Below are 72,089 nucleotides of genomic sequence, written 5' to 3'. Positions count from 1 at the left end.
TAACAGCAGGAGTTGGTAGATTTTACGTGGGCTGGGTGAGAAACCTTTAAATAAGCAAGTGAAAATCTCTCGCAATACAAAGTCAATGGTGGGAAGAAAAGTTGAGTGGTACCAATGTTACTGCCAATGTCCCGCCCCTATGCAAGACTCAGGAGCATCTTGTTGACATTTAACCTTGAAAATACCTGGGTTTAGACCCCTTATGTACCATGTTAAGTTATCTGCAGTATTAACGTATCCTTATAATTTGTAAAACTGATTATTTTGTAATTACAGCATTAATATGCATACTAGTATACCATAGACACATGTAATCATGTTATGAATAGTTCTATCATGATCTATGCCCTTCCAAACATGGGTCTAGACACCTTCATTTTTCAATTATCTGCAATATTGGCTGAGATATGTCAAAAATCGTTTTTTTGATAATGGCAGCAGTAATTTGCATAAAAATGGTATGTGGGACATTTTTTCAGCTTGGGGCCATAGCTAGTCATTTTCTACACATTTTTTCCAATCTAGAAACACTGATTAGAAGTATATCTCCGGGGGGTGCAGGGGGACCTAGTCTTCCTACTAGACTAGTTCATGAGAGGTCTATCCTCGGGAGTAAACGAGTTATCGCTGGCATCTCAATTGAAATTTGTCCCTCGTCCTTTTAATTAATAATATGCATTATAATAACAAATGTCCTTTCTGGGCTCTTCTCATAAATATCCTCATGAAGGTACCAAAATCCAATGTATTGTTCATGAGAAGAACATTAATATTAGATGTGATGGTTCCGTTCTTTGATGAATCTTAAACAATACTGCGTTATAGTAGGATTAATTATGTTATTATGGGTGTGTGTGTGTGTGTGTGTATATTGTTGCGGTTTTGAGAACCCCTCACTTTGTAAATAAATAATCACTTCTTGTAAATATTCCATCATTTAAAAGGTCAAAGGTTGCACCCATAGTTAGTCCATATGCAACACGTAGGACACCATAGGACTGTTAGTTATTTCCTTAGTATGTGTTTCAGATAAGGCTGTGTTCCCAATAGTTGAATCTGTGTTGCATTAATTAAATAAGATAGGCCCATTTTGGCCAGTCTCTCTCTCCAAATTGTGTTACGTGCCTCTGCTCGCCCAGCAGCATTCGCTGCCTCGCTCCAAACGCCATTACACATGCGGTCAAGCTTGGAGAAGAAGGGGGCGGAGCGCCAAGAATGGGGCGTGGCCCTGTCAACGAGCCATCAAGGGCGGAGCCGGTGAGCCCTCGCTATCCAACCAGGGCTGAGGTGAGCTCACTGGCGGGCGTGTCTCTATGAAGCGCGCATTGATTTCAAAGCGCGTTATATAAGCGCAAGCGCGAGGACTGCGCGGGGAGAGCTCGAATATCACGGACTGCGCGTGGACAGCTGATGAGAGAACTGCGCAGGGGGCCGTTGCTATTGAACGGACCGCAGGGAGAGCTCGAATATCACGGACCGCGGGGAGAGCTCGAATATCACGGACTGCACGGGGAGAGCTCGAAAAGCACGGACTGCACGGGGAGAGCTCGAATATCACGGACTGCGCGGGGAGAGCTCGAATATCACGGACTGCGCAGGGCACCGTCGTTATTAACAAAACTGTGCGGAGACGTCTGATTGTAACGCTATTGAGAGAACTGCGCCGGGGGACTCCTTTCGTAACGGACTGCGCGGAGGTTGGGCGAGCGAGCACATTGTTTCTTAACGGGCTGATCCAGGAGTGCTCCATTTGTTACAAACTGCCTGTTTGATACGGACCTTGATTGATCGGGAGAGAAAGAGCGTTTGGCATGCTATACGTACGCGGCATTCCAGCCCCTCGCATATGTAAGGTCCGGTCACGCGCCAACGACACGCGAAGCTGCCTGCCGTTCTTCGCCCGCGGACCCGGAGCCTGGACGGAGCCTACCTGCCTGGACCCATCTGCCTGGACCTTCCTCCCCTACCAGCTACAATCCCGTGTAAGTCTGTCTGTTTGTCCGGGGTTGTAAGTAAGACTGTTTAGATAAGCTTGCCCTGTGTCCTTTTGTTTCTTCTTCTTCTTCTTGTACATGCTTTCGTTTCCTCTTCTTTTGGTTTTGTACATAATTAATAAATCCACTCTTTGTTCTTCCCTTATTCTGGTTTCCTCTTATTCTATCGCTTTAGTCTTTTCTCGATTGAGAAATTGAGAAAATTGAAAAAATCTCGATTCCTCTCTCTCGATTGTGGCACGATTTGGAAACTGCTATAATCGGGTGTAGTATTTGTTAACGGCCCGAGTCGCGGCTCGCTTCGCTCGGCGTGTCCATTAACGCTGCAGCTTGGGAGGGAGTTATCTCCTCGCTTCACGGCCGGTGGTAGTACTTAGGTACTAAGACTAATTAGGCTTACAACCCTACTTACCACCGACCGGAAGTGACATCATAATTTCCAGGATTGGGGGACGGCCAGCTAAAAGAAACAAGGAGATTAACCCCCCCTTGATAAGGGGAGCGCCGACCCCCGAATCCGCAACAATATATATATTTAGTACATATATATTTCAATCCAGCTCAGGGATTTGAGAGTATAACTTAAACTTTGGTCGGCGCCAAGAGTTGCCTATGTGATGGAAAGACATCTACATATCTCTCTTATTTGCAGTACTGTGTAAATACTAACTTGGGGATAAGATCTGTGAATGCTTTGTTTTCCAAAAACGGAGCATCTTCTGACGCTCCTGATTCAAGTGACCAACTGGTGAGATAATGTTATCAAGAATTCCCCATCCTCCGATCTTCCCCTCCCGACTCCTCCCACTTTGAGGACCCAACCAAATCTTCTCCTTTGTTCTCGGTCACTATAAATGACGTGAAGACAGCTGAATCGGGGAAGAATACTCGTTCGACCCGTGGTTCCTGTGCTGTGTAAGCCAGCTATACATCTCTGTTGTAACTTTTGTCAATCGAATGAGTATTTTCCCAGATATATTAAATATTTACAAGTGGTCAATGCATGGACATTACATTGCTTATGTACACAAATTGCTACTACAATACCAAGGCAACTCGAATGAAAACTTGAAAACTATGTTTGGATAAATTTAAACACCCCTTTTGAAGATAACACTGGACAAAAAAAACAACTTTGTTTGCTCTGAGGTAAATGGAGCGGGGGTGTCCGTCAATAATTTGAGTATGCCGATTTCAAATCACCAGTCAGAATTGACTCAGCACATCAGGATTTTTAGTTACAGAAAAATGACATTTTTCAGGCATTGTTTATTTAAAATATCAAGCACAATACACAATGGCACAATATAAACACATCATATAATGTACAGTAAATGTTAACCATAAAATGAAGCACATTGCATAAACTATAAAGTATTGTCACGTGGACCCTTCGGTTAAGACCAGGGACCGTGGATGGACCAGAACGGATTTACTTGAGGCGACGACCAAACACGGATTCGGCTATAGAACGCGGGAAGAGAAGAAGGGAAGAGGAAGAAGCGGGAGCGCGTAACTGTGGAAGGGGAACAAACTCAAACGGGCTCAAGATTTGTAGGGAATGGAAAATAATACAAGGGTTTATTACAATAAAAGGTAGGGACAGGTAAACGCGACGCTAATTCTAATTCTAAATTGGGATCCCACGCACCAGACTGCAGATACGAGATGAGGGAATGAGTTACCAAAGAAACACGTTCGTCGTGTCTTTGTGAAATGGTGCGTCCTCATCTGTCTTGTCGTCTTGCGTCCGTCAACCAACGCGGCTGGTGTCCGGCTCCCGCTCGTGCGCCACCAGGCCTCGAGCGATCCGCTCGCCCTGGCCTCGTCTGTTCAGCGGCACACCACGAGGTCCCTCGCTCCAAGCTCCAAAGCACCGGGCACCGCTCCAAGCACCACACGTCCAACGCCCTAAAAGCACCACGTGGCCGAAAGCACTGCCAGCGATCTCCACACGAGGTCCAGCGTGAGAAGAGACAGGAGAGAGAACAGCGTCTTGACGAGGAAAGCCACAGGGAGGAATGCGAGTGCACCGCTAAGAAAACCCAAGAGAGCTGAGGCTCCGAGCCAAGCATGTCCTTTTTATAACCTTCCCGGTGACGTCAATCTTGGCGCGCTCCCCAATCAGCATCGCATAGCTTCCCGCCAGCCACCGAACCTTCCAGCGACTTCCCTCCAATGAATCCCCTCCTCCTCAGTTGCGTCCTCATGCCTCCGGCGCTGATTGGCTGAGGTTCGCGCCTTCCGTGCCAACCAATCACAGGCCTCCCTGTGGCGTGGTCACAGCCCCTCCCACGCGATGTTGCTATGCGAACAGGTGGTGCAGCTAGCGGTAGCCACCATCAGCGGTGCCCCGATCTTGCTTCTTGCCCGTCTTCCAAAGTCGTTGTGGTAAGGGAAAGGGAATTATTTAATGTGGTGCTAAGGGCCTATCTAAGTGTTTATGTTGGTGTACATTGCCATAAGGGACAAAGGTTTGATTACCAGGTCCGACACACAAGGGCTGTTATCTTTAATCCCTACAACTACCTAGCACACGAACATCCTGGTATGTTCACAGGTATACTCCTTAACCGACAAACTGGACTACACATGGAACTTATTACAGGGCAGATTCCTTATCGCGACAGAGGAAGCATGTTACCTATTCAGATCTACCTGACTCCAGATATTGCTCTACCCTCCCGACATAACAGTATACATTAACTGTTTAGAAATTATTGGTGGAACACATTGGTGGAACAGTGCAACATGTGTATGGTGCCCATGTCTAGTCTTGGTCACCCAACTTGCAACTAAAGTAGTGCTTGTATGCGACTTTGAGAAGACCGTTCATGTTTTTATGTTGGGTACAAGGCGTATACTTACCACATACGTAGCAAAAGCAGTCTGCACTGTGCAGACACATCTTCTCATATCAATCTGAAATACAATAATTTTAAATGGATTTGGATACATGACTTTGGATTTCCATTTTTTTTCTGTGACTAACAACTTTACGTATTGGGTTAATTCAAATTTCAGATTCAAAATCAGCACTCAAATTAGTCTAACACACATACAGTCATGTGAAAAAGTAAGTACACCCCATGTAAAGTTTTGACTTTTTCAACATATTTCAACATACAGCTATTTGATCTTCATTTCAACAATATTGATAGATAAAGGTGATATAATATAACACATATCATGAAACATTTACATTTTGTATTCCATTGTATAATTTAAATAAACATAAATGCAAATTTCGCATGTGGAAAAAGTAAGTACAGCCTTACAATCCTACATTTATCACGACTTCAAATACCTAAAATTAGAATCAGGTGCATCAGCTCAGGTGCAAATGATCAGAACATCGTTAGAGAGGATCTTGGAGGAACCTGTCTTATTTAAACCTCAGACATTTAGTTTGGTTTGCTCTTTGTTGTTGAAGTGTGTGGCGTCACCATGCCTAGATCAAAAGAGCTCTCTGAGGCCTTCAGAAAGAAGATTATAGATGCCTAGGAGTCTGGGAAGGGATTTAAAAAGATCTCCAAACAATTTGAAATCAATCATTCGACTGTCCGGAAGATCATCTACAAGTGGAGAAAATTCCAAACAACTGCCAACTTGTTCAGGACAGGCCACCCCAGCAAGTTCAGCCCGAGAGCAGACCGCAAGATGCTGAAAGAAGTTTCTAAGAACCCCAGAATGTCATCACAGGACCTACAGGTAGCTCTTGCCACTGTTGATGTCAAAGTGCACGAGTCTACCATTAGAAAGAGGCTGCACAAATTTGATCTACATGGGAGGTGTGCCAGGAGGAAACCTTTGCTGTCCAGAAAGAATATCAGGGCAAGACTAAAGTTTGCCAATGAATACCTCGGCAAAGACCAGCACTTCTGGAACAATGTGCTCTGGACAGATGAGTCAAAGGTAGAGCTATTTGGCCACAGTACCAGAAGACATGTTTGGCGAAAACCAAAGACAGCATTTGACCACAAGAACCTGATACCAATTGTAAAGCATGGTGGTGGAAATATTATGGTTTGGGGCAGCTTTGCTGCATCAGGGCCTGGGCAGCTCACCATCATAGAATCCACTATGAATTCTTCCTTGTACCAGAGGGTGCTTGAGGATAATGTGAGGCCATCTGTCGGAAAGTTGAAGCTCAACCGATGGTGAACCAAACCGATGGAGCTCAAGCTCAACCTTGCAACATGACAATGACCCTAAACATACCAGTAAATCCACTAAGGAATGGCTGAAAAGAAAGAAGTGGAGGGTTCTGGAATAGCCAAGTCAAAGCCCAGATCTAAATCCCATCGAGACGTTGTGGGGTGATTTGAAACGAGCTGTGCATGCAAGAAACCCCTCAAACATCGCACAGTTGAAAGAATTCTGCATGGAGGAGTGGGCAAAAATTTCTCCCAGTCGATGTCAGAGACTGTTAGACAGTTATAAGAAACGCCTACTTGAGGTTGTTTCTGCCAAAGGGGGCAATACCACCTATTGGAGCCAAGGGTGTACTTACTTTTTCCACATGCGAAATTTGCATTTATTTATTTAAATTATACAATGGAGTACAAAATGTAAATGTTTCATGATATTTGTTATATTATATCACCTTTATCTATCAATATTGTTGAAATGAAGATCAAATAGCTGTATGTTGAAATATGTTGAAAAAGTCAAAACATTACATGGGGTGTACTTACTTTTTCACGTGACTGTACTTTTACCTCAGTAGCCAATTTGTTGATTGTCCAGTGTAAGTAACAGCCATATTAAATAAAAATAAAACATGCTTCATCCGTGGTCAGTCCGCATTCATCTCGTCGGGGTGTTAATCCACCATTTTGTTTTACGCTAATAAAAAATGTCTTGCGTTGGAACCACGATGACCTCTCATGCATTAATTAAAATATGTCATCAAAATGTGTTCAGATTTGAAGATCGGAGCTGGAGGAACTAAATAAGTGTTGAAATCTGGAGTGAGATCTGAAAATTTAAAGAAATTACCAATTATTATATTATTACGAGTATATCTTTCTATCAATAAGCAAGGCTGTGCTCCCTCCTTCTCCATTTTTACACAAACAAGTACAAAAAGTTTTAATTAAAACAAAAGCCGCGTCGATGTTACACAATGCCTAGATGCAGCTGTGCCTATAACGTCGATGTTATAGGCACAGGACATTCCTATTGATTCGATTACTTGATGTTATTTTTGTGCAAAGTGAAAATATATCTCGGCAATTTCCCATGTGTGGCGACGAATTTTTAATATATCTCGGCATTTTCCCGTCTGTTATTTCAGGCGGTGTATGACTGACCATGCCGCGATTTAAAAAATATATATCTCGGCAATTTCCCGTGTGTGGCGACACGTGAACGAAGCTATGCTCCTCTCTCCACATTATTGTGACGACGTATAAATTAAATATTTCATCGTGACGATTGTCATCAAATGGACGAATTTTTAATATATCTCGGCATTTTCCCGTCTGTTATTTCGGGCGGTGTATGACTGACCGTGCCGCGATTTAAACAAAATATATATATCTCGGCATTTTCCCGTCTCTTATTTCGGGCGGTGTATGACTGACCATGCCGCGATTTAAAAAAAATATATCTCAATGGACTTGAAGTTACAGGCCTTTGAGAATTCATTTCGTTCTATAAAGGGCAACTTTCATCGGATTTTCTTCCCGTTTTTTTTCAACCAAGTCTAAAACTATGTTAGCGACTGTGAAAAATGAAATGATATATCGAATTTTATTTGAAATAAAACTGTGTGAGAGAGGAAGACACCACGGGCCTACAAAACAGGCCTCAAAGCTATGCGAGTTAATAAAATGGTGGATATTTGTTTATATGAAGGCTCTCCCAGAATGGGTGAAGCTATGGTTCCCAGAATGGGTGGAGCTTTGAGGTTTTGTCTTCTCTGCAAGAACAAGAAGAAGAAGAACAACAACAACAACAACAGCAGAGGGCACTCTATGAGCAGCGTCTGCGACGCGGCTAAAAAGTGAAATTGCCAAAGCATTACACTTAACTTTTAGTAGTGTTTTTACCAAAGTATAACTTCATTGAGTGTAACAAAAATAACTAGAACGCCACTCAGTGGAGCACATACTCCCGCCGTGGGTCAAGTTGGAATAGTATGACTTCAAAAAAGTTTGAGGGAGTAGTTCAGTGACAACACAAGACAAGACAACACAAGACAGACACTGCACAGATATATATATATATACAGGGTGTTTCAAAAAGATGGACCCGATTTGAAATCTCTATATCTCTGCAACCACGAACCGCCCATAAATGAACCTCTTACCACTTGAAAGGGCGGGGCATAGAGTTTCAAATGACCACCGCTAGATGGCTCTCCCAGCACACGAACAGCCTCTAGCCTCAGTCGTTCACAAGATGGCGACCCCGAAACAGAAGGCGTTTTGCGTTCTGCATTTCAGCAAGACTGAATCCGTAATTGCGGTGCAGCGTGCGTTTCAACGGTGTTTTGGCATTGATCCGCCAATGCCAAAGAGCATTCGTCATTGGTACCGACAATTTGAGGAAACAGGCTGTTTATGTAAGGGGAAGAGCCCAGGGCGACCAGCCGACCACGCACCTCAGAGGAAAACGTGAGAAGAATTCAAGAGAGTTTTCTGCATAGCCCGTGCAAGTCCACTCGTCGTGCCAGCCGAGAACTTGCGATCCCTCATACGACTGTCTGGCGTGTGTTAAGGGGACGTTTAATCCTGAGGCCATACCGGTTGCAACTGGTACAGGCTCTTCGTACAGGTGACAAAGGAAAGCGTGTAGAATTTAGTGATGTGATGTTACAGAACATGGAAGACGACAGCTTCTTACCGCGTTTGATTTTTAGTGATGAAGCAACGTTTCATCTAAGCGGTAAAGTTAACCGTCACAATGTGCGCATATGGGGACTAGAGAATCCACATGAAACTGTAGAGCATGAGCGTGATTCCCCGAAAGTGAACGTGTTTTGTGCCGTTTCTCAAATAAAGGTTTATGGCCCTTTCTTTTTCGAGGGGAAAACAGTTATGGGGCAAACCTATCTCGAAATGCTGCAGAACTGGCTCTTTCCACAACTTAATAAAGATTCCGATGACTTCATTTTTCAGCAAGACGGAACACCGCCACATTGGCACCTGCAGGTTCGACGTTTTCTAAATGACACACTGCCTCAACATTTATTTGGTCGCACGGGACCCCAAGACTTGGCGCTACACTCTTGGCCCCCATGAACCCCAGACATTACACCCTGCGACTTTCTTGTGGGGATACGTCAAAGACCGTGTTTTTGTGCCACCATTAGCGACTAATCTGGATGATCTCAAAAACAGAATCACGGCAGCGGTGACTTCAGTGAAAGAAGACACTGAGAGACGTTTGGGACGAATTCAACTATCGTCTCGATGTTGTCCTTGCAGCAGGTGGAGGGCACATAGAGCATTTATAAAATGGTTAGTAAAACTTGATAACTCATTAAACCGTTTGTAACTTTTTGTGTAATTGTAACATGTTGCCATCGTGAAATATACTGCTTTGAAATTGGGTCCATCTTTTTGAAACACCCTGTGTATGTGTATATATATATATATATATATATATATATATATATATATATATATATATATATATATATATATATATATATATATACATATACATATATACATATATATATATATATATATATACATATACATATATATATATATATATATATATATATATATATATATATATATATATACATATATATATATATATATATATATATATATATATATATATATATATATATATATATATATATATGATTAAAAACACCTCACAGCCACAAAACACGAAATTAAAAACACCTCACAGCCACGAAACACGAAATTAAAAACACCTCACAGCTATGTGATTTAAAAACACCTCACCACCACTTAATGCAAAATACCTCACCACCACGTTATTAAAAACTTCACAACCACGGAAATAGAAGTTTCACGACGGAGTAGTTCAGTGACAACAAGACACTGCCCAGATATGTAGATATATAGATAAATAAACGTGAAAATCGCAGAGCCAGAATTATTTTTTGGTCTGGGAAGCCCATGCGAGGTTTCTTCTTCTTCAGCCTCTCACAACCCTGGGTGAATATGCGATCTTTTTTTTAAAAGTTCGAATTTTGCCAAATCTGTTTTATTCGTTTGTTAATATACCTCAGCCATTGACTAATCTGGAACTAAGTCTTTATAAGTTCATCAAATACTGACACCGCGAATGACATTCGCTGAGCTAAATGTTGATATCTCTTCTGACGTTAAAAAAAACAGTTTTAAAGCATTATACGTATCAAACGATACATTTTATGAAACTGGGAAACCTAATACACACTTTGGTGGTTTTAACATGACAGAATATGTTTTTATTAGCAAAAAAAAATGAACATTGAAGACACTGCTAAAAAAAATACACCGCTCTAACGCATAACCACGAGTTTAAACTACATTTACAACAAATATGAAAACTATTTTCATTTCACAATGTTAAATATAGAATATATAGAAGATAATGTTTTTAAAAATGAGCCCTATCTTCCAATGGTAAAAAAATCCTTCAAAAAATTCCTGGATCAGGAATAATATCCTGAGCTTCACCAAAAACTAATCAGTTCTACCTTATCCCAAGGGCAATCATCCCACCAACTTTCATCCAAATCCGCTCAGAACTTTTCCAGATAGCTTGTTCACAAACACACGAACACACACACACACGGACACGAGTGAATGCATTACTCCCTGGCGGGAGTATTTAAGCACACTAAGGCTCACACGGCATGAGCAGTGGGCATGGCAACCATGGCCTGGTTCTCCATGGGGACATCCCCAGAGTTGGGAAGGCAAAATAAGTTACAGCATTTGAATGATTAATACAATGGGACAAGTGAACTGCGAGTTCAAGAGAGAATTGAAAAATGTTTTCAGTGACTACAAAGCAATGAATCGCTACACCACAGCAGGATACCAGCTTGAAGCTATCTAGCCTGGGTTCCAATTGTTTCACCTTTTTTGTGGGATCTGCTTGATATGAATGTAGAATTGTTTTAAACTCGTACATGGAATTACGTAGGCTAACCCTAACCCTGATATATAAATTAATGTTTATCGTATATGCCGCAAGTTCCTAACCAGAACCCTATCAACTTGGCCATGCAAAACGAACCCTATATCTAACATGGAATAAAGAAAATATGTATAAAATTGAGAAATCGAACCAGCTGAATATAAATTCATATATACACCTGTCAATATTTTTCTCTGCTTATATGTTCACTTGGTAATCCATTGTAAAACAACTGCTCGTGTATGATCGCATGACCTCTTTGACCTGACATCCGTGGGACTTTTCTTTCTGATACTATAAATGGCATCCCTTGTTATTACCTCCACCACCGGAGGTGAATGGATGTTATGTTTTCACCCTGTCTGTTACTTGCGAAAATCAAAGATTTTCACGTATATTGGTTGGTCTTGTGCGTTATTCTGTCTGTCTATCGCCTACAGGTCACAATTTCAAACCAATCTTTACGAAACTTCACCAAATGGTAGAGTTGGTCATAAGGAAGAAGCTTATCGATTTTGAGGTCAAAAGGTCAAGAGCTTTGTCAAATTTGTAAAATCCTCAATTTTCATGCTAAAAGAAGACTTGAAATCTCTAAAAGACTTTAAATTTGAAAAGGATTTACAATTTACATATCAAGTCATTTAATTCAACCACCAATTATTTTGAGGTCAACATAGGCCAACGGTCAACATCTTATTTTAGGGATGTTTTCACCCCTGTCTGTTTGTTTGTTTGTGAACAAAATATCTCAAAGTTGCGGACGGATTCGGACGAAAATTGGCAGAGATGTAGCGTATGTCACAAGGACGAAATGATTAGATTTTGGTGAAGATCGGGATTCGGATCCGGCTACGATAATTTTTTAAGTGATTCTTCACCATTGGGAGATAGGGCCAAAAACGATACATAGCAGGATATCTCAAAAAGTTGTGGACGGATTCGGCTGTAACTTGGTGGTTGAGTTGAGTGTGTGACAAGAAAACTGATTCGATTTTGGTTCAGGTCTGAATCCAGATCTGACCTATCAGTGGATACAAAACATAAACTGTTCAGCCTCGCAGAGATATGCTCTCTACAGAGTGCTGTTCTAGTTTAGAAAATGTATTTAGAAGGTATTTTCACGTCTTTTACCAATTCAGTATGATGTATCGTGTTAAAAAGTTAGAGTATGATATGGAAAGGATGGTCCACACGACTTTTGTTTATTTCGGCTGCACGCAAAGTTTTGCTGGATACTAAATTTTGCCAGACTCGAGCCAGATTCCCCAAAACCAATCATAGCCGTGATCTAATCAGGTTGAGATCATGTCATGAGGAATCTACCATATAAAACTGTGTATTTGTGCGTTTGTGTTTTTGTATTTGTGTGATGTTTGTCCCTCTTCGTAAGAGTAGGTTTTAAACGGTTTGAGTAGCGCTTTCGGAGGCATTTCAGTGGGGTTTTAATGGGCAATCTTTGAACATAACCGTGTCAATCAGTTAAAAGACCTAAAAGACTCCGGAGAACCCAAAATATCACAAGGACTCTGAAGACTCAAAAGACCCTGAAGACTCAAAAGACCCTGAAGACTCAAAAGACCCCGAAGACCCAAAAAACTCCAAAGACAAAAAAGATCGAAAAGACCCCAAAGACCGAAAATACCCTGAAGACCCAAAATACCCCAAAGACCCAAACAATCGAAAAGACTGAAAAGACCCCGAAGACCCTTAAAGACCATGAGGACCCAGTGGAGCCCAAAGACCCAAATTACCCCTAAGACTCAAAATACCCAAAAGACCCTTCAATATCCCAAAGGCCCAGAGGACCGAAAAGACCCAAGGACCCCAAAGATCCAGATGACCCAAAATATTCAAATGACCCAAAAGACCCTGAGGAATCCGAGGAACCAGAAGACCCAAAATACACAAAAGACCCTGAAGACCCTGAGGACCCAAAAGCCCCTGAAGTCCCCAAAGACCCAAAACACACCAAAGACCCAAAATACCCTTAAAGGCCTTGAGGCTCCAAAAGACCCTGAAGACCCAAATGGCCCTGAAGTCCCCAAAGACCCAAAACACACCAAAGACCCAAAATACCATTAAAGGCCCTGAGGCTCCAAAAGACCCTGAAGACCCAAATGGCCCCAAAGACCCAAAAGACACTGAAGACCCAAAACACCCCGAAGACCCAGAAAGACCCTGAAGACCACAAAACACCTCGAAGACCCAAAAGACCATGAAGACCCAAAACACCCTGAAGACCCAAAAGACCCTTAAATACACCAAAGAACCAAAATACCCCAAAGACTCTTTAAGACCCGGAGGAACCAAAAGACCCTTAAGACCCAAAAGCCCTTGAAGACATGAAGAGCCAAAAGACCAAAAAGACCCCAAAGTCCCCAAATACCCAAAACACCCCAAAGACCCAAAATACACTTGAAGGCCCAGAGGATCCAAAAGACCCTGAAGACCCAAAACACCATGAAGACCCAAAAGACCCTGAAGATCCAAAAGACCCTGAAGACCCAAAAGACACCGAAATGATCAAAGATGCCTATCCCTCTGAAACGACGTGTGGTGAGGTGCAATGGAACATGCCGAGTCACGCTAGTATATATTGTTGCAGATATGAGGATTGTGTTTTTTTTGTTGTGTTTTTATTGTATAGTAAATTGTTGTAAAATATCGCCTTCCTGCCTCCAGTCTGTTGTATAAAGGTCAAAGGGCGTTCCGGTAGTTAATTCCATAAAGCATACATTGAAGGACACTATAATACCCTTGTTCAGTAGCTTATATCCTTATTATGTGTGTTAGGGTAAGGCTGTGTCTCCCATTAATTTAAATACTCCATTGCACCAAGTGAAATAAGAATTGATCCCCTTTCATTTCATTTCAATGGCCAACTGCATTTTGGGCGGTTTTCTTCAACCACCATTGGCCACGAGGCAAGGTTGGGGAAGAAGGGCAGGTCTGGACCTCGTCATCAAGGGCGGAGCCAGAGGGCTGTGCCCACCAATCAGGGCCGAAGGAGCTCACCGATGGGCGTGTCCGGGAGGCCGGCGGCTTGATTTGCCCGCGGCGATATAAAAGAGCGCACGCGGAAGCCGTGAGGGAGGTCCATGACAAGAGTTGCGGCGAAGAGATCACCGAGAAGAGAGTTGAGTAAGGGATCCCTGAAGAGAGCAGCTTGAGCCACCGCGGCTGCATCAACAGCAGCTTGAGCCACCAAAACTGCAGCCACAGCAGCTTGGGGCCTGGACGGACGTTTTGAGCAGGACCGAGAAGGAACGGCGGCTGCCAAACGCGCCGATCGTGCTGCGGTATCCGTGGACCGGCCTCCCCCCTCCAAGCCATCCACCTCCGCCATTCCTATCATCATTCCCCGTGTGAGTCGTCTTCGTTTGTTCTGTCTTGGGGTATTAATTAAGCCAGTTTAGATAAGCTAGTATTTTCACTGTGTCACCTGCTTTTTCCATGTTCCCTGTATATAACCTTGACTGCTCCTTTTGCTTGTGTGTGTAAATAATAAATCCCGTTACTCTTCTGTACGTCTTCTTCTTCCTCTTTACATTCGGTCGCTTTAGAGGTTTCCAAATTGAATATCTGTGGCACGATCCGGCCAACGTTCGGGAATCGGGTTTAGTCGGGGAAAACTGTTCGGCCGCGGTGCCATCCGCTCGGCAAACAACATCCTTATCCGCGGACCGTAACAATTGGTGTCAGGAGTGGGATGGAAGGATGCACACCTGGAATGGTAGAGCGTGTGTGGGAATGCACACTTGAGTTAGTCGTGAGGCACGTGGTTGGGTGTGCAAGTGAGAGCACACCTGTGATTGTCACCGAGGAGGTGACCGAGAAAGGGGCGCGAAGAGGTGTGTTGGTGAGGTGTGCGAACGACGAGTGTGTGCAAAGGTGTGTGGTGGTCAGGTGTGTGACCAAGTCTGTGAGCGAAAGAACGAGTACAATAACGAGGTACGCGGGGTGTACGGGCGGCGTTGGAGCACCGAGCTCGGTGAGGGTGAAAGGGGTAGCGTATGCGTGTGAGCATGCAGGTGAAGCATCGACGGTAACCGGGTTAGCGGTTAGAGCGACTTATAGCCGAATCGGGCCCTCGGTGCGCGCCGAGCAGCTTCGCGTGCCGTGAGGACCAGCGGGGATCCGAACCACGGCGGTTTCGAAAGAACCGCCGTACGTGATCCACGCCGGGCCGCGCTTTGAACGGCCGCGTCCGTGCTCCACTAGGCGGAGCGGGCAGCCTGATAGGAAGGGTCGTCATGGCGACCCCTTTTTGTTGAGGCGTTCCGGCAGGTCGAGATCGGGCCATTGGACGGCTCTGTGCCGAGATGGTGCGTGGGATCTTGGCCCGGGTAAGCCCCCGTCCCTGCACCGAATGCGGGACGTATCCAGCCGCCGGCACCAAGCAACCCGCATTCATTGCTCGGCTTTACGAAGCCGGGCTGTAGAAGTGAATTGGCGCACCGAGAGGCACTAGTGAGTAGACTGTGATGATGAGGAGAGTGTTTTGGCCCCGAAATTAGGAAAACAAAATTTGATGATTGGCAAAGGATTGGCAGAGTGATGATTGGTAATGGTAGAGTGATTGGCAGATGATTGGCAAATTTTTGATTGGCTGAAATTTGATGTGCAAAATTTATAGTGGAAGATACCCGATGTGGTGGGATGGCAACTCTGCCATCCCTCACAGCGGGGGCAAAGGAGCACTAGTTATGGGGTTTATGGCAGTGTAAGCTCGCCGAGGGAGGGTTTGGATAATGTGTAGGGACCTAGAAGATGACCTTAGGTAACGTTAAGATTAGGTAGTGACAATGATACCTGTAGTGGGGACGCAGGTAGATTAGTGTGGATGATAATGATGTGGTATGTGCTTAGTTTAAAGGGAAGACGGGGAGCACTAAGTTAGCAGGGCAACAGGTAGATTAGATGATGCCGTGTGAGTGTTGGAGGTGTATTCAGAAGGGTATTGTGAAAAGTGTGTGAGGAACAGGTGTGATTGCACAGGTGTGCAACTGAACAGGTGTATGGAGCAGTGTTTGAGTGAGTGATGATGATGGGTGTTGTGTTGACCAAATGGTCCAGGAAGGAAGGAGGGTGCAGGTGGCACCAGGTGAGATTGCACAGGTGTGCAACAACAGGTGTATGGAGAATGGTCGTGTGGAATACATGGAGTGTGGAATATATGGAGTATTGGAATGGATGGTCGTGGAGTGAGTATGGTGGAAACTATGGAGTGGAGTGGATGGTGCGAAGGTGTGAATGGGGGAAGGATGGACCCCCACAACGAATACCCGGGGAGGGTAGTTTAAGTGTTAGGTAGAGGGTACAGGTAAATTGTGGTTGGATATTGGCATCTGTGGTGCAGGTGAAAGAATGGTGTTTGGATGGGTGCATTAGTGTTGTGGAAATGGCTGGGCGTGTAGCCTGTTAGTGTGTGTAGTTGGTTTGGGCACTCCACCACTGTGAGGATGTCGGCCAGGTGAGGCCGCAGGTGGGCTCTGGGAGCCGGTAGAGTTGTTGTGGATGGGGCCCGAGGATCCGGAGGACTGACCCAGGTAGCCCAGTGCCAGAGGGCACCGAGGGGTGACAGAGCCAGGAGGGGCCTTCCCCAATTAGATAGGTTAGGGTGAGGAGCTAGGTAAGCTCGGGTGGCAACTACAGTGGTGGAGGTGTGCAGGTGGGTAGACCTGCTGGGAGAGCTGCACGACCCAGCCCGGAAATTGTGCAAGGGCACCGGGAGATGAATCGGGGGAGTGAGACCCCAAATTGATGAAGCACCACAGTTTGGTCAATGGGAATTGGTTTTTAGAACCCATAGTGTAAGTTGGCCAATGGATTGGCAGGGAAAGACCCCGGGTAGTGTAAAGTGTGTTAATGTCATTTAGAAAGTAGTTAGGATGAAGATCTCCTCGCACCATCTGCATCCACTCACCTGAGGTGACAGGTACTCCACACCATGCCAGGTTGTTTTAATTATTTTTATGATGCAAATGTTTGGAATGTGAGACGCATCATGACGTGGGTGTGACATTGTGCTTGATGTTCCATCTCTTCCTCGTTATGAGGATTGATGATGAATTGGGTGATGGCAAATTTTGGTTAGAGGGATTGTGGAGACGAATTTGGTGTGGGGGAAATATGGGGAAGACGTGACAGTAGCGACGAATTTGTAAATGTGTAGATTTTTGTAAATATGGGGTAAGGGCAAGGGTAGGGTAGGTGACAGGGGGGGTGACGTACGGTAGGGACGAGCTTTCTCACTTTGCTCTCCGTACGCACTTCACCTTGCATTGCCTTATTGATGTGTACCCTTGAGACCTTACCCCTCGCTCATCTGTCTTTCCCCCCTTTGTCTCCCACATGAGGACCTGTGCGCCACTGGGCGCCGAGGGGAGCGTGCGTGAGTCCGCCATTGTGCGCCCGGAACTCCCAGAACCAGCTGTCTGCATCGATGCACCACATTATGGACCACATGTCTGTGGCCGAGCACCACTTATGGACCCCATGGGTTGGGACATGGCCCCTCTGCTGGAACCGGCCATGAAGGCCCGAAATCTTGCTGGCGGACCTTGATCACAGGGCACCGATGCCCCACAGGTGAACCACACTGGTCGGCCCTGTGGGCCATAAAATAAATAAAAATGGACACGTTGGGTGCATTTTAATAGTGCAAATTGGCCGCCAGCAAAGGAAGATGACAACACCAGGAAAATAATAATAGCCAGCAGAGGGAGCCGAAGAGCAAGAGACCACCAGCAGGGTTAGGGGTTGTTGATTTTTTAAAATTGAACAATGATGCCTGTGCACCGATTGGTGCTTGAGGGTGTGTTGGTGCATTTTGGGTGCTTTCATGGTGCGTCGATGCAGAGCAGACTGTCTCCCCCCCAGAAAGAACAATCACAGGTCCTGGGTTGCGTTTTGTAAATAAAGTAACGTCATTGTAAATAATGCTCCCCCACCGTCAATGTATAGTTTGAAGACCATTCCGCAATTCGGTTAGCTGTGGGCGTGAGTCTGTTAGGTAGGGTGCAATGGAGCAGCGGGACATATTTATTTATGTTTTAAAACTGTCGCACTCAGGGTCAGGTTAAATGTAGAGGGAACTACACCTACGTGCCACACTAAAAGTTAAAGTTATAGGCCCGGGACGTGCCTAAGAGGAGGAGGGTGCAGTGTTGCGGATATGAGGATTGTGTTTTTTTTATTGTGTTTTTATTGTATAGTAAATTGTTGTAAAATATCGCCTTCCTGCCTCCAGTCTGTTGTATAAAGGTCAAAGGGCGTTCCGGTAGTTAATTCCATAAAGCATACATTGAAGGACACTATAATACCCTTGTTCAGTAGCTTATATCCTTATTATGTGTGTTTGGGTAAGGCTGTGTCTCCCATTAATTTAAATACTCCATTGCACCAAGTGAAATAAGAATAGATCCCCTTTCATTTCATTTCAATGGCCAACTGCATTTTGGGCGGTTTTCTTCAACCACCATTGGCCACGAGGCAAGGTTGGGGAAGAAGGGCGGGTCTGGACCTCGTCATCAAGGGCGGAGCCAGAGGGCTGTGCCCACCAATCAGGGCCGAAGGAGCTCACCGATGGGCGTGTCCGGGAGGCCGGCGGCTTGATTTGCCCGCGGCGATATAAAAGAGCGCGCGCGGAAGCCGTGAGGGAGGTCCATGACAAGAGTTGCGGCGAAGAGATCACCGAGAAGAGAGTTGAGTAAGGGATCCCTGAAGAGAGCAGCTTGAGCCACCGCGGCTGCATCAACAGCAGCTTGAGCCACCGAAACTGCGGCCACAGCAGCTTGGGGCCTGGACGGACGTTTTGAGCAGGACCGAGAAGGAACGGCGGCTGCCAAACGCGCCGATCGTGCTGCGGTATCCGTGGACCGGCCTCCCCCCTCCAAGCCATCCACCTCCGCCATTCCTATCATCATTCCCCGTGTGAGTCGGCTTCGTTTGTTCTGTCTTGGGGTATTAATTAAGCCAGTTTAGATAAGCTAGTATTTTCACTGTGTCACCTGCTTTTTCCATGTTCCCTGTATATAACCTTGACTGCTCCTTTTGCTTGTGTGTGTAAATAATAAATCCCGTTACTCTTCTGTACGTCTTCTTCTTCCTCTTTACATTCGGTTGCTTTAGAGGTTTCCAAATTGAATATCTGTGGCGCGATCCGGCCAACGTTCGGGAATCGGGTTTAGTCGGGGAAAACTGTTCGTCCGCGGTGCCATCCGCTCGGCAAACAACATCCTTATCCGCGGACCGTAACAATATACAATATGTATATATTATATGACGCGTAAAATAATATGTGTGCATGCAACACACAGCATATGATGTCACGCCAAACAAAACAAAACATACCAAAGCAAAATCAAACCCAAACCACGACCCATGCATGCATGGTTGCGCGTGCATGCATTCGTCAGCGCCACCGGTCCTCATCCCTTTCAGTCCTTCCCCCCACCCAGGTCCACCACCAAATCTCAGGGCCCTCTTCCACTCGGGTCTGTCAAATCTCAGGCCCCACTTCCACTCGTGTCCCCGAATTTCAGGGCCCTCTTTCCACTTGCGTCCACCAAGTCTCAGACTCCTCTTCCACTCAGGTCTGCAAAATCTCAGGCTCCTCTACCACTCGGGTCTGCCAAATCTCAGGCTCCTCTACCACTCGGGTCTGCCAAATCTCAGGCTCCTCTTCCACTCAGGTCTGCCAAATCTCAGGCACCCCTTGAACCTGGGGTCCGCATGCGTGTTGGTGTGTGTGTGTGTGTGTGTGTGTGTGTGTGTGTGTGTGTGTGTGTGTGTGTGTGTGTGTGTGTGTGTGTGTCTCTCTCTGTGTATGGTGTGTGTGTGTGTGTGTGTGTGTGTGTGTGTGTGTGTGTGTGTGTGTGTGTGTCTCTCTCTCTCTCTGTGTATAGGTGTGTGTGTTGGTGGTTGTTGTTGTTGTTGTCGGTTATCACCATATGTGGGTTTCAGGAGGTGGACCGGAATTCTCCCAAGAGTCGAAGTACCCACCTCCGTTTCACTAAGGTATCACGATTAATGGACAAATTGTAAGGTTTTGTTGTTGTTCCGAGGGCTTTTCAGAATCGTAACTAAGCTCCAGACAGCTACCAACTGTAGTTCATTTGTTCCATTATTCCTGGGGACGGTTTGTCGAATCTTTGTAACGTTCCTCTTCATCATGTCATCATGTGTGTGTGTATGTAAATATTGTGTTCTTCCTTTGTTTTTGACTTGTTTCCATGGACTATTGTATCTCGATTGTAAAACCTTCTGAACGTTCCACGTTGACCGTGGCATTAGCATGCCATCCATGGCCCTGATTTCTGGTAGACAGGAAATTCATTTTTACCTTCTCCTTTTGCCTTCTTACATATGACGAATATTCCAGCTTATACAAATGGAAAACTTATAATGTTGTATCCCTACAGTTTCACAATCGTAGAAAAATGATTTCGTTTTAACGTTTTAAATATTTATCCGAGTATCCTTTACGCTCTAATGAGATTCCCTTGTGGTAACATCTTGTACTCTTCAGTATTCTGAGACATGCCAGAGACATTTTAACCACAGGGCTAAGTGATCACTTGTCTGGCTGATCAACAACAAATCCGCACAAACCCCCTAAGAAGTTTGTGTGGCGCGCAGTGCTCACTCCATAGTTTTGTGGCTCTGCACGCCCGATGAACTCAGGTTCAAAATATTTCGATTCTTCCTTCTTTTTTTTTCATAACAAGAAGGTGATGAATTGGGGAAAAAAATCTCCAATTGCATTTTGAAAACTGGAGCGAGGGCTGCACTCTTGGTGGAAACTGTGTCCATATGGCGTCTGTCAAGGCTCCCGTGGCGTGGACCGTTGCAACGAGGGGCCTCGACTTGGCTCCGGGTCGGACTCCTGTAGAGCTGAACCGGAGTTGTTCTTGGCGTCGGTGCAAGAGAAGTCTGTGACGTAACCTCGCCTGTTCCTTCAACTGGGCTTCACAATTCCCAATTGTTGGTTATTATGAGATGAATCATTGATTCTTGCTCATGGAGGAAAGGTGGCCAAGCTCGACTACTTTCACTCAACTTTTTTCGCGTTTATTTTCTTTATCTCTAATACTTTAAACATGGAGTCAAATCTAATGTTCTTCAGTATTACTTCATCAGCACATATCCTGAATCTGGAATGAGATTTTGTGTTTATGGTATTCAAAGTCGAGGCTCGTGGTAGATTTAGGACTTAACAGTTAGAAAACAATGGGAAGTGGGGAAACACACACCAGCATCATGGTAGATGGGACACTCAGAGGAAGAATGTTGGGATACAAACTCAAGCACCGTAAGGAGAATGAAAGAAGAGGAAGGGAAACCCAGGGATGAAAGAACAACTAAACATAGAGGTAGGTGGAGGTAGAGGGGAGAAAACACAATAAGCTGGAAAAGAAAAGGGGGGCATGGGGATGGTTAATGCAGGAGAGCAAAAATGATGGGTAGTGATCAGCCATCTTGAAGCCATGGAGGGAAGAATGAGAATGAAGAGAATGTGAAAGTTGGATCAACAGGTGGGGAACACAATAAATATTGGGATTTTCACCAGAAGACCATGTGCACCCTGTAGTAACCTAGGATGGCAGGTTACTACAGAACTGCAGGTTACTACTGTATTTTGCAACTTCCATTGTCCCTTCCATCCCGACAAGCTTACTGATGAAAAGCAGCCCCATAACATGATGCTTCCATCACCATGCTTGAAAGTAGGGATGGTATTGACTGGGTGGTGTGCAGTGTTAGGGTTGTGCCAGACGTAACACTTCAAATTTAGAACAAAAAGTTCAATTTTTCGGTTATTTCTCTGAAATAACTTCATAGAGTGGGTCATGGTGTCCGGCAGTATATACATCGTCAAGGATTCTCCTGTATTTTGCAACTTCCATTGTCCCTTCCATCCCGACAAACTTACTGATGAAAAGCAGCCCCATAACATGATGCTTCCACCACCATGCTTGAAAGTAGGGATGGTATTGACTGGGTGGTGTGCAGTGTTAGGGTTGTGCTGGATGTAACACTTCAAATTTAGAAGAAAAAGTTCAATTTTTCGGTTATTTCTCTGAAATAACTTCATAGAGTGGGTCATGGTGTCCGGCAGTATATACATCGTCAAGGATTCTCCTGTATTTTGCAACTTCCATTGTCCCTTCCATCCCGACAAGCTTACTGATGAAAAGCAGCCCCATAGCATGATGCTGCCATCACCATGCTTGAAAGTAGGGATGGTATTGACTGGGTGGTGTGCAGTGTTAGGGTTGTGCCAGACGTAACACTTCAAATTTAGAACAAAAAGTTCAATTTTTCGGTTATTTCTCTGAAATAACTTCATAGAGTGGGTCCTGGTGTCCGGCAGTATATACGTACGTATGTTCGTCCATTAACAGTTGACTAAAACATCTTCTCCTCACAAACTACCTGACTGATAAGGAGCAAATTTGGTTAAAGGCATCAGACCAGCAAAGTCTCATGGGGTTGTGCTCCCCATACGGATGCACACCATATTATGGAGGTAAAAGAGGTATTCCCCCCCCCCCCCCCCCCCCCCAATATTGGTATTTCATTCAAAAATCTTCTTCTCAGAAACCACCAGACAGATCCAGACCAAACTCCCGACGAGGCATTAGGACCATGCGCCTCAGCATGAGGTTGTGCTCTTCATGTTTGCATCTCACAAAAATGTGGCCACGGCCCCTCGCTGAATCCTCATTTTCACGAAAATGTCACCTCCACAACTACCTGAGCGACACGGACCAAATTTGGTATAACTCATCAGGACATTAAGGTCTCATGGGGTTGTGCACCCCATCCGGCTCCACCCCCTATAAGGGGGAGGTTTCGCCTCAAATTCAGGTAAGTTATTTTAAAATCTTCTCATAAACCTTGGGGAAGTCATTGTCAGTCCACCACGGGGCTATTATTGTCCCTTCTGACCACAAAACATTTCTCCACATGCCTGTAGTATCACTAAGATGCCTTTCCGCAAATTCCAGGTGAGCTTTGAGATGCGTGTTGTGACGCCAGTTATCCCCGCATGGAGGGCAGGATCTCCCAGGAATCTTTTTTTGTTCTTGCCCCATAGATTAATCCATCACAGAAAAGATTAGTACTCCCGTCAGCGCAGCGAGACCCCTTGATATATGCCAGTATAAATAAGAGACCCCTTGATTTTTCCACTGAGGGTTAGGGGCCTGCCCTCTTTTTGGAGATTCATTTGAGATCCCGCAGGGAGTATGCAATTGTTTGCAGGAATTGGGCGCTGGGTGATTTCTTGGAATATGAAGGCATTCTAACAGATGGGATTGCAACATCCATCTGAATTATTACCTCCGCCACCAAAGGTGAATGGAGGTTATGTTTTCACCCATGTCTGTCTGTTTGTGAACAAAATATCTCAAAAAGTTGTGGACGGATTCAAACGGAATTTGTCAGAGATGTAGTGTATGTGAAAAGGACGAAATGATTAGATTTTGGTGAAGATCCAGAATCGGATCCGGCTACTAGAATTTTTAAAGTGATTCTTCACCATTGGGAGATCGGGCCAAAAACTATACATAGCAGGATATCTCAAAAGGTTATGGACGGATTTGGACGAAGCTTGGTGAACAGGTTGGGTGTGCGACAAAGAAGAATCAGTTCAATTTTGGTGAAGATAGGGATCTGGATCCGGCTAGTAGGAGTTTTTAAGTGATTCTTCACCATTGGAAGATCGGGCCAAAACGATATAAAGCAGGATATTGTAGCGGTTCCCGCTGAATGTACACAATCGCCTTGCACCTGCCAGGACGCGGCCAGGGCGCGATCGCCATGCCGGGCTCGTCCGGACGGGCCCAGACGCGCCTCTCCTGGGCATGCCCGGACTCGCTGTTCCCGGGCACGCCCGAACGTCCCGGGCACGCCCGGTCTCGTCTTTCCCGGGCATGCCCACTCTCGCCTTTCCAGGGCTCGCCCAGAGCGCCCGGGCACGCCCAGCCTCGACTTGCCAGGCTGCGTCCAGGACGCCCGGGCATGTCCAGACTCGCCTTTCCAGGGCTCGCCCAGAGCGTCCGGGCATGCCCGCTCTCGCCTTTCCAGGGCTCGCCCAGAGCGCTCGGGCATGCCCAGCCTCGACTTGCCAGGCCGCGTCCAGGACGCCCGGGCATGTCCAGACTCGCCTTTCCAGGACTCGCCCTTGACACCCGGGCATGCCCGGTCTCGGTTTTCCCGGGCAAACGCCCGGGCATAAATGTGTATATATATTGCTGCCCGATAAACGGGCTTTTGAGAATACCTGAGCTGTTTTGTTTCAATAAAGCAACTCGGACGAATTCCGTCTTTGGTCGCGTCAATTCTTTCGACTCGCGTTGGAGCGCAGCTCCTTCACTGGTGACCTACCGACATGGACACGGCAGTGACTCTTAAACTGCCTACCTTCTGGGAGGCTCACGCGGCTGTTTGGTTCGCCTAGGCGGACTCCCAGTTCGCCCTGCGAGGCATCACCGCGGACGACACCCGCTTCCACCACGTCGTGGCAGCGCTCGGTTCCGCCACCGCGGCCCGCGCCCTGAGCCTCCTCGAGCACCCGCCGGCTGCCGACAAGTATGACGCGCTGAAGACACTCCTCCTCGACGCTTTCGCCCTCTCACCGGCGGCACGCGCATGGCGCCTGCTCGACCTGCCCGAGCTCGGCGACACGCGCCCGTCCGAGCGCATGGACTATATGCTCTCGTTGCTCGGTGAGCACTCTCCGGATTTTCTGTTCCGCGAGCTGTTCCTTCGCCAGCTGCCTCACCCGGTACGCCTCGCCCTGGCTGGCACGTTGATCACGGATTCCCGCGCCCTCGCCAGGGAAGCCGATAAGATCTCCTCGGCGGGCCAGTACATCGGCGCGGCTACCTGGAGCCTGCCGCCGTCCGAGGCGACGCCCACGACGCCCGAGCGCCCTGCGCGGTTGGAGGCCGAACTGCCGGTGCAACTGGTGGCCGCCACGCCGCGCCGACCGCTTCCGACATGACGGCCGGAGCCTCCACCTGACCAGGCGTGGTGTTATTACCACGCCAGGTTCGGACACAAGGCTCGGACGTGCCGACCCCCGTGCACTTTCGGCAAGTCGGGAAACGGCCGGGCCGGCGTTCATTCCCAGCCATGAGCGCCGGCCACTCGGGCAACTTGCTTTTTATTCGGGACAAAGCGTCCGCGCGGCGTTTCCTTTGTGACACCGACGCCCAACTGAGCGTCATACCCGCCTCCGAGCAGGACAGGCGGGACGCCGTTTGCGGCCCCTCTTTGGTCGCTGCTAATGGCTCGGCCATACGCACTTTCGGCCCGCGCGATGTCACCCTCTGCTTCGGCAGCCAGCGCTTTCAGTGGACCTTTGTGACCGCCTGCGTCCCCATGGCTTTGCTGGGCGCCGACTTCCTCTGCGCGCACAGGCTGCTGGTCGACGTCAAACGTCGTCGCCTTGTCAACACCGAGACTTTCAGCTCCCTGGCGTGCACGATGAGCAGCTCCGCGCCGACCGAACTGGCGTGCTCCCTCCCGACGGCGAACGAGTTCGCTCGCCTGCTCGCGGAATTCCCGGCCCTCACGTGGCCGACGTTTTCGGCCGTCGCAGTGCGGCATGGGATCGAGCACCACATACCCACTACGGGCCCGCCGGTCTACGCCAGGGCCCGCCGCCTTGACCCGGCCAAGCTCGCCGTGGCAAAGGCCGAGTTCGACGCGTTGGAGCACCTCGGCATCGTGCGGCGCTCCAATAGCGCGTGGGCCTCACCACTGCACATCGTGCCAAAGCCGGGGGGCGGATGGCGCCCGTGTGGCGACTACCGCCGCCTCAACGACGCTACCACCCCCGACAGGTACCCGATCCCGCACATCCAGGACCTTTCCGCCCGTTTGGCGGGATGGGTCATGTTTTCCAAAATTGACCTGATACGGGGATACCACCAGGTACCTGTCCGGGCGGCCGACGTCCCGAAGACGGCCGTCATCATGCCGTTCGGCCTGTTCGAATTTTTGAGGATGCCATTTGGCCTCAAGAACGCGGCCCAGGCGTTCCAGCGCTTAATGGGCGGCGTGCTGCGCGATCTGCCATTTCTTTTCGTCTATCTGGACGACATCCTCGTCGCCAGCACGTCCCACGCCGAGCACCTCCTCCACCTCCGAACACTGTTCGGTCGCCTCAGCGAGCACGGCTTAATTGTCAACCCGGCCAAATGCCACTTCGGCACGACGACCGTTGACTTTTTGGGCCACCGCATCACCAAGACCGGGGCCGTGCCGCTGCCGACCAAGGTCGAGGCCATCACCACGTTCCCGCGTCCCCGTTCCATCAAGGCCCTACAAGAGTTCCTCGGCATGGTGAATTTTTATCACCGATTTGTGCCCCGCGCTGCTCAGCTCATGCGGCCCCTTTACGAGGCCCTCCGGGGCAAGCCGGCCAAGCATGACATCGTTTGGTCCGCGGCCATGGACGCGGCCTTCGCGAGTGCAAAACAGGCCCTCGCAGACGCAACGCTGCTGGCTCACCCGGTGCTCAACACGCCCATCGCCCTCACTACGGACGCCTCCAACTACGCGGTGGGCGCCGTCCATGAACAATGGGTGGACGGGGTTTGGCAGCCACTCACTTTTTTCAGCCGGCAGCTCCGGCCGAACGAGTTAAAATACAGCATGTTCGACCGCGAGCTGCTCGGTCTATTCCTGGCCGTTCACCATTTCCGACACCTCCTGGAGGGCCGCCCGTTCACGGCTTTCGTTGACCACAAGCCGTTGGTCTACGCAATGGCCAAAGTCACGGAGCCGTGGTCGGCCCGCCAGCAGCGCCACCTCTCCGCCGTGTCGGAATTCACCACGGACATCCGGCACGTCGCCGGCAAAGACAACGCCGTGGCCGACTGTCTTTCTCGGGCCAGCGCGAACGCGGTCCACCTCGGCGTGGACTTCGCGCTCATGGCGGCCGACCAGACCACCGACACCTCGGTGCAGGCCCTCCGGGCGGCGGACACGGGCCTCCGCCTGGCCGACATCCCCTTCGCGGGCACCGTCCTGCTCTGCGATGTCTCCCAGGGCCAGCCTCGCCCCATCGTGCCCGTTTCCTGGCAGCGCCGCATCTTCGCCTCCATCCACGGCCTTTCTCACCCGGGCCGGAAAGCTTCTCAGAAGCTGGTGTCGGCGCGTTTCGTCTGGCACGGCCTTCGATGGAACGTCCGCGACTGGGCCAATGCCTGCACGGCCTGCCAGTGGGCCAAGGTCCACCGCCACACCCAGGCCCCGCTAGCACCTTTCACCGTGCCTGCACGGCGTTTCGACCACGTCCACGTGGACCTGGTAGGTCCCCTGCCCCCATCGCGGGGGTTCACCCACCTGCTCACCATGGTGGACAGGACCACCAGGTGGCCGGAGGCCGTGCCCCTCACCTCCACCGCCGACGTGGCGCAGGCGTTCATCGCCACCTGGGTCACGTGCTTCGGCGCACCGGCGGACATCTCGTCCGACCGTGGCCCACAGTTCACGTCCGAACTTTGGGGCGCGGTCGCCCGCTCGTTGGGGGTCACGCTGCACCGCACCACGGCCTACAACCCCCAAGCCAACGGGTTGTGCGAGCGGTTTCACCGCTCCATGAAGGATGCACTCATGGCCGGCCTTCAGGACGACGGTTGGACTGACCGGCTGCCGTGGGTCCTTTTGGGCCTCCGCACGGCCCCCAAGGAGGACCTCCGGGCGTCCGCCGCCGAGCTCGTCTATGGCCAGCCGCTCCGCGTCCTGGGCGAGTTCGTGCCCGACGCTACCAGTCCCTGGTCCGCCGCACACCAGCGCTCGGACCTCCAGGAGGCCGCCCGCCGATTTGCCCCCGTGCCAACGTCCCGCCACGGTGGCCCCCAGTCCTACGTCCCCCCGGCGCTTCGCACAGCGGAGTACGTCTTTGTGCATCATGACGCGCACCGGGCGCCACTCCGGCCGCCGTACGACGGGCCCTTCAGGGTCTTGCGACGGGGCGACAAGTCCTTCGTCGTCGACGTCGGTGGCCTGTCGGACCGGATCTCTGTGGACCGCCTCAAACCGGCGCACGTGGACGTCGACCGACCACCACGGTTGGCCCTTCCTCCGCGGCGAGGCCACCCCCCGTCTACAGTTCCCCCCGCTCGACCACCCACCACCGGATCGGACCCCCCCCCCCCCACGACCCTCCAGGGGTCGCTTCGGCCGGGTCATCCGGACCCCCCTTAAATTGACCCTGCCGGTGCAGGTCGATTCTGGAGGGGCGTGTGTAGCAGTTCCCGCTGAATGTACACAATCACCTTGCACCTGCCAGGACGCGGCCAGGGCGCGATCGCCATGCCGGGCTCGTCCGGACGGGCCCAGACGCGCCTCTCCTGGGCATGCCCGGACTCACTGTTCCCGGGCACGCCCGAACCTCCCGGGCACGCCCGGTCTCGTCTTTCCCGGGCATGGCCGCTCTCGCCTTTCCAGGGCTCGCCCAGAGCGCCCGGGCACGCCCAGCCTCGACTTGCCAGGCCGCGTCCAGGACGCCCGGGCATGTCCAGACTCGCCTTTCCAGGGCTCGCCCAGAGCGTCCGGGCATGCCCGCTCTCGCCTTTCCAGGGCTCGCCCAGAGCGCTCGGGCATGCCCAGCCTCGACTTGCCAGGCCGCGTCCAGGACGCCCGGGCATGTCTATACTCGCCTTTCCAGGACTCGCCCTTGACACCCGGGCATGCCCGATCTCGGTTTTCCCGGGCAAACGCCCGGGCATAAATGTGTATATATATTGCTGCCCGATAAACGGGCTTTTGAGAATACCTGAGCTGTTTTGTTTCAATAAAGCAACTCGGACGAATTCCGTCTTTGGTCGCGTCAATTCTTTCGACTCGCGTTGGAGCGCAGCTCCTTCAATATCTCAAAAAGTTGTGGACGGACGATTTTGATTAAATGTGATTGTGTATTGTGATTTTCTGGTCTACTCTAGAATACAAAACGTAAACTGTTCACCTGGCGGAGTTATGCTCTCTACTGTGTTTAATATTGTTATTGTGATCGCATGAGACGTGTGGGGTTTACATCGCATTACAACCCCGTCTCAAAATGACATTATGACCTACAAATTTTCTAAACCTACACTACTACTACGACTACACTTTTTAAAATACTTCCACCTGAAAATTTCTTGTCGTTTTAAGATTTCTGGGAATTTTCTCGTTCCTAATGTCTCAGTGTGATCTCTTGGTGCCACCTGCTGTCCCTTTATGGACATCGCGCTTTTAAAATTTGATCATGCTCATAAAATCGTCTACATATTACGTATGCAAACGTAGCGGTGGTGTTCCATCGATTGGGTAAAATAGAATTTAGAAAAAGGAGAGGGCTAAAGGGAGAAGATTGGTTTAGAGTCGTGGAGGTGCGGACCTCCTGATTACGTGACCCGAAACAAATGTGAGAGCGGAGGAACTCCAAGATTACCTGGTGGATTTCGTCCTTAGCATCACATTGCATGTTGAGGCCCATGTGCTCGATCCATGTTTCACTTTTTCTCAACGCACCAGGTGTTGATTTTACAAAAGGAACTTGTAGCCTCACTCTTCCATGAGCCTCGAGCTTGTGTTTAAATACCAATACAATTCAGCCACCATTGGATCCGTAATCCGTTATACCTGCATCAAATCCAGGGGTGGGTTCAGTTACCAAGCAGGTAGCTATCGCTTGCCAAGCCATCGGTTCCTTATAAACGGTTTCCAATTGAGTGCTTAAGCCATTTGGCGAGCGCTCGATAAGCTGATTGGAAGTGGAACACACCCCAGGTAGTAATAATTACCTTGCTTATCCAAAACACGGGTTTTGATTATGGCATCAGCACACAATTACCTTCTCTTTTCCAAACATAGGCCTACTGCGGGATTTTGAAGGTGGACTTATGTTACTTACAATGTAACTTATGTTACAACTTATGTTACTTACAACTTACAATGTTTTTGCATTATATAAAATGCTCCTCCATGTGCTTTAGATCTTTGTAACAACACAATATGTTTTGTTAATAAATGTATATGTACGTCACGCTGGCTCATTGTGACGCAAACCGTTAGAGCACACAAAATTATATATAGTAATACTTCTCAAAGCAATAGAAAAGTATATAATAGTACACAGAAAGAGTACAAAAGCAACAACCACAACCACAGCAACAATGACAATGACAACAACTACGAGTTATGAAATGTCCTTTTCCGTGTGTTTCACTTCATTTTACATTCTCATTGAGACGCAGATGGACATTGGACATGCAATATGTATGTGAAGTACAACATGCTGTCTTTTGATTAAAGCCGTCAGCGAAGCGACTGAAAGGCACGGCTTGTCTTCAGTATTCATTTTTTATTTATTAGCTTTCCTCTACATAAAATGTGGAGGAATACCTATTAAAACTCCTCAAATTTTTCTTCACCCCTACTTTTTATTCCGCCAATTTTTTCATGTCTGAAAATTTTAAAATCAATGTTCTCAGCAACTGTTGATCCGATTGGCACGAAATTTTCACCAAGTGATTGGCTAGACATGTAGAATTTGTACTGCTAATTATGACGTCATAGGTCACGTGGTATGGGGGCCATCTTGGAAAAAACTTTCATCTTTGCCGCTCTATATCTCCGAAACGGCTCCAAGGAAAAAACAGTCATGGCTTATTCTAAAGAACTCTGTATTGGAACCAAAAATAAGTTTATTTAGGATATTAAAAGTGCTAACGTTCCAAGGTTAGAACAAACAGAATCCTTGATGCCACGAATATATTTTTTGCTTGACCTCAGTGAAAAAATTTTTAGGGCAAAGAAAATTTCGACGTCATACGTCACATAGTTCGGCCGCCATATTGTATTTCGTGAAAAATACTAAACCCCCTTTTTCTCCACAACGGCTGAACAGATTGAGCCCAAACTTTGCAAGCATAGTCACATACCCATGACGAACAAAAAGTTCAGTCATCATGATGTCATACATCACATGATTTCGGAGTCATGATGTTTTTAAGCATAAACTTTAAAACCTGTCTTCTCCCTATTGTTTGAAGATATCGAGTGGCAACTTTACACAAATGTTCCCCTTGTGGAAAAGTTAAATCGTTACTTGGGAAGTTGCGATAAGTCACATGGTTTGGCCGCAATAAATTATGTGAACGAAAATCTTTAAAAGCTTCTATATCTTGAACCGCTGCATTGATCGACTTGAAACTTTAACGTAATGTATCTCTCATCAAAGGGAATATGTGTTTAAAATTCCAACATGATTGGTTGTACGGTCTGGAAGCCAGAAGTCGTTATTTTTGGAAGAGGAAGAAACGCAACACTTTTTCTTCTCAGGCCATGTAACTGATTGTGCCACTGCCATTTTTCGGATTAATTTCCTTTAAAAATCATTTTCTCTGCAATAGTTGGACCGATTGACAGGAAATTTTCACTATAGGAGCACCTTGGCCTGTAGAATCTTTTAATAGTAATTTTGATGTCATGTGTGACGTTGTACGGGCGCCATCTTGGAAAAACCGAAAAACTTTGCACCTCTATATTTCAAAAAGCGCTGCACAGAAAAAAATTGAGACATTTCTTATTTTAAAGAACTATTCATGGAGAATAACCCATATGAATGATGATGTCATCGGTGCCTCCATTATGATGTCAGAATGCATGTAAAAATCTTCATCTGATCGGGATGAAATTTCTTGAGCATCATCGAGGTATGAGTTGATGCTGAAAAAAATATTGACGTTATAGGTCACGTGGTTCGGCCGCCATATTATTTTAAGAGAAAAGCCTTTAAAAAACACTAAAATTTCATTTTCTCTGAAATGGCTGAACAGATTAAGGCTAAACTTTACACGCATGACCACGTACCCATGACAAATAAAAAGTTCAGGGGCTGTGACGTCGTAGGTCACATGGTTTGGGAGTTATGATTTTTTGAAGCATAAACCTTTAAAACCTACCTCCTCCATCACTTTTATAGCCTGGTGTTGGCTTAGTGGTTAGGGTGCCAGCTTGGATTAGCTATCCAAGCTGGCACCGAATCCTCGGCTTGGATTAGCTAGGATCCTGGGTTTGAATCCTGGTCAAACGCTAAATTAATGCCAGGGGGGTTGACTCAGCCTGTCCGTCCTTCCGAGGTCAGCAAATTGAGTACCAGTTCACTGGTAATTCTCTGTATGTCGCATGGGGGGGGGGGGTGACCAACAGGGTTGGTGGCAGGAAGGGAATCCGGCCATAAAACATTGCTTCAAAAAGGGGACCATGGTGCCCAAAAAAGGCCAACCCCTGCTCTGCGGGGAAAAATGGCCTCTAAAGGTGGTTCCTTTTCCTCCTCCGTCACTTTTGATCATATCGAGTGGAAACTTCACACATATGTTCTGAGTGCTAAAATGACCTTTTGGAATTTGCGATAGGTCACATGGTTTGGCAGCAATAAATAATTCAACAGGAATCTTAAAAACCTTGTATCAATTGAACCGCTTCATTGCAAGATGTGAAACTTTAAAGAAATGTAGAAGGTGTTAAGTGGAATAAGTGTGCAAAATTTCAACATGATTGGTTGTTGGGTTTGGCAGCCATAAATAATTGAAGGGAAATATATATTTAAAAAATTATCTTGAACCACTTCATTGATCAACGTGAAACTTTCAAGGAATGTCGACGCCGTCAAGTGGAACAAGTGTTTGAAATTTCAACATGATTTGTTGTACGGTTGGGAAGGTAGAAGTTGTTGTGGTGTGAAGAATTTACTGTTATTGTGTCATCTTACTATAATTCACCAAATGTCCGTCCGTCTGTCTGTCCATTCGAAGGTACCGTAAAAACTGCTGTACCGATCGCAACGATATTTTGGGTGGGTAATCCTGGGATCTCCAGGAGTAAAATAGGCTATTTAGTTTCCCCAATTTCAGCTTTGGTCTCCAGCATTCTCAAGTTTGGACTCCCGCATAACATTCGCGTTTGCATAGCGTTCATTGTGACGATGTTGTTTTCCCGGATGCTGCACAAACGGCTGCACTGATCACTGCACGGCTGCACCGATCGGATGTGGTGACCTCGGACAAAGACCTTTTATAAGGACACGGGTTGAATCCCTGCTTGAGAGAATTCCAACCCCCTCCCCGCCATCACTCCAACTTACAATCCCACGAGATATGCGGAAAGGACGACCCAAAACCAATATAAACATCATTAAACATTATTCGTATATAAACGTCATTAAAAGTAAATAATTACCTCGGCAAATGACCGATGCCAAGGCTGAAGCGTCAAGACTTTGGTGGGCAAGGAACAACCAGAAGACGATCTGTGTAGACAAGTACCAAGGCCTGATGGATGCTATAGATCACCAAGAAGAGATGCAGGCTGGAACAAAGATTATCCTACCACCATCCATCTATGGCCCTCCTCGATGGTGCGCTGAAGCCTTTCAAGATGCTATGGCCATTGTCCGATCCCTTGGGAAACCTGATCTGTTTGTGACGTTTGCCTGCAACCCACAGCGGCCAGAGATCAGAAATTCACTTTTCCCAGAAGAGCAGCCCTGCGACCGGCCTGACCTAACTGCACACGTCTTCAGTATCAAGCTTAAATCTCTCATAGGCCATCAGCCAGACCCCCAAAATAGGGTCCATTGGTACCAAAATGAGGGAGTAAGCCTAATATTGATTTTTGGATAGGTCTTTACCCCTAGAATATGAAAATATGTGATAGCAAATTCAACCATGTAGCTAAATGGGTGTTATCACCTCATTTTCAAAATGGCCGCCAAAATGCATGTTTTTCTATTAGCCCAATGAGCCAATTAGCTCAATTAGCGCCAATTAGCGCTTTTAGCAGCCCAATGAGAAACCGCTCCAGCTCATATGGAATAGGTGTTACATCCTCAGCATCTGATGGATGGTATGGCCAGGGTGTGGGTTTCATGTCGTCTTTGATTTTTGTACGAATTGTCGCTGATGTTTGATCTATGATCTTGTTGGAGTCTTTCACTTTGTTTTTCCATATTTTGAGTTCCCTTTGCAGACATTGATTTTGCAAGACAGCATCTTCCAATGATACATTGTCTGGTACCATCACCAACTTTCCCTTGTCATCTGGAAATATCTTCACCGAACTCCCCAGCTCATATTCAAGCGTTCTATGAACATGTTTCTTTGTGGACTGCGTTAGACAATCAATCCCATCAGACAGCATGTATTCTTCTAATTTAGCAGTGAGTGACATGACTGGTATGATGGTCTTGTTTGGGATTACGTCTGTTCTGATATAGGTGAGAAGTTTTGCATATGCTTCTTTCTCGATCCTCTGATACTGTGCAAAATCATCTGTGTCATCGGGTCCATCTGCACCTTCAACCTCAGGCTGTATACATTCTCTGTTGTAATTCCTGTAGCATGAGAAATGGTAACACGCTTCTGCTGCCACAATATCTCTACTGGTAAGCGCGATCATATCCTTGTCATTTTTCTTTATTGCACATTCTCTCAATCTTTCATCTGCTCTGAGTTGAACAACTTGTGAAAGTTTTTCACGTGTATGAGACCCCTTCACATACTTGTCTCTGCGACAGAAGATGCACTCCGTATCATACACTCTTTTCTCTACTGATGATCTCCTACATGGCCTTTTGGGAGCGCTGCTACCTCCTGCTTCAGATTCAGTGTCTTCATTGGCTTTCCTCTTTAGCATGTTTAAATCTCGTTTCATGGTGAACAGGCTCCTACATTTTCGGTGGTAGAATATTTCTGGCACTTCATTGCCCTCAAGCCCCTCGGCAATATTGATGATATGTTCATGGTTCCTAACCTTAGCCGCTTCCAGTAATGTCAACCAAGATGTGTAGTTTTGTGGGCTCACCAGATGATCATCGTCATCCGATCTTGTCATGTGTATAACGCATTCTTTGCTTTCTGTGGCGCTGTTCATTTTGGAAAATTAGTAGACCTCATCACTTGGTGTGTACTATTATTTCTATTCTAATCGTATAGCATCTACTTTCTATCTACTCCGTTGCTCGTTGCTCCGACCACCGTTCCTACAGAAAAAAAAGCAAACAAAACAACAACAACGTTAAATTTTGAATGTAAAGTGGCGGCCATTTTGAAAATGGGTGATAACACACATTTAGCTACATCGTTGAATTTGCTATCACATATTTTCTTATTCTAGAGGTAAAAACCTTGTCAAAAATCATTATTAGCCTTACTCCCTCAATTTGGTACCGGTTGACCCCCCTAGCTGATAGCCTATCATGGCGGATCTGAAGAGCGGAATGCTTGGAGAAGTGGTGGGCTACTTCGGCATGAAGGAGGATCAGAAACGTGGACTCCCACACTGCCACATCCTGCTGATACTTGCTGATGAAGACAAGCCATGTGAGCCCAAGGACATTGATCGCATCGTGTCAGCCGAGATTCCTGATCCTCATATCAACCCAAAACTACATGATATAATCACACGCAACAACATCCATGGGCCGTGCGGTGCTCTAAACCAAAGTTCACCATGGATGTCTCCACAACCGGAATGCGAGAAAAACTTCCCAAAACGCTTTGTAGAGCATACCATGGTGACAGACTCTACGTACCCAATCTATCGGCGCCGTTCACCAGCCCAAGGTGGTCAGACACACAAGAAGAAGGTGCGAGGACAGGATGTCGAGATCAACAACCAATGGATTGTGCCCTTTAACCCGCTGCTGTCTTTGAAATACAACACCCACATAAACGTCGAGGTTGTGAACTCAGTATCCAGTGTCAAATACATATATAAATATGTGACCAAGGGCAGCGACCGTGTTACCATAAAGCTGGCCAACGGAGAAGAAAGAGTTATCACCAATGACGAAATACAGTGCTTTGTGGATGCGAGATACATCAGTGCCTCTGCAGCTTACTGGCACCTGTACGAGTTCCCTATCCAGCAGATGAAGCCTCCCGTTCAGAAGCTTCCAATCCACTTGGAAGATGAGCAACTCATCCTGTTCCTACCAGAAGATCTGCATGACATCGTCAACAATGGTGCACCGAAAACAAAGCTCACAGAATTCTTCAAGCTGAACCAGAATACTGAAGTGAAGATCACCTACCCTGATGTATTTAAGCACTTCAGGTGGGTGCAGAATACCTGGAAGAAGCGGGCTCATGTGATGAACCTGAATCACACTGATGAGGATGCCAACCAAGCCTGCTCAGACATGATTGGAAGGATTCCAGTCATAAACCTGACTGCAAGGCAGAGCGAGCTTTTCTACATGCGGATGTTGCTTCACACGGTGGCCGGACCAAAGTCCTACAGAGACCTGAGAGCCTACAATGGAGTGGAGCATCCCACCTACCAAACTGCCTGCCTTGCCATGGGCCTCCTCGATGATGACTCCGAAATCGACCGAACGATGGAAGAAGCTGCCTCCATCAGATGTGGATCCGCACTGCGTGAGGTCTTCGCTCACATCCTGAGCTTCGTGCGACCTGCGAATCCGTTGGATTTCTGGAACCGCCACAAGGGGATACTGATGGAAGATCTCCTTCACAAGCACAACCTGCCAGAACCAACAGAAGCTGCAGTGCATACCACCCTGCTGCAGATTCAAATGATTGTTCAGCGACATGGGCTTGATCTGGAGAAAGACTTCCAGCTTCCTAAACTGAACAGTGCCCTTGCGGAGCAACTTGAGCAGGCGAGAATCATCGAAGAAGAGACCAACTACAATGTGCAAGAACTGGAAGGGTACGTCACTGAGAATCAGCCAAAGCTGAATGAGGAGCAGCAACTGTTCTATGAAGCAGTCATCGACTCAGTGAGGAATGAGAAGGGTCAGTTGTTCAGCTTGGATGCTCCTGGAGGTACTGGAAAAACCTTTCTCATCTGTATACTGCTGGCTCAACTTCGCTCTGAGAAGAAAGTTGCATTCGCCACAGCGATGAGTGGAATTGCAGAAACCCTTCTTCCAAATGGTCGTACGCTTCACTCTCGCTGCAAAGTACCACTATCAATCAAGGAGGACTCTGTGTGCAACATCACCAAGAGAGACAGTACAGGGCAATTGATCAAGCAATGTCATCTCTTGGTCATTGACGAAGTCTCCATGTGTGACAGGCGTATCATCGAAGCGTTGGACCGGACATTCCGTGATATCCGTGAGACAGATCGGTCTTTTGGAGGTATCACCATCATCTTCTCTGGAGACCGGAGGCAGATCCTGCCTGTCATCCGACGAGGAGGCCGCGCTGACACGTTTGCTGCAACCCTGAAGCAGTCCCCCCTCTGGAGTCAAGTCCAGGTGCATCGGCTGACAAAGAACATGCGGGTGCATAACACGGGAAGTGGAGATGAAGAGTTTACCAATGAACTTTTGCGAATTGGAGAGGGAAGACTACCCATCGATGCAGAAATCGGCGAGTTTAAAGTTCAAGTCAAGGAGGACTACCTGACCCAAGAAGAAAACGTCAAGAGCCTCACTGACATCATATTCAGCAACCTGAGCACCTTGCATGCTGACAGGAACTGGCTTTGCAGCCGAACCATCCTCTGTCGGTCTGTCCTATGAATGAGGCAGCTGATGGTGATTGCGATCGTACTGCGGCAATACCCTGGGAAGGAATCTGTCTACTTGAGCAGCGACAAGATAATGGAAGTAGAGAACAGACGCCAATATCCAGTAGAATTCCTTAACTCGATATGTGCATCAGGAATGCCTCCTCACAAACTCTGCCTCAAGAAGGGAGCTCCGATCATGCCGCTGCGAAACTTTGACCCTAAAAATGGCCACTGCAATGGGAGTCGTTACATCGTGGACAACCTGATGCCGAATCTCATCGATGCGACACTAGCTCCTGGGCCTCATGCTGGGAACAAGATCTTCATACCGAGGATTCCAATCATTCCATCCGAAAACCTGTTCCCCTTCCAGGTGCAGCGAAAACAATTCCCTGTCCAACTCTGCTTTGCAATGACCAGTAACAAGGCTCAAGGTCAGACATTGGAAAAGGTAGGCATCTACCTAAAGACAGATTTCTTCAGCCATGGACAGCTTATATCGCCATGAGTCGCGTTGGCAGCAGCGACAATATAACAATGTTTGCCAAGAACTTCAAAAAGAGAAAAGGAACTTTTATCAGCAATGTCGTCGATCCTGAAGTTCTAAGCTGAAGAAGAGGTACAAAATCATTCAATTTTTTTCCCGAAAGAAAAGCGTACAGTTGATATCACGATTTGAAACACGTGATTGGTATCACGATTTACCGATATGAACAGTGATGTGGCTTTTATTGAAATTCTACAAATACTGTTTAGATGTGATTTGATGATTTGCGTGTGATATGATATATCGGATGTTTATATGAATCGTTTAAAATAAAAAAAGCCTTTAATTTCTGATATTTTGCCTTTTCATTTGGGCCTCCCACTTGAAGCCCCGCCCATAGGGCAGGTACCGTTGCTAGTGGATATGAAAGCGGGGCTTAAAGCTTCAATCCACAGCTCAATGGAATACTGCTCTCTCCTCTGGGCTGGTGTTCCTGTCTCACACCTAGCTCAGCTTCACGCTGTTGAAACCAAAGCATTCAGAATCATTGTTGTATCTCCCATGATGAAGCTGATTCTGAAGGCCTCTCTCTCTCACCGCAGGCAGGTTTGGTGGTTTTTCTGTCTTCTACCGACTCTTCTCCTGCCTTGCTCCCCTTGCTCTGTCTGGGCTCTGTCCCCCAAATATTCCTGCAGGACGCACAGGATCTGCCAGCAACCCTCTTCTGGTGAAACTGCCAAAATCAAGACTCTCTGCTCACCTTCACTCTTTCATTCCTCTTTTCTCCCGCCTCTGGAACAAACTCCCTCACTCTCTTCAATCCCACTCTGCCCTCCAGGTCTAAACATCTGTTCACCACCATCTCACATCTTCCCCCCATCCAAAGCCTTGACCTTTTCTACCCCCGTTAAAACACCCCAAATCCACCTCTTGCAATCTCCAACGTCTTTCCTGAAATTCCTCGTAGGTTCATTTGCTTTATACCATGTACCCCTTCCCTCCCTCCTCCTCCCCCCCACCCCCCCTTAAAAAAATTAAATAAAAAGAAGAAGAAGAAACTCTACATTTATCTTCTCCAGCCATGTGACTTTTCGGTGTAGGTTTAATTATGATGAAAGTGGGGTTGTATGAAAGCGGAGTTGTGTCAACGAGTGTCCGATGAAAGCGGGGTTGTATCCAAGCGGGGTTGTATCAAAGCGGGGTTGTATCAAAGCATGTCCAACTAGAACGGCACTCATTAGAGAGCATACCTCCACCTGGTTGGCCATATCACTCAATGGTGAAGAATCAAAATTTCGTCAAAAATTAAATAATTCTCATATCCGAATCCATAGTCAGATCTTCAACAAAATCGAATCGATTCTTCCTCGTCACACACATAACCAAACCTCACCCACAAGTTTCGTCCAAATCCGTCCATAACCTTTTGAGATATCCTGCTATGTATCGTTTTTGGCCCTATCTCCCAATGGTGAAGAATCACTTTAAAAACTAGAACGCCACTCAGTAGAGCGCATACTCCCGCCGTGGGTCAAGTTGGAATAGTACGATTTCACAAAAGTTTGAGGGAGTAGTTCAGTGACAACACAAGACAAGACACTGCACAGATATATATTTAGAATAAATAGAAGATAATGTTAAAAAAAAAACAAGGCAATTTCACTTACATTTTCGGATTCAGAGTTCAATTCTATATAAGTGAGTGTATTTTGAGGCATGTGTGACTTCAAATAAAATTGTAAGCCAGGAAAACGTTCGTTTCATTCCTTAGGGATACAACATGTAAAACTGGCCCAAACGTCAAAACAAAACTCGCTCATTTTAAGTCGTACAAGCTAATGCGACCACTCATTCTTCTGGGAAGAATCCCGTGCACATGCTTGTCACACTTATAAGTCACCTAAGTCTTTATAAGTTCATCAAATATTGACACCGCCATTGACATTCGCTGAGGTAAATGTTGATATCTCTTCTGAGGTAAAAAAAACCAAAAAAAAAAACAGTTTTAAATCATTATACGTATCAAACGATACATTTTATGAAATGGGGAAACCTAATACACACTTTGGTGGTTTTAAAATGACAGAATATGTCTTTATTAGAAGGAAAAAAAAAGAACATTGAAGATGCTGCTAAAAAAAATACACCGCTCTAACGCATAACCACGAGTTTAAACTACATTTACAACAAATATGAAAACTATTTTCATATCACAATGTTAATGAAAAACACCTCACAGCCACGTGATTTAAAAACACCTCACCACCACGTCATTTTACACCTCACCACCACATAATTCAAAATACCTCACCACCACGTGATTCAAAACCACCACCACTTTATTAAAAACACTTCACAACCACAGAAACAAGAGTTTCAGGGAGTAGTTCAGTGACAACAGACACTGCCAGATATGTAGATATATAGATAAATAAACCTGAAAATCGCAGAGCCAGAATTATTATTTGGTCTGGGAAGCCCATGCGAGGTTTCCTCTTCTTCAGCCTCTCACAACCCTGGGTGAATATGCGATCTTTTTTTTAAAAGTTCGAATTTTGCCAAGTCTGTTTTATTCGTTTGTTAATATACCTCACCCATTGACAAATCTGGAATTATCGTTTTATTTGAGGTTCAAATTAACCCGGGACATTGTGTCAAACGATGCCTGCAAGTCTGTACATGTGATAAATAATTAATCGTCCACAGTCGAAGACTCTTCTTCTTCATGCATTAACAACTTCCAGGTTCCAGACCGTACATCCAATCATCTTCAAATTTTGCACACTTGTTACGCTTCATGACTTCTACTGCAGTATGAAGTTTCACGTCGATCAATAAAGTGGTTCAAGGGATATAAATGTTTTTATTATTTGCGTTTAATTAACGATATCTGCCAAACCACGTGACCTATTGCAAATTCCAAAAGGACATTTTAGTGGACTGATACGCTGAACAGATTTGTGAAGTTTCCCCTCGATTGGATCACAAATGAGGAAGGAGAGGTTTTAAATGTTTGTGCTTAAAAACGTCATAACTCTGAAACCATGTGATGCATGACGTCATGCTCGTTGACTTTTTTGTTCGTCATGCGTATGCGATTCTGCCTGCAAAGTTAGGCCTCGATCTGTTCAGGCGTTTTGGAGAAAATTGGATTTTAGTGTTTTTCACTCAAAACAATATGGCGGCCGAACCACGTGACCTGTGACGTCATAATTACCACTAAAATATTCCACAGACCGAATCCCTCCTATGGTAAAAATTTGCTCTCAATCAGTCCAATTATTGCAGAGAAAATGGTTTTTAAAGGAAAACAGGAAAAAAAATTCCCCAAAAAACTTCCTGGATCTGGAATAATTTCCTGAGCTTCACCAAAAACTAATCAATTCTTCGTTATCCCAAGTGCAATCATCCCACAAACTTTCATCCAAATCCGTTCAGAACTTTTCCAGATATCTTGTACACGAACGCACACACACACACACACACACACGATCGAATGCATTACTCTCTGGCGGGAGTAATTATAGTAGCCGGATCCGAATCCCGATCTACACCAAAATCTAATCATTTCGTCCTTGTGACATACGCTACATCTCTGCCAATATTCGTCCGAATCCGTCCGCAACCTTTTGAGATATTTTGTTCACAAACAGACAGGGGTTAAAACATAACCTCCATCCACCTTTGGTGGCGGAGGTAATGAAAGCGGGGTTGTATCAAAGCGGGGTTGTATCAAAGCGGGGTTGTATCAAAGCGGGGTTGTATCAAAGCGGGGTTGTATTCACTCTCCTTTTTCGTTTCTCCTGTTTGTCGAACCGCATGTCTGAGGTTGTTCAATCCTGCTTTTCCCTCGCCAGGGTTTCAAGCAGATAATGCAACACCATCTCATGTCGTTCCCCATCCCTAACTGCATTCTTTGTAACCCCCATTAACCCAACCTCAACCCTCATACTTGCAGGTGACTTTCCTCCCGCTCTCTCTCCTCTTTTTGCTGATATCCAATTCCCTTGCTTATTGAATCCAACTGTGGTCCCACTGTCACTATACTTTGACTTTTACCCTTAATCAACTTGCTCTTCAATATTGATCCTCGATTTTGAACAGTATACAAATTTTCTTTGATGTAAAACTAGGTGTGCCTCCTGTTGCTTCAACTTCCCAAACACAATGCAGTCTGTCTGTGAGTGTCATTGAGGATGTAAAATGAAGTAAAAGACGCAAAAAAAGGATATTTTATAACACACAGTCATTGTCATGGTTGTGGTTGTTTGTGCGCTCCTTCCATGTACTTTTACATCTATTTATTTTGCTTCGAGAAGTATTATTTGTCCCCTACCCGGAGGGGAGTATAGGTTTGCTCTCCGTCTGTCTGTCTGCCCGTCCCACCTGTGGTTTTTCTGTACTTTTTCCATAACCTCTAACAAATTGAACTGAAACTTGGTACATATCATTATTATGATAAGTTACAGAACAAGTTCGAGTTTCAGGGCGTTTAGTCAATTTTTTTAATTTGTTTAAATATTTGTTTAAAATATATATTCATTTGCATGTCCGATGGGACGTAGTTGTTCTCGTGTTGTATTGTAGGTGACATGTATTGCAACGCAATTCTCGCTCTCGTTATACATCCTTTAATGTGCTCCTCCTGTGTCACCTGCTGTCGTAGATAAATAAATGTTACTGATGGAACTGCGACATGAAAGCTCTATGTCATGCTTCTTCTTCTTCCTTCTCAATCCTGGGAACATGGGCTTTTCTTCCTCAATCCTGGGAACACGGGCTTTTAAAATAGGCAAGTAAAAGTGATTAAAGGAACGAATTTTTGTTGCAAGTATAATATTATGTCGGTAGGGTAAAGCAATATCTAGTCAGGTAAATCTGAATAGGTAACATGCTTCGTCTGTCGCGACAGGGAATCTACCTGTAATAAGTTCTGTGTAGTCCGATTTGTCGGTTAAGGAGTATGCTTGTGAACATACCAGGATGTTCGGGTGTTAAATAGTTCTAGGGATTAAGAATAAAACCCTGTGTGTCACACCTGGTAATCAAACCTTTGTCCCTTATGGCAATGCACACCTGTAGACACTTAGACAGGCCCTGTAGTGCACACATTTATTAAATTCCCTTTTCCTGATAAGGACTTTGGAAGAGAACAGGCGATGGGCCAGTTCGGGACACCGCCGCATGGGCCGCAGCCAGCTACACCTCCGGCAGGCCTCGAGTAGCACGAGATATAACCACGCTACAGGCCTGCGATTCGGTGGAGGGCACTGATTGGGTGGCGCGCCAAGGCTGACGTCACCGCCGCAAGGTTATATAGGGGCGCGCCAAACGACATTCTCTCTCTTGGTCTGGCACATCGAGTCTCTCTTGCGCAGCACGTCCCTCTGGCCCTCTTGCTCTTGCAGCTCGAACCCTCTTGCAGCACGTTCCTCCCTGGCTGTCTTGTGCTCTCTGCGTTTTTCCTCTTGGTCTTGAGAGGTCCTGGTGGTCTTGGTTCGCCATCTGCGTGGTGCTTGGAGCGGTGCTTTTGGTGCTTTGGGGCCTCGTGTGCGATCGGTGCTTCTGGAGCTTGGAGTGGTGCACGGATCTCGTGGGCGGTCGACGAGGAGCCTGGGGTGGGCGCTGGCTCGGGCCTCTGTGGTGCTTTGGAGTTTGGAACGAGGGACCTTGTGGTATGCTTTGGAGCTTGGAGCCAAGTGGAGACGCCAGACGACAGGACAGATAAGGACGCACCACATTCCCAATTACATAATGGACGTTTTTCTTTTGGTAATTCATTCCTGTGTCCTGTTGTTGAATCTGGTGTGTGGGATCCAAATTAGGAGTTGGTTTATTTGGTTACCGTCGCGTTTCTTTGTATCGGGTGCGTGAATAAATCCCTATTTTTGTACATTTTAATTTGGTGTTCGAGTTGATTAATTTCCCTGCAGGATCGAAGGCGCGCTCCAGGTAAGCGCTTTTGCCGCAGCTTTCCACGTCCCTTCCTTTTCCCGCGCTTATATATATATATATATAAGTTATATATATATATATATATAAATTATATATATATATATATAAGTAAAATCCGTGTTTGGTCGTCGCCTCAAGTAAGTCCGTTTCGGTCCATCCGCGCGCAAGCCCTGGTATTAACCGAAGGGTTCGCGCGACAATATACTCAATATAATAATCGATTATTAGCTTTCTAACCAATTCAATGGATTACTACCTTTCCAACGGTGCAATTTGTATTATTGTACAGAGCAAAAACTCTTTGGAATAAAGTGTTACGCATGGGGAGACTCGGATCCTTCTATATGTGGTATAGACTACAGTATATGGATGATGCATCTGCTTCTCTCACTGATATATTTATTTGTGTATAGGAAGTTTAGGCTCGTGTAAGAGCTCACACATACTTATTAACTAATGAACTAACATTAAAGTCAATTTAGTGAATTAAAAACGAGAAACTCCCCGTGTACACCGCCCCAGCCCTCTCCCTTCCACAGATCTCCCGATGTCCCTGTTCTCTGCTGTTGTTGTGCTTCCCCCTCCCTCCTGCTCTCTTTATTATATATATATATATATATATATATATGTGTTAGCTCTTACACGAGCCTCGACTTAGTATACAAAAATTAAAAAATAAACATCTTTTAAGTGATGCTGCACACTTCGACAAAGATGAAGGACTTGGCAAGTCTGATGCAATGATGTCCTAATATTTTCAGCATATCCTACGAAAGATAACAATGTCAGACAATTAGTATTCCTGCAATGTATGTGCTAGAAATCCATCACATCCTTCATTAAGGCCTAACAATCCGGTTCTCTCAAACAGACAATTTTCATGTTGATTTAGTGCAACACTAGAGGGGAAGCTGGAAGGTAGGGGAGATTGTTCAGGAAGAATATTTTATTGTTAATGGAGTTTTGATTCAAGGTTTATTCCTGTTGGAACAATTAAATTAATATGTAGCAAAAACACGGTTATCCATGTTTCCAGCTATTTTAATGACAAGGCAGATATATGACGTGTGATTGACCCAAACATACAATATCTGGTTTTTATACTACTAGGTCCTGCAAGTAATCGCTGGTCAGACCATAATCGTTTTCATCATACTCTATATGAGATGTATCCAGAAGGACTGGACCTGGCCTGAAACGATTTAATGAATCCAATGCAGAGCAGTACTTCCATAAAAGAAGGAAACAACCCCAAAAGTGACGTCATAAAGATGGTGCTGCTAGTTCCCAGGGAAGTTACATCACTTCCCCCCAAGTTCCAAGTGCAGCTGTGTTTGGCTGAAGTCAGGTCAGGTGTTGTGTGTGTGGATGTGTGTGTGGATGTGTGTGTGGATGTGTGTGTGGATGTGTGTGTGGATGTGTGTGTGGATGTGTGTGTGGATGTGTGTGTGTGTGTGTGTGTGTGTGTGTGTGTGTGTGTGTGTGTGTGTGTGTGTGTGTGTGTGTGTGTGTGTGTGTGTGTATATATGTGCGTGCGTGTGTGGATGTGTGTGTGCGTGTGTGGATGTGTGTGTGCGTGTGCGTGTGCGTGTGTGTGTGCGTGTGTGTGTGTGTGTGTATATGTGTGTGTGTGTACCATTTGTGTTGCAGCTCCTCCACAAGTGAGAGACCATAATGTTAAAAATATATATATATCAATTATTCTTCACAATTGTACATCGTTATCCTAAATTTGTCCAGTTACACATGACAAAGTGTTAACAAATGCCAAGCTGGTGTTTACGAAAAGTGTAAAGGTGGGTTTTCACGGGGCACGCGAACGGTTCGCGAAGGATAAGAATGTCGAAAAAATGGCAAAGTCCAACATTCGTATTTTAGGCTCCAAAAGTTCGCCAAACATGCGCGGGGGTTCGGAAGCGTTGTCAATTGTTCGCAGGAGTCGTTTTTTGTTCGGCGGGTATTTCAAACATTTTTGTCTGAAATGCGTGAATTTGTAATTTTGTAATGTAATTTTGTAAGTTGTAATTTCAAACATTTTTGAAATACCCGCCGAACAAAAAACGACTCCTGCGAACAATTGACGACGCTTCCGAACCCCCGCGCATGTTTGGTGAACTTTTGGAGCCTAAAATACGAATGTTGGACTTTGCCATTTTTTCGACATTCGCATCCTTCGCGAACCGTTCGCGTGTCCCGTGAAAACCCACCTTAACGAATCAAACAATGTTCTTAATTTGGCGGATTGTTCGCCATGTTGCTTTGAGATCGACAAAGTCAGACAATGCGCGTTAAAACTCGGGACAAATTCGCTCAAGTGCTTCCAGGAAGCAACAAAAGCTTTACAATTCGGGAATGTTGTTCTTTCCTTGCAGGAGACGTTTCTCTACGACCGCACACCAGTTAGCATGGTCATAATAGGCCTCGAGTACGTGAAGGTCCGGAATGTACTTCTCGACAAGATGCATCAGCTCTCCTTCACGGAAAACATGGTAGTAACGCAAGCAACGAGAATCCACCTCGTCTGCCACAGGTGACGACCTCCCAATACCTGCCGAAACCGAGGCCGACGAATGGCCCGACATCTCGATAGCGGAAGTAGCGTCAATACCGGAAGTACAATCTTGCCTCGTGTGCAGAAATGACGCTTCTTGACGATCTACCTTAATGTGCAGTTGTTGTACCTCTCCTTTTGTGGTCTTACGTCTTGACCGGGAAACCTCTTCATGAGTTCCGCACAGATCTGGAAGGCCGACGGAACAGATCTGGAAGGCAAGTTCCTGCAGGGAAGGCTCTACGCCTTCCAAAGAGGGATGATTAAAGTTCTTGAAGCATTCCATCTTCTTTATTTTCCACGGGTCTCTTTGCAACATGGACCCTAACCGTGTATTTCCAAAATGGCTGCCTTCCGCTTGAAGGTTCTGCACTCGTGAGTCACATGTCTGAGCGGCAAAACTCAAGTCCATGGTGATCCGTCGATGGGTCACTGGTTCCCAGGGCACAAGCACATCTTGCTTCTGGAAACGGCGCAATGGTTGTTCGTGAGCCCAGACACAGACCAGCATACGTCCACCAGGCCGCAGCACCCTGGCAAGTTCCTGCAGGGCTCGGATTCGCCGTTGCTTGGTGCAGAAATGGTGGATCACTACAGACACAGAGGTGACATGAGATCGACATCGTAAAGACACCGCTTGTAGCAGAAAGAATATCTATGCCAAAGACAATTGAATAACCATGCTGGAATGAACCATTCCCACCGGAATTAACAGTGGCAGCTCACCGGCGATGGAGATGACAGCATCAAGGCAACTTGAACGGATTGGGAGATGCAGGTTGTCACACACGGTAACATCGTGTCCTGCACTCCGTGCCATGGTAGCCAGTGGTCGGCAATAGTCGCAGCCGAGTGTGAAGACGTGTCCATTTAATCCAAGGTAACGTCCTTCGCCACAACCTGCAGGTTGCCATTTACATCTCGGTGAAAGTTTTTATCTCCTGCCACACCCCCACACAATGTTTTTTGATATACTCCAGATGGATCTCAACACATTGGGTGCAAGGGAGTAAAAGGGGGTGGTGAGAAAATATCAAAACAATTTGAGAAAAGTGGGCCCAAGGAAACTACAACACTACAACAGGGTGTCATGTGACTGACTACAACCAAATTTGCTTGAACACAAATGTGACTACAACGCTTGGCCTCCTTCCCCAACCCAAATACACTCAACTCTTGACTGACCCACGTCGGCTACCAGGCTGCCAGGTTGGAGACGCAGCAGGAAGCGTCGCACACGAGGCCACGTGCACAGCCGCATGGCGGTAAAATATGGAGCGATGTTCTCGTACACCGAATGGACGTGCACACGCTCGAGGCGTCTTGCTTCGGCTTCCATGTTCTAGTCCTGGAAGAAGAAACGACTGACCTTAGGTGCTGATTTTATACTGTATATGTATGTATGTATGTATGTGTATGTATGTATGTATATATATATATATATATATATATATGTATATATATATATATGTATATATATATGTATATATATATACATATATATATATATACATATATATATATATATATACATATGTATATATATATATACATATATATATATATATACATATATATATATATATATATATATATATATATATATATATATATATATATATATATATATATATATATATATATATATATATATATATATATATATATATATATACAGTGGGGAGAACAAGTATTTGATACACTGCCGATGTTGCAGGTTTTCCCACTTACAAAGCACGTAAAGGTCTGTAATTTTTATCATAGGTACACTTCAACTGTGAAAGACGGAATCTAAAACAAAAATCCTGAAAATCACATTGTATGATTTTTAAGTAATTAATTTGCATTTTATTGCATGAAATAAGTATTTGATACATCAGAAAAACAGAACTTAATATTTGGTACAGAAACCATTGTTTGCAATTACAGAGATCAGACGTTTCCTGTAGTTCTTAACCAGGTTTGCACACACTGCAGCAGGGATTTTGGCCCACTCCTCCATACAGATCTTCACCAGATCCTTCAGGTTTCGGGGCTGTCGCTGAGCAACACAGACTTTCAGCTCCCTCCAAAGATTTTCTATTGGGTTCAGGTCTGGAGACTGGCTAGGCCACTCCAGGACCTTGAGATGCTTCTTACGGAGCCACTCCTTAGTTGCCCTGGCTGTGTGTTTCGGGTCGTTGTCATGCTGGAAGACCCAGCCACGCCCCATCTTCAATGCTCTTATTGAGGGCAGGAGATTGTTGGCCAAGATCTCGCGATACATGGCCCCATCCATCCTCCCCTCAATACGGTGCAGTCGTCCTGTCCCCTTTGCAGAAATGCATCCCCAAAGAATGATGTTTCCACCTCCATGCTTCACGGTTGGGATGGTGTTCTTGGGGTTGTACTCATCCTTCTCCTTCCTCCAAACACGGCGAGTGGAGTTTAAACCAAAAAGCTCTATTTTGGTCTCATCAGACCACATGACCTTCTCCCATTCCTCCTCTGGATCATCCAGATGGTCATTGGCAAACTTCAGACGGGCCTGGACATGCGCTGGCTTGAGCAGAGGGACCTTGCGTGCGCTGCAGGATTTTAATCCATGACGGCGTAGTGTGTTACTTATGGTTTTCTTTGATACTGTGGTCCCAGCTCTCTTCAGGTCATTGACCAGGTCCTGCCGTGTAGTGCTGGGCTGATCCCTCACCTTTCTCATGATCATTGAGGCTCCACGAGGTGAGATCTTGCATGGAGCCCCAGACCGAGGGAGATTGACTGTCATCCTGAACTTCTTCCATTTTCTAATAATTGCGCCAACAGTTGTTGCCTTCTCACCAAGCTGCTTGCCTATTGTCCTGTAGCCCATCCCAGCCTTGTGCAAGTCTACAAATTTGTCCCTGATGTCCTTAGACAGCTCTCTGGTCTTGCCCATTGTGGAGAGGTTGGAGTCTGATTGAGTGTGGACAGGTCTGGAGACGGCTTTGCGGTCGGTCTTTGCGGTCTTTGTGGTCGGAGACGGTCTGGAGACGTCTTTTATGCAGATAACGAGTTCAAACAGGTGCAGTTAATACAGGTAATGAGTGGAGAATGGGAGGGCTTCTTAAAGAAAAAACTAACAGGTCTGTGAGAGCCGGAATTCTTACTGGTTGGTAGGTGATCAAATACTTATTTCATGCAATAAAATGCAAATTAATTACTTAAAAATCATACAATGTGATTTTCAGGATTTTTGTTTTAGATGCCGTCTTTCACAGTTGAAGTGTACCTATGATAAAAATTACAGACCTTTACGTGCTTTGTAAGTGGGAAAACCTGCAACATCGGCAGTGTATCAAATACTTGTTCTCCCCACTGTATATATATATATATATATATATATATTACATTTGTAAAAAAATTCTAAAAAAAAAAATTCCACTTTGACATTATGGGGTATTGTGTGTAGATCAGTGACAAAAAATCTCAATTTAACCCATTCTAAATTCAGGCTGTAACACAAAAATGTGAAAAAGTCAAGGGGTGTAAATAATTTCTGAAGGCAATATATATATAGCTTTATGTGTGTGCACTTTTTGCATTGTAAGCCCTTCATACGAGCAATTTCCAGAGACCCCTCATGCCCGCTGAAATCTTCTTATGCCCCCCCCCCCATCCCCCCAGTTTAAGAACCACTGGTCTCGACAGACAAAATACACCCCCCACAGCATGTGTCTAAAAATCGCCATCTCTGTGAGCCTTTTATTTTATGTTCTACCCTTTGGAATCTGTCCTTTGTCTCTTTTTAGTGTCTAGTTTGACCTTCAGCTTGTAGTTTAGGCGGTGCCCCGGCCAGCTTAAAAAGGGGGAGGTTCATCCCAAAGTCACAAGGGATGGACAGTCCTCCACCCATGAAACTGACTTTTGGCCAACGGCGAGTGAGAGGTGTTTGGTATGACAGCGTTCAACCGATTTGGTGTTCCCAATCAGAATGGTATTGTCACTGTTGGACACATGATCTGGCTGGGAAGTCTTCAAATTGGTTAACCACTACAGCCATATTGAGATGACTCGCCGGACTCTGACCAGGCAACTGGCACGAATGCAATGATGTATAATATATACATATATATATATATATATATATATATATATATATATATATATATATAGTAACGATTTTGAGAAGTGTGTAACGAATTTGAGAAGTGTAACGGTTTTTGAGAAGTGTAACAATTTTGGAGGAAGTGTAACGAATGTGAAAACGTTACAATGTGAACGTTACAAAAGGTACGGTAACACCCTGTTAATGTAAATAATGGTCGCAGTCAGCGTCCTAGTTAATTGCATGAAATGTACACGCAGGTCACGATATATCTTTTAAATAGTGTATTTCCTTATTCCATGTAGGCTAAGTATGTGTTTTCCCACTAGATTGACTTTGCATTGTATCAAACAAAATAAGCGTAGGCCCTTCCAATTTCCCCAAAACCTCCCTTCCAATTGCCTTCCGCATTTTGGCCGGTTTTCTTCAAACCACCATTGGCCACGAGGTAAGGTTGGGGAAGAAAGGCGTGTCTCCACCTCGTCATAAGAGGGAAGGAGTGAACCAGCCCTAACAGCCAATCAACACCGCGGTGAGTGACCCGGTAGGCGTGCCCTCGGAGTCGGCGGCTTGATTTCGCTCGAGGTGATAAAAGCGACTGCAAGGGACTGCTTTAGGAGAAGAGCTGGAGATGACCCTGGGAAAGGAGCAAAGAGGCTGCACCAAAGAGAGGCGGTGAGATGCGAAACGCTCCAAGCCAAAGAGGAGAGGTACTCGGCAAGGAGACCAGCTTTGGAGAGACGCGCTGAAAGGAGGGAGACGGCTCCACCCCAAGAGAGGAGCAGGTGTGCCGAACCAGCGCGTGCCGTCGACCACAGCGGATACACGACGGAGGGTTTCCCGCCAAAACCGCGAGGAATTGCGAACGGCGGCCTCCCGACCTTGCCTGCCTCTCAAGCGATCCATCTCAAGCCCTACCTGCCTGCATTATCCCCTGTGTAAGTGTGAACGTCCTGTCCTGCTCGTTTGTCTTGGGGCTAAGTAAAAATGAATAGTGTAAGTTAAGGATTCGCTGTGTTACTGCTTCTTCCATCCATTGCTTGTGTGTGTATAATAAAATCTGTTCTTCCGCCGTATTCTTCTTCTTCTTCTTTTTCATTCTCTTTCGGTCGCTTTAGAGATTTCCCGATTGAATCTCTGTGGGGCGATCTGGTCAACGTCGGGTGGAATCGGGTTTTAATCGGGGAATAACTGTTCGGACGCGGTTAAATACACCACCGCTCGGTCAATATAACATCTAAAAGCCGCGTCTGTAACAATATATATTGTTGCGGATCTGTCGCCGGCCTTCTCCCCTTATCATGGGGGGATTAATCCCCTTGTCTTTACTGACCTGGCGCGACCCGAGACCGATAACGTCCCTTCCGGACAGCGCCAAATAGGGTTTCGGGACCAAATTCGCTCATACCTAAGTACTAGCGCCGCCCTGGAAGCGAGGAAATAAGCCTCGCATGAATCACGTGTGATGGTAATACGCCAAGCGGTTTGCGTACACGTGATCCGCACAGTTATAATTAATGGACCCCGATTCAAGCGGTTTTACTCGTGCCACGCTTAGTCAATGGAGAAATCACAAAGACGATCGAATTTAGAAGAAAAGGAAGAACAAATAGATTTAATGAGTATTGCACGTATTTACAGTACAGGATGAAGAGACACAGAGCAGCTTAGACGGTCTGATTCTTAATACCCAAGGACAACAGGCCCGTCTCACTCACACGGGGATTGCAGATGGGCCGGATGATGTTCAGGCCAAACGCACCGGCTTGGTCGTCCAGGAACCGCCTCCCCTCGGTCCTCGGCACGTCCCGCGGAGATGGAGGTAGGCGAAGGCAGGAACTCGTATCGTGTCGCTCGAACAAACGGGTAATCTCGGGGCGAACGGTAGAGGGCGGACTTAGCGCGGCTGGCGGTTATTCAGTCGCGTTCACTCGCTTGGCCGAAAATGCGCTGTTTGCTACAAACGCGCCTGGCTGAGCCCACGTATATTCACGACCAACTCCTCTGCTTCTCTGGCACGCACGTTCCCATGCGAGGGTCAAGTTCAACAACGGCATACTGCGAGTTCTCTCCTCAAGTCCTTAACGAGGGTTTTCTCATGCACTCGTTCACAACCCAAGCGCCTCTGTGAGTCCTTCTGCAAGTCCTTCGCGCTACTGGTGCAAGTCCTCTGCAACTGCCGTGTGCACACGAGTCCTCTGCCACTGCAGTGTGCACGCAAGTCCTGTTGAGGGCTTTTGCGCATCGGGTTATATAGCCCCGCCCCGCGAGCCTTCTGGAACTCACCAGACTTCTCACCACGCCCTCTGACGCAACCACCTCGGAGCCCTGATTTTCGGCTCATGCTTAAGGTCATCGCCTCGGCGCTCTGCCTCGACCCCACCCCGACCTCAACGCCGGCCCCACCCTTTGAGGCCTACCTCGTGTTAACTCGACTAGTGAGCGAGCAAAGGGCAGCAAAATGGATTGCGCCTACCGAGGTAGGATGGTTTTCCGGAGTAGGACCTATTCTCCTGTCTTTACACAACGCAGGATTAACACTGGAAGGGGCCTACTCTCACACATACTAAGACATAACTATACTACAAATGAGGCTACCTGTTGCTTGTGTGACTATCTATGGGGGCAAACCTTTATTGACGATACTGTACACATCTCAAAGCCGCAGCACTATATATATATATATATATATACAGTCACGTGAAAAAGTAAGTACACCCCATGTAAAGTTTTGACTTTTTCAACATATTTCAACATACAGCTATTTGATCTTCATTTCAACAATATTGATAGATAAACGTGATATAATATAACAAATATCATGAAACATTTACATTTTGTAGTCCGATCGGACACTTTTGTGTCGGATTCGGACACTTTTGTAGTCCGAACAACCGATTCACTCGATTACATTTTGTAGTAATCCCTGGTGTTGGGCTAGCGGCTAGGGTGCCGGCTTAGGATCCTAGGATCCTGGGTTCGAATCTCGGTCGATCGCCGAATTAATGCCAGGGGGGTTGACTCAGCCTGTCATCCTTCCGAGGTCGGCTAATTGAGTACCAGTTCACTGGTAATTCCCTGTTTGTCGTTGAAGGCGGCAAAAAGGGTTGGCGTCAGGAAGGGCATCCGGCCGTAAAACATTGCTTCAAAAGGGGGACCAAAAAACAACAACTACCACGGTCCCCGAAAAGGCCAACCCCCGCTTTGCGGGGAAAAATGGCCTCTAAACGGTGGTTTTATTTACATTTTGTAGTCCATTGTATCATTTAAATAAACATAAATGCAAATTTCGCATTTGGAAAAAGTAAGTACACCCTTGGCTCTAATAGGTGGTATTGCCCCCTTTGGCAGAAACAACCTCAAGTAGGCATTTCTTATAACTGTCTACCAGTCTCTGACATTGACTGGGAGAAATTTTTGCCCACTCCTCCATGCAGAATTCTTTCAGCTGTGCGATGTTTGAAGGGTTTCTTGCATGCACAGCTCGTTTCAAATCCCCCCACAACATCTCGATGGGATTTAGATCCAGGCTTTGACTTGGCCATTCCAGAACCCTCCATTTCTTTCTTTTCAGCCATTCCTTGGTCGATTTACTGGTATGTTTAGGGTCATTGTCATGTTGCAAGGTCCACCTTGGGTTGAGCTTCAACTTTCTGACAGGTGGCCTCACATTATCCTCAAGCACCCTCTGGTACAATGAAGAATTCATAGTGGATTCTATGATGGTGAGCTGCCCAGGCCCTGATGCAGCAAAGCTGCCGCAAACCATAATATTTCCACCACCATGCTTTACTGCCGCAGTAATATTTCCACCACCATGCTTTACAGTTGGTATCAGGTTCCTGTGGTCAAATGCTGTCTTTGGTTTTCGTCAAACATGTCTTCTGGTACTGTGGCCAAATAGCTCTACCTTTGACTCATCTGTCCAGACCACATTGTTCCAGAAGTGCTGGTCTTTGCCTCGGTGTTCATTGGCAAACTTTAGTCTTGCCCTGATGTTCTTTTTGGACAGCAAAGGTTTCATCCTGGCACACCTCCCATGTAGATCAAATTTGTGCAGCCTCTTTCTAATGGTAGACTCGTGCACTTTGACCTCAACAGTGGCAAGAGCTACCTGAAGGTCCCATGATGACATTCTGGGGTTCTTCGAGACTTCTTTCAGCATCTTGCGGTCTGCTCTCGGGCTGAACTTGCTAGGGCGGCCTGGCCTGAACAAGTTGGCAGTTGTTTGGAATCTTCTCCACTTGTCGATGATCTTCCGGACAGTCGAATGATTGATTTCAAATTGTTTGGACATCTTTTTAAATCCCTTCCCAGACTCGTAGGCATCTATAACCTTCTTTCTGAAGGCCTGAGAGCTCTTTTGATATCGGCATGGCATGGTGACGCCGCACACTTCAACAACAAAGAGCAAACCAAACTAAATGTCTGAGGTTTAAATAAGACAGGTTCCTCCAAGATCTTCTCCAACGATGTTCTAATCATTTGCACCTGAGCTGGTGCACCTGATTCTAATTTTACGTATTTGAAGTAGTGATAAATGTCGGGGTGTACTTACTTTTTCCACATGCGAAATTTGCATTTATGTTTATTTAAATTATACAATGGACTACAAAATGTAAATGTTTCATGATATTTGTTATATTATATCACCTTTATCTTTCAATATTGTTGAAATGAAGATGAAATAGCTGTATGTTGAAATATGTTGATAAAGTCAAAACTTTACATGGGGTGTACTTACTTTTTCACGTGTTTAACTCAAGTAGCTTGCTGAACTTATATATATATTGTTACGGTTCGCGGTTAAGGATGGTATGTTTGCTGAGCGGAGGCCCCGCGACCTAACAGTTTCCCCGATTCACCCGATTCACTCGAATGTTGGCCGTATCGCGCCACAGATATTCAATGAGGGAAAAGACAAAGATGACACGGATGTGAAGAAGAGGAAGACGAAGGCAAAAAAAAAGGTTTGAAATACGATTACTATTTATTACTATTTACAGGCTCAAAGAAACCAAGGAGAAGGAAAGATAATAAAATAATATACAGAAGCTTTTAGAGACACAGTGAAAATACAAGCTTATACAAACTTAATTAACTACCCAGGACAGAACAAACAGAAACGGACTCACACGGGGAATTGCAGAGTGGATTGGCTGGAAGGAGAGGGAGGTCCAACGGGTCCGGCAGCACGATCGGCACATTGGGCAGCCGCCGTTCCTTCGCGGCCCTGCTCAAAACCGCCGTCCAGGCCCCAAGCGGCTGTTGAGTGTGGTTGCTGCTGTGGACGCTGCTGCTGGCGAGCAAGGCGACGAATAGCAGGCTTTGTGCTTCCCTGGATGATCTCCTTTGAACAAGAATCGCTGCTGGATGATCTCTTCTCTTGGACAAGAATCGCTGCTGGATGATCTCCCTCCTCTCTCTTGGACCTCACAACCCAGCTCTCCTCTGACGACCCAGCTCTTTTCATGGACCTCACCACGCAGCTCTCTCTTGGACCCTTTTTGCAACTTCTTGCGTGCGCGCGCCTTTATAGCGCCTCCGGCGATTAAGCCGCCGGCCTTTAAGACACGCCCATCGGTGTGCTCACCTCGGCCATGGTTGGTCGCGCGACCCTCTGGCTCCGCCCTTGATGACGACGGGCGGGCACGCCTTTCTTCCCCGACCCTGCCTCGTGGCCAATGGCGGCAATTGTAGTTGGCAATGCGAATGGCAATTGACGAAAGGGGAAATGGAGGTTTTTGGGAATGGGAATGAAGAATGAAGGGAATCTATCTTTTTCACTTGGTGCAATGGAGTGTCATTTTAATGGAAGACAAGGCCTTGCCCTAAAACACATAATAAAGATATAAGCGACTGAACAAGGGTATTATAGTGTCCTTCAATGGATGCTTTATGGAATTAACTACCGGGACGCCCTTTTAACCTTTACACAACACAGGAGGCAGGAGGGGCCAGACTCGAGCAATAATTCATAACAATTTCCAATACAATACAACACAATCAAAAAAATACAATCCTCATATCCGCAACACTGCACCCTCCTCCTCTTAGGCACGGCCCGGGCCTATAACTTTAATTTAGTGTGACACGTAGGTGTAGTTCCCTCTACTTTTAACCTGACCCTGAGTGCGACAGTTTTAAAACATAGATAAATGTGTCCCGCTGCTCCATTGCACCCTACCTAACAGACTCACGCCCACAGTTAACCGAATTGCGGAATGGTCTTCAAACTACACACTGACGGTGGGGAGCATTATTTACAATTGACGCTACTTTTATTTACAAAACTAACCCAGGACCTGTGATTGTTCTTTCTGGGGGGGAGACAGTCTGCTCTGCATCAATGCACCATGAAAGCACCCAAAACGCACCAACACACCCTCAAGCACCAATCGGTGCACAGTCATCATTGTTCATGAATAAAAAATAAAAACAACAACCCCTAACCCTGCAGGTGGTCTCTTGCTCTTCGGCTCCCTCTGCTGGCTATTATTATTTCTTCCAGATGTTGTCTTTCTTTCATTTTCTTACTGGCGGCCTATTTGCAATAAAACTTGCCCAAACGTGTCCATGTTTATTTATTTTATTTATGGCCCACAGGGCCGACTAGTGTGGTTCACCTGTGGGGCATCGGTGCCCTGTGGCCAAGGTCCGCCAGCAAGATTTCGGGCCTTCGTGGCCGGTTCCAGCAGAGGGGCCATGCCCCAACCCATGGGGTCCATAAGTGGTGCTCGGCCACAGACATGTGGTCCATAATGTGGTGCATCGATGCAGACAGCTGGTTCTGGGAGTTCCGGGCGCACAATGGCAGACTCACGCACGCTCCCCTCGGCGCCCAGTGGCGCTCAGGTCCTCATGTGGGAGACAAAGGGGGGGAAGACAGATGAGCGAGGGGCAAGGTCACAAGGGTACTCATCAATAAGGCAATGCAAGGTGAAGTGCGTACGGAGAGCGAAGTGAGAAAAGCTCGTCCCTACCGTACGTCACCCCCCGTCCCCGTCACCTACACTACCCTTGCCCTTACCCCATATTTACAAAAATCTACACATTTACAAATTCGTCACGACCGTCACATCTTCCCCCTATACCAAATTCGTTCCCACAAACCCTCTATCCAAAATTTGCCATCACCCAATTCATCATCAATCCTCACAAGGAGGAAGAGATGGAACATCAAGCACAATGTCACACCCACGTCATGATGCGTCTCACAATCCAAAACATTTGCATCAAAAATAATTTAAAACAACCATGGCATGGTGTGGAGTACCATCGTTACGTCAGGTGAGTGGATGTAGATGGTGCGAGGAGATTTTCATCCTAACTATCCTCTAAATGACATTAACACACTTTACACTACCCGGGGTCTTTCCCTGCCAATCCATTGGCCATCTTACACTATGGGTTCTAAAAACCAATTCCCATTGACCAAACTGTGGTGCCTCCTCAATTTGGGGTCTCACTCCCCCAATGCAACTCCCTGTGCCCTTGCACAATTTCCGGGTTGGGTTGTGTAGCTCTCCCAGCAGGTCTACCCACCTGCACACCTCCACCACTGCAGTTGCCACCTGAGCTACCCTAGCTCCTCACCCTAACCTATCTAATTGGGGAAGGCCCCTCCTGGCTCTGTCACCCCTCTGTGCCCTCTGGCACTGGGCTACCCGGGTCCGTCCTCCGGATCCTCGGGCCCCATCCACAACAACTCTACCGGCTCCCAGAGCCCACCTGCGGCCTCACCTGGCCGACATCCTCACAGTGGTGGAGTGCCCAAACCAACTACACACACTAACAGGCTACACGCCCAGCCATTTCCACAACACTAATGCACCCATCCAAATACCATTCTTTCACCTCGCACCACAGATGCCAATATCCAACCACAATTTACCTATACCCTCTACCTAACACTTACACTACCCGCCCCGGGTATTCGTGATGGGGGTCCATCCTTCCCCCATTCACACCTTCGCACCATCCACTCCACTCCATAGTTTCCACCATACTCACTCCACGACCATCCATTCCAATACTCCATATACTCCACACTCCCGGTATTCCACACTCCATGTATTTCACACAACCATTCCCCATTCACCTGTCGTTGCACACCTGTGCAATCTTACCTGGTGCCACCTGCACCCTCCTTCCTTCCTGGACCATTTGGTCAACACAACGCACATCACCTTCACTCACTCACACACTGCTCCATCCACCTGCTCAGTTGCACACCTGTGCAATCTCACTACAACTCACACTCATTTACTCATACCCTGCTCAATACACTTGAATACACCTCCAACACTCACATGGCATCATCTGAACTACCTGGTGCCCTGCTAACTTAGTGCTCCCCGTCTTCCCTTTAAACTAAGCACATACCACGTCATTATCATCCACACTAATCTACCTGTGTCCCCACTACAGGTATCATTGTCACTAACTAATCTTAACGTTACCTAAGGTCATCTTCTAGGTCCCTATCATTATATCCTAACCCTCCCGGGCTAGTTTTCACTGCCATAAACCCCATAAGACTAGTGCTCCTTTGCCCCCGCTGTGAGGGATGACAGAGTTGCCATCCCATCACATGGGGCATGTTTCACTACCAATTTAGCACATCAAATTTCAGCCAATTAAAAATTTGCCAATCACTACCCATCATTACTGCCAATCATCACTCTGCCAATCATCAAATTTTGCTTTGCAATTTCGGGTCCAAACCACTATCCTCGTCATCACAGTCTACTTACTAGTGCCTCTCGGTGCGCCAATTCACTTCCAAAGCTCGGCTTCGTACAGCCGAGCAATGAATGCGGGTTGCTTGGGGCCGGCGGCTGGATACGTCCCGCATTCGGTGCAGGGAAGGACGCTTACCCGGGCCGAGATCCCACGCACCATCTCGGCACAGAGCCGTCTAATGGCCCGATCTCGACCTGCCGGAGCGCCTCAACAAAAAGGGGTCGCCATGGCGACCCTTCCTATCGGGCTGCCCGCTCCACCTAGTGGAGCACGGACGCGGCCATTCCAAGCGCGGCCCAGCGTGGATCAAGTACGGCGGTCCTTTCGAACCCGCCGTGGTTCGGATCCCCGCTGGTCCTCGCGGCACGCGAAACCCGGCACGCACCGAGGGCCCGATTTGGCTATAAGTCGCTCTAACCGCTAACCCGGTTACCGTCGATGCCTCACCTGCATGCTTACACCCCGCAGCCCGTTCCTTGCTCACACATCCAGCCGTCTCCCTGCTCTTGGTCATTGCACCTTCGCTTACACACCCAGGTACACTCATTCCGCTCACACACCTGACCACCTCACACCTTTGCACACACTCGTTGTTCGCACACCTCACCAACACACCTCTTTGCGCCCCCTTCTCGGTCACCTCCTCTGTGACAATCACAGGTGTGCTCTCACTCGCACACCCAACCATGTGCCTCACTACCAACTCAAGTGTGCATTCCCACACACGCTCTACCCTTCCAGGTGTGCATCCTTCCATTCCAGGTGTACATCCTCTCTCACCTGCCACAACCAACTCACGCTCCGTGTCACTCTCACTACTTTTACGGCCACACTCGGTCACGCACTCACCCTTACTCTCGCCAGCGCACTCTTTACTCATGCACCCGTCCGTTACACACCTTTCTCGCGCATCCTCTTGAGCACACTCTCCCGTTACATCCTCTGTAACACTCACCACAGGCGTGCATTCTCCCTTACTCTTGACAGCGCACTCTTTCCCCATGCACCCGTCCGTTACACACCTTTCTCGCGCATCCTCTTGCGCACACTCTCCCGTTACTTCCTCCGTAACACTCACCACAGGTGTACACTTTCTCGTTACATCCTCTGTAACACTCCTCACTACGCGCTTCCATGTGCTCCCTCGCACACGCGCTACGACCGACTCACTCTCGACAGCACACTCACTCCTCGGCGCGCACTTTTTCCTCACACACCCCAGAGTCGGACAGTCTCGCACACCTCCTCTTTCGCACACCGGACCTGCTGCACACTTCACCACCGGCCTCTCACGAACACCCGGATCCAAATCAACCCCCAAGCCGACTGAAGCTCCCCTCACATCATATACATTTTCACGTATATCGCCACTCACCTCGGCACCTCGTCTCCGCACCTCCTTCGCCACCTGCAAACTTTATTTGGTTAGTGAGCACATCATCCCGATTCGAGCCCAGACCTTGTACCAATTCCATTACCTCCTCCTTTATTTCCTTTTTAGTTTCCCTTCGTCTCTTCTTAATTTCACTCACCCCTTATTCCACCTCCTCTAATTTTTCCTTTACCTCCTTCATCTCCCGGTGCGCCCCCTCTATCTCTTCCTCTAACGCCACTTTAACCGTTTCTATGTGCGTCCTTACCTCTCGGTCCTTCGTCTCCATTACTTCCGTCACCTCTTCCAACTTCTTCGTCAACCCCTCATGCACCATCTGACATTCCTTCTGTGTCGCTATTAATTCATTTTTTATGTCTTTTTGTGTCGCTTTTAACCCTCCTAGTACCGCAGTGTTCCTTTGAACCTGCTCCACTAACTCCGTCTGTCCCACCGTCAGCTGTTCCACCTCCTCCGTCAGATCTTCTATTCCCCCCTGTAACCTAGCCCTTCCATTTCTCACCTCTTTCTCTATACGCTTTTCACCTCGCTTTACCTCCTCGCATACCCCCGAGACCTCCTCACTTACACCTCGTCGTATCTCCTCCTTCATCTCCTCCCTCTCTTTTGTAGATGCCACCCTCATCTGTCCCAATTCATCCCTCTGAGCATCCAATTTGGTTTCTACCCCAATTTTCACCTCCTCTATCTGCTCTCCCATTTGTTTAATTTCTCGGGCGGATTGCTCCCCTATCTCCCGCAATTTGTCTTCCATCCTATTTTCTAACCCCATTAACCCCTTTTTCACCTCTTTTATCCCGTTGTCTAACCCCTCAAATTTATTGTCTAACTTCCCAAATTTCTTGTCTAATCCCTCACCGGTACCCCTCGCTTCGTCCCTCATTACCCCCAATTGCTCACTCTGAGCCCTCGCTTCGTCCCTCATTGCCCCCATACTGTTTTTCAAACCTCCAATTTGGTCTCCCATTTGGCCCTCCAATCGCTCCCCCTGAGCATCCATTTTTGCCATCATTTGAATCATAAAGACTCACATGTACTCTGGCATCTCTGGCTCGGCTGCCGCGACCACGTCCACAGCGCAATTTGGTGCTGCTACGGTTACGGGCGCGGCAAAATTTGGTGCCGCTACAACCACGTGCGCGAGGACGCCATTTTGCGCGCCTGACACCTCCTCAACCACCTCCTCATTGTTCTCCCCCCTCTGATCCTGGGTTACTCCTAACCCCCCTTCTAGCTCACCCACCTGCATCCGATCGCCTTGACTATCCATTGCGCGATTTCAAAATTCGGGTTTTTCTTTAACAAAACAAATTTCGGCCGCTCCAAATTTTGACCAAATCTTTTTCTAAATGTTTTTAAAATTTGGTTCGGGCCCCGAATCTCACTCCCAGACACCAATTGTTACGGTCCGCGGTTAAGGATGTAATGTTTGCCGAGCGGAGGCACCGCGACCTAACAGTTTCCCCGATTCACCCGATTCACTCGAACGTTGGCCGTATCGCACCACAGATATTCAATGAGGGAAAAGACAAAGACGACACGGATGTGAAGAAGAGGAAGACGAAGGCAAAAAAAAGGTTTGAAATACGATTACTATTTATTACTATTTACAGGCTCAAAGAAACCAAGGAGAAGGAAAGATAATAAAATAATAAACAGAAGCTTTTAGAGACACAGTGAAAATACTAGCTTATACAAACTTAATTAACTACCCAGGACAGAACAAACAGAAACGGACTCACACGGGGAATTGCAGAGTGGATTGGCTGGAAGGAGAGGGAGGTCCAACGGGTCCGGCAGCACGATCGGCGCATTGGGCAGCCGCCGTTCCTTCGCGGCCCTGCTCAAAACCGCCGTCCAGGCCCCAAGCGGCTGTTGAGTGTTGTTGCTGCTGTGGACGCTGCTGCTGGCGAGCAAGGCGACGAATAGCAGGCTTTGTGCTTCCCTGGATGATCTCCTTTGAACAAGAATCGCTGCTGGATGATCTCTTCTCTTGGACAAGAATCGCTGCTGGATGATCCCCCTCCTCTCTCTTGGACCTCACAACCCAGCTCTCCTCTGACGACCCAGCTCTTTTCATGGACCTCACCACGCAGCTCTCTCTTGGACCCTTTTTGCAACTTCTTGCGCGCGCGCCTTTATAGCGCCTCCGGCGATTAAGCCGCCGGCCTTTAGGACACGCCCATCGGTGTGCTCACCTCGGCCATGGTTGGTCGCGCGACCCTCTGGCTCCGCCCTTGATGATGACGGGCGGGCACGCCTTTCTTCCCCGACCCTGCCTCGTGGCCAATGGCGGCAATTGTAGTTGGCAATGCGAATGGCAATTGACGAAAGGGGAAATGGAGGTTTTTGGAAATGGGAATGAAGAATGAAGGGAATCTATCTTTTTCACTTGGTGCAATGGAGTGTCATTTTAATGGAAGACAAGGCCTTACCCTAAAACACATAATAAAGATATAAGCTACTGAACAAGGGTATTATAGTGTCCTTCAATGGATGCTTTATGGAATTAACTACCGGGACGCCCTTTTAACCTTTACACAACACTGGAGGCAGGAGGGGCCAGACTCAAGCAATAATTCATAACAATTTCCAATACAATACAACACAATCAAAAAAATACAATCCTCATATCCGCAACAATATATATATATATATATATATATATATTGTCATGTGACTACCCTGTGTGGTGAACACCGCAGGGTGACACGGATGACCAAACAAGCTTTAACTCTGAGGTGTTTAATTCAATGGCGGACCTTCGTTACATGCGAGGGAAAGGAGGATGACAAACTTACCTGGACGGCTTCCACCCAACGTCCTCGACCCTGCAATAAATCAACTTAAACCGACACGGAATTAAAATGTACAAAAATACCCGATTTATTAGAGGAAATGCCTGTCACAAAATAATGCACGATAAAACCATATTTCCTAAGTGGAGCGCTCCCATACAGACAAAGGGAAATATAACTGTGACAAGCGTTATGCCTCGGTCCCCCGTCGGGGAAGTGATGTGAGTTGACAAAGTGGAACATGCAGAAAACATGCTATGATATGATATTTCGCTCACAAGGGTCAGACAAACATGGAGGCGGCCATCTTGGATTTTGACGTGGCGAACCAATTTTCAATAGCGTTCTTCCTTATGCTTAGATGCACCCACACACCAGAAGGTACTTCGCTTATTTTTCAAGATATTTCGCTCACAAGGTTCAGACATATATATGGTGGCGGCCGTCCTGGATTTTGACGTGGCGACCCACTTTACAATAGCGGTCTTCCTTATGCCGAGATACACCCACACACCAAATTAGAAGTTGGTACTTCGCTTATCTTTCAAGATATTCTTCTCACAAGATTCAGACATACATGGCGGCGGCCATCTTGGATTTTGACATGGCGACCCAATTTTCAATAACGTTCTTCCTTATGCCGAGATACACCCACACACCAGATTAGAAGTTGGTACTTCGCTTATTTTTCAAGATATTTCGCTCACAAGGGTCAGACATATATATGGTGGCGGCCATCTTGGATTTTGACGTGGCGACCCAATTTTCAATAGCGTTCGTCCTTATGCCGAGATACACCCAAACACCAGATTAGAAGTTGGTACTTCGCTTATTTTTCAAGATATTCATCTCACAAGGTTCAGACATACATGGCGGTGGCCATCTTGGATTTTGACCTGGCGACCCAATTTTCAAAAGCGTTCTTCCTTATGCCTAGATACACCCACACACCAGATTAGAAGTTGGTACTTCGCTTATTTTTCAAGATATGCAGGTTACAAGGTTCAGACATACATGGCATCAGACATATACATGGCGGCGGCCATCTTGGATTTTGACGTGGCGACCCAATTTTAAACAGCGTTCTTCCTTGTGCCTAGATACACCCACACACCAGATTAGAAGTTGGTACTTCGCTTATTTTTCGAGATATTTCGCTCACAAGTTTCAGACATATATATGGTGGTGGCCATCTTGGATTTTGACGTGGCGACCCGATTTTAAACAACGTTCTTCCTTGTGCCTAGATACACCCACACACCAGATTAGACGTTGGTACTTCGCTTATTTTTCAAGATATGCAGGTTACAAGGTTCAGACATACATGGCATCAGACATACATGGCGGCGGCCATCTTGGATTTTGACGTGGGTTGCACCCACACACTAAATTCGAATGCGGTCCTTCGCTTACGCACGCCGCACGCACGCACGCACGGACGGAGGGGAAAGCCATAGTCCCCCTTTCGCTCCGCTGAGCGACGGGGGACAAAAATAAATGTGTTTGTGTGGCTCTTAGCTCCAATCGGCTCTTGAATCTCGTCAGGAATCATCCCGGTTCCCGCGTCCTTGCGCATGAAAATGCGCTCGTTGGCGCGAAGTCTGTGCGCGGGAACGACCTTGGCGTGCAGTTCGCTCTTCCAGCCGCTGAGCCCAAAGCGAGCAGGCCACGCTCATCCACTCGCCATCTGTTTCACACCAGCACCCACGTCTCACATCACAAGAGCGCTATGAACTCCGACCACTCGCCGTGAACTCCCGAAGCAGAGCGAGATATCAAATTGTGACTGTTCACTGCCATAGCCAGAAGGTCAGAGCCAGCCACGAGAAGACGAAGAAGAGAGAGGCCGGGACATGACCGAGCGTCGTCAAAGCCAGGACTCAAGAGACAAAGAAAAAGAGTGGAAATCAAGAGCGAGTGAGGGAAAGCCAAGAGTATTAAATGCCGACTGCCCGCGATCAAATCCAGAAGCAGAGAGACAAAATGTCTGCCCTCTCACTCCTTTGTACTCAAGGCTCTGATGTCATCTGTGCATACTCCACCAATCCAATGGTCCCATCTTAGCAGTCTTTGCGCCAATCAATCCCGGACCAATGACTGCCCTTCGGGGCGTGGCCTCACGGCCCTGCCTGTGCCTGTGTGCTCACCAAGTTGGTGTTATCAGTGGTAGTGCTCAATGTCCTACTTCCGTTTGGTTTTTATTTAGGGTTATTAATGCGCGATTTCCTGACAAGGTGTGTGTGCTGCATGTGTCATAAGGAACAGAGGAAAAATAACAGAGGCCATTACATACAGGGGATTACTCATAATCCATAGCTCATTAACATAACCCCACCCCTCGTGAGGGGCATGAAGATACGCTTGCTCTTCCATGACATACGGTCTACCGGATCCCTACTTATGATACATGAGGGTTTCTTCTCATGAGGCAAAGGGGTGCCCTACATAATATATAGGTTAAAACCCGTGAGCAAGTTAAATTATTTGAACTGTATGAATCAAATTGGCACCCCTTTATATTAACTTTTCTAGAGCATTACTTGGTTCCTCCTTAAGAACACAGGGTAGACCAGCAACCAGCATGCACACAATATTTTTTTGCATGTCCCTTCTTTTCTATTGTTTGGCATTTTCTACGAGCTATGGAATGTCCCTTCTTTTCTGGAGTTTACCACATGGCACATACCATATAAAGGGGCCTTTTATGTATGCCCGTGGCATTTTTTCCAATAATTCATACCGGAGTCGAAATGTTTTGATGCCAAACTTTTTGGGAATCACCTCCGAGCCAAGTAAAAATAGGACCGTGGGTCCTGAAGCTCACCTGGATCAGGAGCAACAGTCACTGAAACTCCCCACGACTCCCTCAGACCCTGATCTATCTATAATTCCAGTAATCTCTGTGTGTGTGTGTGTGTGTCTGTGTGTGTGTTTGTTTGTTTGTCTGTGACCGCTGTTTCTCGACAACCACGGGTCCGATATACTTTAAACTTGCCAGGTATATTGCTGGGGACCCGAGGATGTGCCTTTTCAAGGTTTCATATTAATCGGACAAGTAGTTACCGAGCTATGTCCAAAAAACGATTCAACCAATCAGAGAGCAGCGAATTATCACGTGTGCCGAACGTGGCGAACAGACTCTGCCTCGGACGGCACATTTGAGAGCGTATTCATTTATTTCACGTTGGCAAACTATGTTGCCGCTATGTTGGCGTTAAACTATGTTTTAAAACTTATTAAAACTAATTTGCGATTCTTTCGCTTTCCTGCGCGTTTGTGCACGCTATGGCGATTTCTTTACCAAACTCCGCAAGCCGTTCGCTTTGGACCAAACCATTTCATGTAAATAGAGGGGGGGGATTGTCACCGTACTCGCAAGCCGTTCGCTTTGGACCAAACCATTTCATGTAAATAGAGGGGGGGGGATTGTCACCGTACTCGCAAGCCGTTCGCTTTGGACCAATCCATTTCATGTAAATAGAGGGGGGGGATATAATTTTAGATATATATATAGTACGGGCATGCCCTAGTATTTTTAATTCCGTGAGAGACTTTGGTACATCACGGGCGATGAAGATTGTGACAAAGTTTAATTGAAAATGTGTGTGTAGTTTTGGAGGAGAGAGCAAAGACCTATTTTGGTGGAGGGGGGAGGGTGGTTAATCCCCTTTCCCCCATAAACCCCGTTAATGTGCTCAGATTTTGATGCGGTCAATACACCTTGTTCGGCATCAGATATGACGCTTCTAGCCAAGTTTCATGATAATCGGGTGTATAGTTTCGGAGAAGGGAGCAAATACCTATTTTGGGGAGGGTCAAACCCCCAACGGACCAACTTAGACCTTCATTTTTTATGCCATGAACAAACATTGGTACATCACGGGTGATAAAGGTTGTGATCAAGTTTCATAAAAATTGTGTCTGTAGTTTCTGAGAAGAGAGCAAATACCTATTTTGGGGAGGAGGGGGGGGGGATCATCAACCCTCCCGTCCCCCATAAACTCCTTGAATGTGCTCAGATTTTGACGCAGTCAATACACCTTCGTTAGGCGTTAGATATTAAGCTTGTGGCCAAGTTTCACCAACATCGTGTGTGTAGTTTTGAAGAAGAGAGCAAATACCTATTTTTGGGGGTAAACCGCCCCCCCCCCCTTTGGCTCCCCCATTGAGTGCAGATTTTGATGCTGTCAATAAACCTTCATTAGGCATCAGATATGAAGATCGTCACCAAATTTCATCAAAATTGTGTGTGTAGTTTCGGAGAAGAGAGCAAATACATAATTTTTTTGGGGGAGGGGGGGGTGTCCAAAAAAAACTCCTCGTAGACCCCCTTAATGAGCGCAGAGTTTGAAATTGTTTCGAAAGCCATTAACTAGACCTATTGGTCGATGTATTTTCCAAGTTTCAGCTAGTTTCAACGTATAGCCTTTGAGATACGAGCGGCAACACATTTTGGGCAGACGGACGGACGGACAGACAGACACCAACGTGAATTTGAGGGTTTTCTCAATAAAACTCAAGAATGCAGAAACAGACGTCACTGAAATTTGGAACATATTACCTCAACGTACAAAGCATTCACTTCTGAAATTTGCAGCCGATTTCGTCCAGTTGAAGCAGAGAAACGAATTTTCAGTCCCCATGTTAAAGCTGCATACAGAGAAACAGTCCCTTATACAAAGGGATGGGCGCTTTGGGCTTCTCTTGATACACACACACACACACATTAAAACTCAGTAGTCACATTAGGCTGACAGGATGGTTCAGGGGTAGCATACTAGTGAGGAGATGGGGGAGAGGAAGGGGGTGGGGGTAAGAAGCCAGTTCCTCCCCCTTAGCCACACATCAGTGTAATATCTTATCGACCATCTGCTCCATATTCTTTTTAATGAGACGTGATTTCAGCTGCATGGAGACCATGTGGCACATCCCCACTCCAAATCTCTGTTTTGTGCCTTTATTTTGCAAACACAATTCGTCTTCCCGTGGCTACAACAGAGGGATTGACGATTTTGTAAATGAAATAAATTGGGGTTTTTAACCAATTTGGATCTTTGAATGACGACACTACACCGTTGGTCAAAAAGTAAGTGTTTGGAGATATTCGGAGATGGGTCGTGAATCCAAAGCCCCCATCGAGGTATGTTTACCTCCACTACCGCAGGTGGATGGAGGTTATATTTTCACCCCTACCTGTCTGTTTGTTTGTGAACGGGCTATCTCAAAAAGTCGTGCACGGATTTGGACGAAATTTGGTGGAGAGGTTGGGTATATGACAAGGACGAAATGGTTCGATTTTGGTGAAGATCAGGATCTGGATCTGAGATTTAAAAAAGTGATTCTTCACTATTAGGAGATGGGGCCAAAAACAATATAAATAGGAAGATATCTCAAAAAGTTGTGGACGGATTCGGACGAAACTGGACAGGTTGGGTGTGTGATAAGGAAGATTCCATTCATTTTTGGTGAAGATTCAAATCCGGATCAAATAAACAAAATTTAAGTGATTCTTCACCATTGAGCTGTGACAGGGTCAAAGACGATATATAACATGATATTTCAAAAAGTTGTGGATGACTTATGACTAAACTTGGTGCATGAGTTGGTTCGGCGACAAGAACAAACCGATTTGTCATTAGATTTTTGGTTCGGGTCCGAATCCAGATCCGGCCTATCAGTGGATACCAAACGTAAACTAATCAGCCTGGCAGAGAGGGGTATGCTCTCTACCTAGTGTCGTTCTTTTGTCTGTGTCCATCACGAAGATGAAGACGTGACACAAATTTGCAAACACCCCACAAGCAGGAAAGTTTTACAAAAGTACCATGAAAAGTTTTAAACTTTTCTTATTTCTTAAATCTCCGGCAACTTGTCATTAAGCCAAAACGTGCCTTGAACGTGTCCATCAGGGGATTGATAACTTGTACAAGATTGTAACTTAATTGTACAAACGTAAATGTCTGAAAACAAAACAAAAGACTTTCTGAAAAGGGCGCGAGTTGTAGGCAATACGAGGATAGGTGCGGACATACCTTGATGGTGGCTTTACAGAAAACCTGCAAACTTTCACCCCAACACCGAACATACCCTCCCCGACCACATCCCAAACCCCCCAGCCCATGCCCCGACTACCCCCGACCACATCCCAAACCCCCCAGCCCATGCCCCGACTACCCCCGACCACATCCCAAACCCCCCAGTCCATGCCCCGACTACCCCCGACCACATCCCAAACCCCCCAGCCCATGCCCGATTACCCCCGACCACATCCCAAACCCCCCAGCCCATGCCCTGACTACCCCCGACCACATCCCAAACCCCCCAGCCCATGCCCCGACCACATCCCAAGCCACCCCAGCCCATGCCCCGACTACCCTCGACCACATCCCAAACCCCCCAGCCCATGCCCCGATTACTCCCGACCACATCCCAAACCCCCCAGCCCATGCCCCGACTACCCCCGACCACATCCCAAACCCCCCAGCCCATGCCCCGACCACATCCCAAACCCACCAGCCCATGCCCCGACTACATCCCAAACCCCCCAGCCCATGCCCCGACCACATCCCAAACCCCCAGCCTATGCCCCGACTACCCCCGACCACATCCCAAACCCCCCAACCCATGCCCCGACTACCCCCGACCACATCCCAAACCCCCCAGCCCATGCCCCGACTACCCCCGACCACATCCCAAACCCACCAGCCCATGCCCGACTACCCTCGACCACATCCCAAACCCCCCAGCCCATGCCCCGACTACCCCTGACCACATCCCAAACCCCCAGCCTATTCCCCGACTACCCCCGACCACATCCCAAACCCACCAGCCCATGCCCCGACTACCCTCGACCACATCCCAAACCCCCCAGCCCATGCCCCGACTACCCTCGACCACATCCCAAACCCCCCAGCCCATGCCCCGATTACTCCCGACCACATCCCAAACCCACCAGCCCATGCCCCGACCACATCCCAAACCCCCCAGCCCATGCCCCGACTACCCCAACGCCATTTTTAACCTCCCTGTCGCCTCGTAAAGACGAGTTCGTTTGACTCGTGCATCTGCAGCGACGATAGCTGCCGCTGGTTGCATCATTTATGCAGTCTGTTGGCATGGCAACCTCGCTGCACGGCGATGCCGATATCGTGAGGAAACAACAGGCACGACCTTCGCAGCACATCCAGGATAAAAGCGTTCTGTCCAAAGGGACACCCGAGGACAACACTATATTCAGACAAGTGGAAGAACAGGCTCCTTGTAACATTTCTCGAGTCCATAGAGCAGTTTGTGCCGCATTCCTGGCACGCTCTCGGTCTGGAGCCACGACGACCGGGTGCCCATCGGGATGCGCGACCCGAGCGCCGATCCGCATCCTAAACCGGGATTGCCGTCTGCGTGACATTGGGAAAAGTTCGCTGCGGTCGTTTCGCCGATGTTGGTCCCACGTGCGGGTACCACCACCCCCATCGCTTCGGGTCAGCCCCCTGGCTCGGCATTCCGCTCCCGCGTGCATCGATCGGGCCGCTCTAACGTACGTACCGAGCTCGCGGTTTGCCCGATATTAACCGCACGGATGTGGTACGTACGGGTACGCGAGCAGCGTGCTGAGAATTCACTTAAAGCAGAGAAGGAAAATGCTTCTCCGGTAAGCGGAACACGTGGCACGATGTCTGCGAATTCCCCAAAGCCGCGACGCGTCCGCAAGTGAAAGTTACCGCGAGGTCATCGCTGCCGGTGACCCCGAGATTGCACTTCCCGAGCAGGGAGCCGGAGCCGCCACGGACGGACGCCTCACCTCGCGTGCGCTCGATCGCGAGACCAAAGTGGAGCGGGACACGTGACCCACGCGTCAGACTCCTTTCGTCTCCCAATCGGCCGTCACGTCGCTCCGCCCGGCAACGTGTGGGCTCGGGCAGGAGGGAGTCATTGCCATCGGGCGCCATCACCTGTCGATTAACGACGAGACGGGCGCTCGCTCTGCAGGTAGGCGAGGCCGTCACCTGGGTCAATTCTGGACCTGTGATAAGCAGGGTCGTGCGAGCAGTTCGACACGGGATACCGAATCCGACTACTTTGACGGCCCCAATGATTCCCACCTGCTTGTGGGGCCGGTCGGCTGGGAAAAGTGGCCCAAGTCTTTCACGAAGCGGCTGGCCAGACCTCAAGTTCACACTTCAGCATTTCTTCAAGTAAATTTTTCCAAAATATCAAATGCAATCCGCATTACTTTCCCGCCATTGACAAAAGCAATTTTCTAAACCTCAAGCACCAAAACTGCACTTCCTAAAGTAAATCAAGTCTTACAGCCTTGCAGGGGATTATTCAGGTAGCAGAGTGGATTTTTCATAACATCACCGATCGGTCAGGGTACACAATAGGTCACAAGGTGGATTATTCACATCACCTATAGTTCAGGGTAATCAA

At 47.1% G+C, this 72,089-nt stretch overlaps 1 protein-coding gene across 3 annotated transcripts; it reads right to left on the bottom strand.

Moving 5' to 3' along the window:
* Positions 1 to 46,145: 46,145 nt before the first annotated feature.
* Positions 46,146 to 71,480, bottom strand: TRMT9B (tRNA methyltransferase 9B (putative)). Of its 3 annotated transcripts, none has more exons than XM_068132104.2 (4): positions 71,381 to 71,480; positions 47,849 to 48,011; positions 47,390 to 47,563; positions 46,146 to 47,254 (listed from the first exon to the last, which is right to left on the bottom strand). In XM_068132104.2, exons 2-4 carry the CDS (start codon positions 48,000 to 48,002, stop codon positions 46,452 to 46,454), a joined length of 1,131 nt encoding a protein of 376 aa, XP_067988205.2. In that variant the 5' UTR covers positions 48,003 to 48,011; positions 71,381 to 71,480; the 3' UTR covers positions 46,146 to 46,451. The 3 variants fall into 3 exon arrangements, with proteins under 3 accessions (XP_067988205.2, XP_067988206.2, XP_067988204.2); XM_068132105.2 differs by lacking the exon at positions 71,381 to 71,480 and adding an exon at positions 68,224 to 68,278; XM_068132103.2 differs by lacking the exon at positions 71,381 to 71,480 and adding an exon at positions 52,445 to 53,350 and having other exon boundaries at positions 46,147 to 47,254.
* Between the last annotated feature and the right edge of the window lie 609 nt (positions 71,481 to 72,089).

Source organism: Myxine glutinosa, chromosome 12, assembly GCF_964187855.1.
Source record: "Myxine glutinosa chromosome 12, kmMyxGlut1.1, whole genome shotgun sequence".
Classification (NCBI taxonomy): domain Eukaryota; kingdom Metazoa; phylum Chordata; class Myxini; order Myxiniformes; family Myxinidae; genus Myxine; species Myxine glutinosa.
This window is presented reverse-complemented; position numbering and strand designations above follow the sequence as displayed.

Bases quoted from the DNA above. Each gene is read 5' to 3' on its own strand.
- TRMT9B (XM_068132104.2), bottom strand. From the start codon at position 48,002: ATGGAAGCCGAAGCAAGACGCCTCGAGCGTGTGCACGTCCATTCGGTG. The intron at 47,564-47,848 runs GTCAGTCAAGAG...GGCAACCTGCAG, and splicing joins CAGCCTGGTAGCCGACGTGG to GTTGTGGCGAAGGACGTTAC. The intron at 47,255-47,389 runs GTGAGCTGCCAC...CTGTGTCTGTAG, and splicing joins TGCTGTCATCTCCATCGCCG to TGATCCACCATTTCTGCACC.